The sequence below is a fragment of the Syngnathoides biaculeatus genome, chromosome 8, assembly GCF_019802595.1.
Source record: "Syngnathoides biaculeatus isolate LvHL_M chromosome 8, ASM1980259v1, whole genome shotgun sequence".
Lineage (NCBI taxonomy): Eukaryota > Metazoa > Chordata > Actinopteri > Syngnathiformes > Syngnathidae > Syngnathoides > Syngnathoides biaculeatus.
The window spans coordinates 28,580,221-28,652,309 of NC_084647.1; positions in this window are offsets into that span (position 1 = coordinate 28,580,221).

Here is a 72,089-nt window from a genome sequence, read left to right on the forward strand (position 1 = left end):
CCCCAACTGCGCTCATGTCTTCCCTCACCACATCCATAAACCTTCTCTTTGGTCTTCCTCTCGCCCTTTTGCCCGGCAGCTCCATCCTCAGCACCCTACCACCAATATACTCACTCTCTCGCCTCTGAACATGTCCAAACCATCGAAGTCTGCTCTGTCGAACCTTGTCAGCAAAACATCCAACTTTGGCTGTCCCTCTTATGAGCTCATTTCTAATCCTATCCAACCTGCTCACTCCGACCGAGAACCTCAACATCTTCATTTCTGCCACCTCCGGTTCTGCTTCCTGTTGTTTCTTCAGTGCCACCATCTCTAATCCGTACATCATGGCCGGCCTCACCACTGTTTTGTAAACTTTCCCCTTCATCCTAGGAGAGACTCTTCTGTCACATAACACACCAGACACCTTTCGCCAGCTGTTCCAACCTGCTTGGACCCGTTTCTTCACTTCCTTACCACACTCACCATTGCTCTGGATTGTTGACCCTAAATATTTGAAGTCGTCCACCCTCGCTATCTCTTCTACCTGTAGCCTCACTCTTCCCCCTCCACCTTTCTCATTCACACACATATATTCTGTTTTACTTTGGGTAATCTTCATTCCTCTCCTTTCCAGTGCATGCCTCCATTTTTCTAATCGTTCGTCTGCATGCTCCCTGCTTTCACTGCAATTCACAATATCATCTGCGAACATCATGGTCCAAGGGGATTCCAGTCTAACCTCATCTGTCAGCCCATCCATTACCACTGCAAACAGGAAGGGGCTCAGAGCTGAACCCTGATGCAGTCCCACCTCCACTTTAAATTCCTCTGTCACACCAAAGGCACACCTCACCATTGTTCTGCTGCCATCATACATGTCCTGTACTATGTTAACATACTTCTCTGCCACACCAGACTTACGCATGCAGTACCACAGTTCCTCTCTTGGTACTCTGTCATAGGCTTTCTCTAGATCCACAAAGACACAATGTAGCTCCTTCTGACCTTCTCTGTACTTTTCCACTAGCATCCTCAAGGCAAATAATGCATCTGTGGTAGTCTTTCTAGGCATGAAACCATACTGTTGCTCGCAGATACTGACTTCTGTCCTGAGTCTAGCCTCCACTACTCTTTCCCATAACTTTATTGTGTGGCTCATCAACTTTATTCCTCTGTAGTTCCCACAGCTCTGAATATTCCCTTTGTTCTTAAAAATGGGAACGAGAACACTTTTCCTCCATTCTTCAGGCATCTTTTCGCCCGCTAGTATTCTGTTGAATAAGTTGGTCAAAATCTCCACAGCCATCTCTCCAAATTGCTTCCATACCTCTACCGGTATGTCATCAGGACCCACTGCCTTTCCATTTTTCATCCTTTGTAGTGCCTTTCTGACTTCCCCCTTAGTAATCATTGTCACTTCCTGGTCCTTCACACTTGCCTCTTCAACTCTTCCTTCTCTCTCATTTTCTTCATTCATCAACTTCTCAAAGTATTCTTTCCATCTATTTAGCACACTACTGGCACCAGTCAACACATTTCCATCTCTATCCTTAATCACCCTTACCTGCTGCACATCCTTCCCATCTCTATCCCTCTGTCAGGCCAACCTATAGAGATCCTTTTCTCCTTCTATCGTGTCCAACCTGGTGTACATGTCTTCATATGCCTCTTGTTTAGCCTTTGCCACGTCTACCTTTGCCCTACGTCGCATCTCGATGGACTCCTTTCGCCTCTCTTCAGTCCTCATAGTATCCCATTTCTTCTTCGCTAATCTCTTTCCTTGTATGACTCCCTGTATTTTGGGGTTCCAACACCAAGTCTCCTTCTCCCCTTTCCTACCAAAAGACACACCAAGTACTTTCCTGCCTGCCTCTCTGATTACCTTGGCTGTCGTTGTCCAGTCTTCCGGGAGCTTCTGCTGTCCATCGAGAGCCCGTCTTACCTCTTTCCGAAAGGCCGCACAACATTCTTCCTTTCTCAGCTTCCACCACATGGTTCTCTGCTCTACCTTTGTCTTTTTAATATTCCTACCCACCACCAGAGTCCTTCTACACACTACCATCCTACGCTGTCGAGCTATACTCTCCCCTACCACGACTTTACAGACAGTAACCTCCTTCAGATTACATTGTCTGCACAACATATAATCCACCTGCGTGCTTCTACCTCCGCTCTTGTAGGTCACTATATGTTCCTCCCTCTTCTGGAAATAAGTGTTCACTACAGCCATCTCCATCCTTTTTGCAAAGTCCACCACCATCTGTCCCTCAAAGTTCCTTTCCTGGATGCCGTACTTACCCATCACTTCTTCATCGCCCCTGTTTCCTTTACCAATATGTCCATTACAATCTGCACCAATCACAACTCTCTCGCTGTCTGGGATGCTCAGAACTACTTCATCTAGTTCCTTCCAGAATTTCTCTTTCAACTCGAGGTCACATCCTACCTGTGGGGCATAGCCGCTTACCACATTATACATAACACCCTCAATTTCAAATTTTAGTCTCATCACCCGATCTGATACTCTTTTCACCTCCAAGACATTTTTAGCCAGCTCTTCCTTTAAAATAACCCCGACTCCATTTCTCTTCCCATCTACTCCGTGGTAGAATAATTTAAACCCTGCTCCTAACCTTCCAGCCTTACTACCTTTCCACCTGCTCTCTTGGATTCACAGAATATCAACCTTTCATCTAATCATCATGTCAACCAACTCCTGAGCTTTTCCTTTCATAGTCCCAACATTCAAAGTCCCTACACTCAGTTGTAGGCTCTGTACATTCCTCTTTTTCTTCTGACGATGGATCCGGTTTCCTCCTCTTCTTTGTCTTTGACCCACAGTAGCTGAATTTCCACCGACGCCCAGCAGGTTAGCAATGCCGGGGGCAGGCGTTGTTAACCCGGGCCACGACCCATCCGGTATGGGATTCTTTAGATGAACGCTCATATTTGTTTGGCACAGTTTTTACGCCGGATGCCCTTCCTGACGCAACCCTCTGCATTTATCCGGGCTTGGGACCGGCCTACAGATGGCACTGGTTTGTGCCCCCATAGGGCTGCATTAATTTAGAATCTCCAAATAATGCATGATTTTGGAATGTGGGAGGAAACCGGAGTGCGCTGAGAAAACCTACGCAGGCACGTGGAGAACATGCAAATTCCACACAAGGAGGGCCGGGATTGAACCCTGATCCTCAGAACTGTGCGGACAATGGTTTATAGCTGTACCACCGTGCCGCCACTTCTACATCATGTCTTGGAATTTAAACATGTCTCATCTCTGTTGAAGTATTTCCAGAACAGGCCCCTGGGCTACTTATGTCGTCCTTTGGGGGCTTCCTCTGCACCATGTTGGTAATCCCATGTATCGCACCTTCACATCGCTGAGACAGTAAGATTTGCTGGCTATCTTTGATTTTAAAATTGCAACAATGGCGCATCAAAAGTCAATTCTTAAATATTCTTAAATATTCTTAAAGAGATGTAAGAAACCTTACTGACTATTGTCACCAAATTGCCTGAATCAGCAAAGAACATGACGAAAAGCCACTGTTTAATATGCAAAACAAAGTCACAGTTATAGAAAATAAATTCACAAATCACAATTCTTTGGCCATCAAATTTCTAAAAATAAATCACAATATTGACAGGAATAAATGTAAGTAACGACTAATGTTTCACTCAATTTTCTCCAACTACAGTAGCGTTGTTTAAAACAGCACCATAATATTTTCTGGGTTCCCGAGGCAGTCAGTGTCAGGATTGAGTGCCAGGGTTTAAAGTCAGAAGTTGCCTGTTTACGCCATATCTTCATGGGATGTTGTTCAAACCACTTGAGTTTTTAATAGACTTAGTTGTTTAGAGCATGTACACTGTAGACATCCTCGAAACAAACATGCAAGTGGACAAGTAAAACACATGCAACTCTCGAAGCATGGGTTGCGAACCCATAGGTCTCGAGGCATATGCAGCTCTTGTGAAGGCACAAAAGTAGATCAAAGTTTTTTTTTTTTTTAAATGTGCGCGCACGCTTTGCTTGAGTTCACTATGGTAGCTCCGGGTGCTTATTACAGTATTTGGATCCACGCTTTTCTTGACTTTATTATGCTTGTTATGGGTATTGTGACAACAAGCTGTGTGTGTGGGTCTATGCGTCGATGGGTTTGTGAGACAGGATTACGTAGGTGTGTGAGTGGGAGGGTTAGAGGGAAAAAAAAAGTGTGACGGCAACCAAGGAAATGTATCTTTATTGTTCTTGTTTCCCAGCTTAGCAACGACAGAAGGGAGTTCACCCGGAGGAGAACAATCTTGGGCCCGGAGAAGAGATTTCCCCTGCGTGTCTGACCACTGTCAGATTCCGCTTATCCGCAGGACTAATCGGGAGAAATATCCTGACCGACTCTGCAGTTAAAGGGTTAAGCTACCCCTTTACCCCAGCCGACTCTAACGCCATGTGTGCAGGGGGACGGGAGCTTCTTAAGTCGGTGTCGAGATGAATTCGCCTAGGTGTACTAACTGCCTTTAATTTTGCAGAGCCAATCCGGTCTGCCCCCACTTATCAGCCTTGTCGAGTAACCTTTCAGAGAAACAAGGTGACAAAAGTGTTCGCTCCGCTTTTACAGCAACTTCATCTCTTATGAATCGATTGCACTTGTCATTAACCTAATAAATTTAACAATCCTTGTTAGGATCGCACGGCTTTGTTTTATCTTAAGACGGAGATTATCAATGAGTGACTGATTAAAATAGAATTTTACGACTAAATGATGTTAATGTCGTTGACGTTCGATCTTTAATGAGGTTGAATGGTTATAATGAGATAACTCAATATAAGAATGACAAAGATAGATGAAGATGGAAATTTTAAGAATTTAATAGAATGATAAAAAATGTTCAGATAACATTCATTACTCAACAGTCATTTTCGCCAGACACAGGGTATGGTTGCGATGTTAAGGCAAAATTCGATGTTAATTGAACATAAATCAATAAAAGTAAAAGTGGTTAAAATGATAAAACTGATGGTAAGCAGGATGAGATAAATGATAAAAATTGTAAAAAGCAATATAAATGAAGTGAGATTCAAAGCGTCTAAAAGCAACAGAAATTAGGGAAAATAGACATTTTTGAGTGAGCCTGTTAGGGTTGATCAAGTCCTATATAGCTCGAAGCCTAATTTAGTAATAAGGGTTTTCGGGATTAAGAATAAAATGTCAAGCCAACTTGTCCGTCATAGGTAACCACGTAATATTGCTGGTATTAACCTGCCATTACCTTATTATAGTAGTTTTACTTGCGCCCAATCTTAAAAGGAGTCGTCAAAAAATTAAGCATTCCAAGTTGCCAAATACTTTCTCCCCGCCAGCCTGCCACACGACTATTACAGTTATAGAAAGACCTTGTCTCTTTGTCAGCGAAAACCGGACAAAAAGCCCCGAACATCCGTATCCAAGGTTTTTATAGCTTTTTGGTGGAACATTCTGGAAAATGTTGGCTGAATCCACGCCTAGTGGGAAGGGCCCACTTGGTTCATCCTATCAGGCCCCTTTTGCCATTCCTGGCTTGACTTGTCACGCCCTCCTTAGCTTCACTCAATTTTGCCATTTTCCCTTTAATCAATGCATCTTTAAAAATGTAACCACAAACTCGCGTTCGATTTCACCCTAGTTTTGAGCAATAGCATAAATGTATCAACATTCTTGTGAATGCAATTCTCTCATGCATTCTCAGGCTTGTTTTAATTGGTTGCTCATCATGTGTTGCCTTATCTGAGAGAGACAGCCATACACAGGTTATATTCTTTTCACAAAGCCATTTCAAAGCATCTTATTTTCTGCTAAAAGTTTAATAGAAAAATAGTTGAAGTCTATTTCTGCTTGCAGACATCCTGTGTGGTGATTCGAGTGTGACGGGCTTGCTGTTCAGTAACTCGACGCTGTAAACGTCTTGAAAAAGCATTGGGTGTGACCCGGCAGCTGCATCCTGTTGCTGTCTGAGATGTGAATACAAAGACATGACAATAATTCGGTTCTTAAGGTTGCTAACCCCGATATATGTATGTAATATAAAGATATGAAAAATAATCAGGTTTATATAAGATTACTGACTTTGGTATACATATGCAATGCAATAAGAAGCTAAGTGGGTAGGCTACGTTTATCAGAGAGATCTTTGCCGTACTGGTGACCCAATCAAGTATAATTTTGTTTGGCGACATCTGGTGTTCAATTGAGAGTTGGTTCTAGGGCTCAGCTCAACACATGAACCCAACCCATACAAGCCAAATGTTATCAATTCGCTCCATTGCTATTTGTGGTATGACAACCTACTTGAACCACGGTCAGGTGACGGTAGAAGGAAAGGATAGCACGGTATTTTTGTAAAACTGGCATTCCCATTGAATGAAAATGGCTTGAAGTTTTCCAGTTGGATTGTAATCTTTGGAGAAAATAATGTAAATATTGCTCTCAAAATGGAGGGGCAAATTATAGTTAAATAAAAATATGTGGATGAAGACGGGATGTTGTTTTTTTTTTTAGTGCAACAGCAAGCGACTCTGCCTTTTGTGTCAGATGTTATTGTATTTCAAAGCTTCAAATCTTCCCTTCAGCTCACTCCATGCTACCATTAACCTGGAATTTCCAAAGAGAAATGAACTTCGCAGATGCAGTTTTTAAAAAAAATAATTAAACATCCAGAGATTAACGCTTGCATTGTGTCAACAGGCTTGGAACATTGTGAGGGCCAAAATGCCTTACAATGAAGGGGAATTTATTTTAAAATTGTCTCAGTGATGTCGCTGAAATTTTGTTTCTTGAAAACAAAAATCTCAAACAAATGGTATCAGACCTTTAACTTTTCCGCCACATTGTTGGGCAAAGAATATTGGACATTAGCATGGCTGCAGATTCACAATTGCATTCAGACCTCCAATCATGAGTATTTTAGTGTTGCGCTAGATGAGAGTTGTAACATAAAAGACAAGACTTGGTTGAACTGGTTGTTTGTCTGTGTGAGAAAGAGCACACAATTTAAATATTTAAATTGACAGACCTGTGGGCTTGCTACTTTGTAGGAGACATTTTTTCTTGTTATCATGTTGGTGTGTGACATTTACAATTAATCTGGTTGAGCAAAGGTATATGTGAGGAGGGAATTGTTCATATGTATGACGTGCCTCTTTGCCGTAACAGTAAAAAATGGGGCTCTTGATCTGAATTGCATAAAAGAAACTTCTAAATGTATATAATATGATAGCAAAGCAAATCTATTTATATACTGCATTTTAGATACAGTGATCTCTCAGTTAACGCGGGGCTGTGTTCCATAAAAAAGAAAGAATAAATAAATCTGTGATGAACTGAATCAGCGATAGGTGATGCGTGAAGTGAGAGGGATTACTGTAATGGAAAACCACAAGGGTGAACGAGTGAATGACTTGGCAAAGAGTTATGGCCATTTTACATCAACTATATTGTAATGCCCTCAGTAAAGGGCAATGAGGAAAAAGAAGACACCACTGAGTTTTAATCGTTTTTTTATTCAACCCTTTGGCAGAACACACCGAACGCTCTAAGAAGTAGCTGCTGCTCCTTTACACTCTTGCCAGTCTTAGTCTGCTTTACGCTGCCCCTCCCCACACTACACTAATATATACAGCTGGTGTATTTCAATATGTACTATTTTCAAGCAGAAGGAATCCATCAAGTCAATAATGCCAGCCAAGGGGGTGAAAATATTTTGAAGCTTCGGCGCTGAGGAGGAGCTGACAACGGAGGAATTAAAGAAGCCATAGATGCAGTGGTAGAAGAGGTGCGAAGTGAGAGTTCTGACGAGGAGACAGAGCAGGACATTATCTCTACCACGGAGATAAAAGAAGTGTTGGCAATTTGGGAGAAAGTTTCGGAGTTTGTGGTGAAGAAACATCCAGAAGTTGCAACTGATCATGCTTTGGTGCTATGTAATGACACATGCCTTACACATTTCAGAAACAGCCAAAAGAGGCACATCCTTAGACAGGATTTTTTTTTTTTAAATGGCCATCTGTTTACACAGATGAATACGCTGCAAAAAAGGCCAGAGTTGTGCGAGAGAAAAGTCCCGAACATCATTAGGCAAAACTGAAATAAAAAAAAAATACAGTAGCAATTAATATAATTCAAGGTCAATTTTTGTGTAGTAACACTAAACTATGCGCTAAGTAGCTAAGTGAAATGACACAAATTAAGTTCAGCAAAAGTGAAAGAAAAACAAACTTGTTGCAATAAAGTTCAGAGATAGTGTAAAGAATAGACAATGAATGTGAGTGAGAAACCACCTCCTCCACAAACATCCTTCCTTCTCCACCCCGTCTTGCTTTACCAAAAGTCGTCTAATCTCCAAGGTAAGTACACTATATAAAAGCAGTTCCTTTCTTTCAATTTTCTTTTCTGTTTTTATACAGTACAATACAATATTTGTTAATTAAAAATATTTTTTCTTATTTAAAGATGTGGAAAATAAATAATGGGGTGGCATTTTGGGAATGGAATGCATTTATGGCCTTTACATTCATTTCAATAGAGAAATCATCTTTGGCGTGAAACCAAGTTGAGGTTAGAGCACAGTCAGGGGACAAATTACACTCATATGTTCAGGAACCACTGTACTTGGCTATGGTTCCACAGGAACGCAGACTGTGACAAGGCAAATACACAACAAGGCTGCTGCTGGGGAAAATCTGCTGAGGCATGGTTGATAGGCGACTGCGGATGCTGCTGCTGCTGGTTGAACATCGCTGAGGCATGGGTGAGTGGCAACTCAGGGTCGAGTACAGTCAAGGAATGAGCAAGAGGCGGCTTGGTGTTGAGGACTGGCAAGGCATGGACGAGAAGCGGCTCGGGGTTATGCACCACTGAGGCCTGGGCAAGAGACTTCTTGGGGTCATGCTCCGCCGAGTCAGGGTGAACGAAAGCTCGGGGTCATGCACTCCCAAGGCATGAGCGAGAAGTGACAGGCTCCGCCGAGACATGAACTAGAGGAGGGTCCGAGTCAGGCTCACCTGAAATATGAGCAAGAGGCAGAGGCTGTTTGCTGGTCAACCACCCCCGAGGTGTAGCCAAGAGGCGGTGGCTCCTGCAGGTTGAGTATCGTGAGGCGTGGTCGAGAGACAGCGGCAGCTGCTGCTGCTCGAGCACAGCCAAGGCATGATCGAGAGGTGGCTGCTGCTTCTACTGGTTGAGGACAGTCCAGGCATGGTCGAGAGGTGGCTGCTGTTGCTGGTTGTGGACCACTGAGGCATGGTTTGTAGGCGGCAGCGGAAGTTGCGGCTGCTGATCAAGCACTGTCGAGGCATGGTCGAGAGGCGGGGGCTGCTGCTGATGGCCTAACTCCACTGAGGCATGGGCGAGAGGTGGTGACTGCTACTGCTGGTCGCACACTGATGATGCATGGGAGAGAGGTGGCTTGGGGTCAAGCAACGACAAGGCATGGATGAGAGGCACCTCGGGGTCGAGTACTGGCGGGCCGTGCTTGAAAGGCTGCTGCCTTTGGTCGAGCACAGCTGAGGTTTGGTTGAAAACTTGCGGCTAATGCTGTTGAAGGACAGCCGAGGCATGGTGGAGAGGCGGTGGCTTCTGCTGATGGTCTAACACCGCTGAGGCATGGGCGTGAGATGGTGACTGTTACTGCTGGTTGCACACTGATGAGGCATGGGCGAGAGGCGGCTCTGGGTCAAGCAACGACAAGGCATGGATGAATAGCGGCTCGGGCTCAAGCACTGGTGTGATGGTCTGAGCACTCTTCCGCGCTGAAAAGTCCCCTTGGGATTAATGCGCATGCACGTATAATTTTTGGAATTTTCTGAATTTTCTGAATTTTTTGACTTTTTCTACATCTGTGCCAGTCTGAAATTTCCCCATTCATGCTTCTTCCGCGTGTTCATTTTCGCTCCGCTTCCGCGTTCATTTTCGTTCTGCGTGCATTTTGCTATGGGTGTCTCACAAAGCTGAACACAGCGGATGGAAGAATACAGAAACAAATTTGAATGTGTATTTTTTGTTATTTATCAACTGGAAAGCACGTTCCAGCATTTAACAAGAATCAACAGATGATTGTTCAGGCTCAGTCATTAAGGCACATTTGGGAAAGTGAAAGTAAATGTCATATCACCCGAACCCATACCCGAACAATCCTCTCAATCCACAGCGATAAGCATGCAGAGCCAAAATGAACACACGGAAGAAGCATGAATCAGGAAGTTTCAGACTGGCACGGAGGAAATATGTGTTTGGGTTATATTAAATTCTTAAAGTGTTGTTTCAGCCTGAGCCAGTCTGCAGCCCATTCCCTCCCTCTAATCACTGACCGATTTCCTTTGTTTTCCAGTGTATCTTCAACTCACACTTGGTTACCACCTTCCTAGAATAGGAAGTTTCATTGGCCCACTCAAATGTGGCGCCTGAGACTGTAGTTTGTGAGTTAATTTATTTTGTGCCACTAAAACTAACTTGGAATGAACAGATACTTTCTTTCTCATATATTGAGCTCTTCTACTATTGGTAACCAATTTTATTATCTTAGAGATCGTCCATGTGGCGTCACCGTTTTTACAGCGCCATATTGCTGGTCAAACAAAGCTGCTCGGCAGTGCTGGATCCTTGAACCAGAGCAGATTTTTCAAATTGCCCAAGACCTGTTGTGCTCTTGGTTGTCACAATAGATAAGACAGTTCTTCAAAGATCTCATTCTGTAGAATACCAATTGAAAAGACGAAAAAAGATCCATGGATTTCGGCAGTTAAACGGGATGGATCGTCCCCAACGAAATACACACGCCCGTGTAGTGATCATTTCATTTCAGGTAAGAATTATTCTTCTCAATCTCAAATTATCAGGAAGTATGTATAACGCCAAATTGACTCATTTGAGAACAATGTGTATTTTAAAGAAATAATAAACTCTCTGTCACAGAGAGGTTTACGGAGGTTAACGTGTGGCAGCAATACGCTTCCGTGTTTGGAGGAGACGACTCCCTGTCCTAGTTTTTTTTTCTAGTCATAGTTAATAAATGTGATTTTGTGTAAAACCAAGGGTCATTTATTTAAATATTGATACTTTGAAAAAAACTGAGTGGGTCCATCACTATGAGTGATTTATTCCTGATTGAGAACAGATCCAACAATGAAGTATTTGTATGCGTTCGGACTTTTCTACGCTTTCAAACTCTTCTGTGTAAATATTAACGACTTATTCACCAAATAAATATGTATATTCAGTTGTGCAAGAAAGGGAAGCACATTAACAGTCAAATTTCTTATCGGCGAAAACATCAACTTCGGTTTTAAATATTGATCCTTATGCCAAGTGTATCTAATTTTCCCACGTACCTTCATTTATTATGACCTAAATGTTTAAGGGTATTGGACAAAACTCTGGGTGTCGTGCTATAAGACACATTTTCGTTTCATCTCAAAGGAATTAATTTCAACTACGTTTTGTTTGACCGGCAATATGGTGAAGTAAACAAAAATGACATGATTTTATGACGTAGATGCACGATCTATATTGAATGTTTCCACTCCGGCAAACTTACAGAAAATGACGTTAGGAGAAGCGGAGACTCTGGGTTGCTGAAGAAGCAGAAGTGCAGACTGCATCTGTCCAAGCTTTTCTTTGACTATCCCCTATCTAAAAATTTCTGATTTCTGTGTTTTGGCAGATGTTCAAAGCAAGAGGTGGAATCATATGTGGCAACGAAAAGGGCGTATGGGAAATGCCATTTTTGGACCTCATTTATCCGGCCTCCACCTCAACGCAAAGAGTTGTTCGCACTGTGTGCTCTGCTACAACATAGACTGGAGGCTGACACAAAATATGCAGCCTACCTTCACCAGAGAGCTGCTTGGGGACGTGTTCAGTGCAGCACATGAGTGACCTGTTGTTGGCATTTTGGAAAAATTGTGCATGCTTTGGATTTTATATTTTTGTGTACTGCAGCACTATCTCTACCCACCTCTTTGGCTCTTCAGTTTTGGACTCTTTTAATTTTTAGAAAAAAATTGTTCCTGTTTTTTGTGTTTTTTTGGGGGGGTATTCAACTTTAATATTACATTTGTATGCACTGGGGAGATGTATTTTTTTATTACCACAAAATAAACATTTATGCTCGATAGTATGACACTTATTTATGATATATAGGATTATATTGATTATAACTACATTGAATCATATAAGCTATAACAAGTTTAATATATGCAAATTAAATAATCCCCCTAAATGCAGCCCTATGGAGGCACAAACAAGTGCAATCTGTAGGCCGGATAAATGCAGAGGGTTGCATCAGGAAGGGCATCCGGCGTAAAAACTGTGCCAAACAAATATGAGCGTTCATCTAAAGAATCCCATACCGGATCGGTCGTGGCCCGGGTTAAGAACGCCCGCCACCCGGCACTGCTAACCTGCAGGGCGTCGGTGGAAATTCAGCTACTGTGGGTCGAAGACAAAGAAGAGGAGGAAACCGGATCCGTCGTCACAAGAAAAAGAGGAATGCACAGAGCCTACAACTGAGTGTAGGGACTTTGAATGTTGGTACTATGACAGGAAAAGCTCGAGTGTTGGTTGACATGATAATTAGGGGAAAGGTTGATATACTGTGCATCCAAGAGGGCAGGTGGAAAGGTAGTATGGCTAGAAGTTTAGGAGCAGGGTTTAAATTATTCTACCACGGAGTAGATGGGAAGAGAAATGGAGTCGAGGTTATTTTAAAGGAGGAGCTGGCAAAGAATGTCTTGGAGGTGAAAAGAGTATCAGATCGAGTGATGAGAGTAAAATTTGAAATTGATGGTGGTATGTATAATGTGGTTAGCGGCTCTGCCCCACAGGTAGGATGTGACCTAGAGTTGAAAGAGAAATTCTGGAAGGAACTAGATGAATTAGTTCTGAGCATTCCAGACAGCGAGAGAGTTGTGATTGGTGCAGATTGTAATGGACATATTGGTAAAGGAAACAGGGGCGGTGAAGAAGTGATGGGTAAGTACGGCATCCAGGAAATGAACTTTGAGGGACAGACGGTGGTGTACTTTGCAAAAAGGATGGAAATGGCTGTAGTGAACACTTAGTTCCAGAAGAGGGAGGAACGTATAGTGACCTACAAGAGTGGAGGTAGAAGCACGCAGGTGGATTATATGTTGTGCAGACGATGTAATCTGAAGGAGGTTACTGACTGTAAAGTCGTGGTAGGGGAGAGTGTAGCTCGACAGCGTAGGATGGTAGTGTGTAGAAGGACTCTGGTGGTGGGTAGGAATATTAAAAAGACAAAGGTAGAGCAGAGAACCATGTGGTGGAAGCTGAGAAAGGAAGAATGTTGTGCAGCCTTTCGGAAAGAGGTAAGACAGGCTCTCGATGGACAGCAGAAGCTCCCGGAAGACTGGACAACGACAGCCAAGGTAATCAGAGAGACAGGCAGAAGAGTACTTGGTGTGTCTTTTGGGAGGAAAGGGGAGAAGGAGACTTGGTGTTGGAACCCCAAAATACAGGGTGTCTTACAAGGAAAGAAATTAGCAAAGAAGAAGTGGGAAACTAAGAGGACTGAAGAGAGGCGAAAGGAGTCCATCGAGATGCGACGTAGGGCAAAGCTAGACGTGGCAAAGGCTAAACAAGAGGCATATGAAGACATGTACACCAGGTTGGACACGATAGAAGGAGAAAAGGATCTCTATAGGTTGGCCAGACAGAGGGATAGAGATGGGAAGGATTTGCAGCAGGTAAGGGTGATTATGGATAGAGATGGAAATGTGTTGACTGGTGCCAGTAGTGTGCTAAATAGATGGAAAGAATACTTTGAGAAGTTGATGAATGAAGAAAATGAGAGAGAAGGAAGAGTTGAAGAGGCAAGTGTGAAGGACCAGGAAGTGGCAATGATTACTAAGGGGGAAGTCAGAAAGGCACTACAAAGGATGAAAAATGGAAAGGCAGTTGGTCCTGATGACATACCGGTAGAGGTATGGAAGCAATTTGGAGAGATGGCTGTGGAGATTTTGACCAACTTATTCAACAGAATACTAGCGGGCGAAAAGATGCCTGAAGAATGGAGGAAAAGTGTTCTAGTTCCCATTTTTAAGAACAAAGGGGATGTTCAGAGCTGTGGGAACTATAGAGGAATAAAGTTGATAAGCCACTCAATGAAGTTATGGGAAAAAGTAGTGGAGGCTAGACTCAGGACAGAAGTAAGTATCTGCGAGCAACAGTATGGTTTCATGCCAAGAAAGAGTTCCACAGATGCATTATATGCCTTGAGGATGCTAGTGGAAAAGTACAGAGAAGGTCAGAAGGAGCTACATTGTGTCTTTGTGGATCTAGAGAAAGCCTCTGACAGAGTACCAAGAGAGGAACTGTGGTACTGCATGCGTAAGTCTGGTGTGGCAGAGAAGTATGTTAACATAGTACAGGACATGTATGATGGCAGCAGAACAATGGTGAGGTGTGCCTTTGGTGTGACAGAGGAATTTAAAGTGGAAGTGGGACTGCATCAGGGTTCAGCTCTGAGCCCCTTCCTGTTTGCAGTGGTAATGGATAGGCTTACAGATGAGGTTAGACTGGAATCCCCTTGGACCATGATGTTCGCAGATGATATTGTGATAAGCAGTGAAAGCAGGGAGCATGCAGAGAAAGAATTAGAAAGATGGAGACATGCACTGGAAAGGAGAGGGATGAAGATTAGCCAAAGTAAAACAGAATATATGTGTGTGAATGAGAAAGGTGGAGGGGGAAGAGTGAGGCTCCAGGCAGAAGAGATAGCGAGGTTGGACGACTTCAAATATTTAGGGTCAACAATCCAGAGCAATGGTGAGTGTGGTAAGGAAGTGAAGAAACGGGCCCAAGCAGGTTGGAAAAGCTGGCAGAAGGTGTCTGGTGTGTTATGTGACAGAAGAGTCTCTGCTAGGATGAAGGGCAAAGTTTACAAAACAGTGGTGAGGTCGGCCATAAGGTACGGATTAGAGACGGTGGCACTGAAGAAACAACAGGAAGCAGAACAGGAGGTAGCAGAAATGAAGATGTTGAGGTTCTCGCTCAGAGTGAGCAGGTTGGATAGGATTAGAAATGAGCTGATTAGAGGGACAGTCAAAGTTGGTTGTTTTGCTGACAAGGTTCGAGAGAGCAGACTTTGATGGTTTGGACATGTTCAGAGGTGAGAAAGTGAGTATATTGGTGAAGGGTGCTGAGGATAGAGCTGCCAGGCAAAAGAGCGAGAGGAAGACCAAAGACTAGTTTGATGGATGTTGTGAGGGAAGACATGAGGGCAGTTAGGGTTAGAGAGGAAGATGCATGGCTAAAATAGGCTAAAATGGAAAAAGATGACACGCTGTGCTGACCCCTAACGGGACAAGCCGAAAGGAAAAGAAGAAGATGTATTACTCAACTGTACTTACTGACACTGGTTTTCTGAAATGTTCAGGAGCCCATGTGTTGATATTCTTGACACATACAGTGAAGAAAATCAGTATTTGAGCTCTCTGCTATATTGCAAGTTCTCACACATAGAAATCATGGAGAGGTCTGAAATTTTTATTGTTGGTGCATTTCCACTGTGAGAGAGATGATCCCAGTCTTTTGGCCACCGTCCAGCTCACATTGTAATCGACCCCTATGGGCCCTCTCACAGGTGGATTCAAGCGGCTGAAATGGGTTTCCTCCACAGGTTGTCCAGGCTCTCTCTTAAAGATAGCGTAAGAAGCTCGGTCATCCAGGAGGGGCTCAGTGTCGAGCCGCTACTCCTTGAGAGTAGCCAGATGAGATGGCTGGGGCATCTGATTCGGATGCCTCCTTGATGCCTCCCTGGTGAGGTGTTCCGGGGATGTCCCACGGGAAAAAGACCACGATGACAACCCAGGAAATGCTAGAGAGACTATGTTTTTCGGCTGGCTTGGGAACAGCTCAGGATCCCTCCGGAAGAGCTGGAAGAATTGGCTGGTGAAAGGGACCCCACAACCCGACCCGGAAAAGTGCTAGAAAATATATTATACTATATTTATCTGATCTGATAGTTATTATTATTACGGGATGTAGTGATGTTTGTGATTTTGTAACAACACAGAATGAACTAGCTTAAAATTCAGAAATGGGCAATAAAAACAGAAAAATACTGTACTTAATACTTTCCTGGAGGATTGATTTAGGTTTTAGCCTTTGAAGTTGGTAATTGTCATGTTTACCAGTTTGTCATTCATTAAATGGGACAAAAACGGAAGCAAAGACACTAGTTCAAGTTTCACAGCTCGTGAGGAGAGAGGAGAGGAACTGTCTCGTAAAATTCACCACTGCACTATCTGATTATCCTTCCCTCAGCACCTCTCTTTATTTGGTTTCAAATGTCCCTTATTTATATGGATGTAACAAAAAGGAGACGGGGGAGCGAAACAGTTGGAAACAATGTGTACTTGTTTGTTCACGTGTGTGTGTGTGTGTGTGTGTGTGTGTGTTTGTGTGTGTGTAAGATTGCTGAGTACATGTGCGGTAATAATTTCTTTAACAGACAACAGGTGCTCCTGGTTCCAACAGTTCTGATTAGATATTCTTGTTCTTGTGCTAGCTCCTGCTTAGCAGCTGCCACACTATCTAGAGCGGAGCAAGGCATTTCTTTATTGGAAGCAGATGTATGCTAATTATATTCACAATTATTCCTACATTTCCCCCCTGTTTATCCTACATTTTCTGCCACATTATCTAGAGCAGAGAAAAAGCATTCTTCATTCCAGGCAGAAACAGTTTCTTAATTGGAGCAGAGCAACACATTCTTCATTGCATGCAGAAACAATTTCTTAATTGCAGCAGTATAAAGCATTCTTCATTGCAGGCAGAAAGTTTGTTAATTATATTAACAATTATTCACCCCCCTCCCCCCCGTTTATGCTGCATTTGCTCAAATCCTCAAATAATCAAATAGATGGTCCTTTCGGCTCAATTCTACAAAATCATACTTGAATATAAACATGGTTATACTCGGAGGAAAACATAGCACTAATCACTTGTAATCTTCTGGATCAGAGAACAGGTCTGGAAGAGAAGTTATAACGTCATCATTGTGGTCAACAATATCACCGTCATCACTGTGCTGTGCCGATAGTGGATATATTTCTGCCAATTTTGAATTTGTTGGGGCAATAACAATGGTTATAAGTCGGTTAAGTGATGCCCTTATAACAGGCAATACAACAACATCCACACAATGTAAGAATAGCTGCAAACACAGCTATAGAAACTAGGACGTAGAACACCAAGTTTTGATATTTGCCAAACATTTTTTCCCACCACTCAGATCAGGCTGATGTGTTCACACCAGAGTGCTCCTTCATCTTGTGGTTCAGGGTGGGGAGGCTCTTGAGTGTGACCCATCAGGTGCTGTGTTATTGGTATAAAAGTACAACACTGGTCACCGAACATTGAGCAGACCCCAACCTTCTCGGCCAGGACTATGTCAACTACTATACGGGTCCGGAACGCCAGGAGTAAGGTTGTAGAGCGTTGTTCTCTCATGACAATAAAGCCTGCTTCCATATAGTTACCTATCTTCTGTACATTGTAATGTATTTAGTTGATTCAATGTTTTTTTCGGGGTTATCCAAAACAAGATGGATTCTCATCCTGCATCAATCTGTATAGCCAACTAATACTCATCTGGTACGCCTTGTGGGATGCCAATTGCATCAATGTATGTCCGATCGCCATCTTTCCAAGAGGACCTTCGCCTTTGGGATAAAGCAAGGGGAGGTCCAAAGATGGATGCGGGCAATTGTATGTCCTCTGCTGTGGATGGAAACAGTCATAGGTAAGGATCCTCCCAGTCATAGGTAAGAGCAGTGATACCAGTGCACACATTCTTAGATGCATTTATTAGTGTGTCATTTAACTTTTGACTAACACACCACCACCACTACACATCGTTGCGTGGGAACATTGGGGCATTTTGCTGATGGATATCATGACGCCATGTTTTGTCGATACTTCTCACCTAAACACCTGTTCCTGTAAAGTTAACACAGGAGAAGTTAGCTAATGCAGCATTAGTTGAAAATATCGGGTTATCATTTACTGCCTTAGTTGTTGGATAAACACTATTCCATTTCTGACAAGTGGTGTTAGGAGTTGTTTTTGTCATTTACCTCCAGGTTACACTGTGGTGGGACTCTGCTGGAATGACACGTTGTCGTGGCCTCGGGCCCATGCAGGTGATGCAGCTATAGTTTACCATGTTAGCTGTTTTCTCCATTAATAACTGTCATAACCAGAACGTGGAGTTGGACCCCAATGCACGACTCGGGAAACGTGGAAGCAGTTCGGGAAATATCTTTATTCAGTCTAGAGTCGGTAACCAGGCAGGGAGTCCTTGAGAGCAGCAGTCATAATTACGTCAGGCTTACGGGGTAGGTCAGGAGACAGGCAGGGGTCGGTACACCAGAGGTCAAGATCAGAGTCGAGGAAGTGCGGGAATGAGGCATCAATGGCAACGATCTGGCAAAGCCAGACTGTCCGCTGGGTCCTATAAGTACTGCAGGTAATTACTGGGGATGAGGCGCAGGTGTGTGCCTCCTGATGACTGCAGGTATGTTGGGGGACCTGCACAGTCAGGGCTAGGACCGGCAGGATCATGACAGTACCACCCCTCCCCTTAACGGCCGGCCCCAGATGGTCCAGGCGCCCCAGGATTGGATGCGTGGAAGCCCCTAATGAACTTGGGATCTACCACGAACCGGACGGGATCCAGGAACGCTCTTCCAGGCCGTATCCCTCCCAGTCCACCAAGTACTGGAACCCCCTCCCTCTACAGTGGGACGACAGGAGCCGACGCACCAAGTACACTGGGCCTCCATTGACCATGCAGGGAGATGGAGGGGGCTTGGCCGAAGGGACTAATAGAGAAGAGCGAGCTGGCATGAGCAGGCTCACGTGGAACGTAGGATGGACTCTCGTAGACCTGGGAAGCTTCAATGAGACAGCGACCGGATTAATTACTTTAGTGATGGGGAACGTACCCACGAACCTGGGAGCTAGCTTGCATGACTCCGTCCAAAGTGGAAGGTTCCTTGTGGACAACCAGACACATTGTCCCACCCTGTATGTCGGTGCTATCCTTCTCTTGAGATCTGCCGCTGTCTTGCAGGTGCTACCCGTTCACAACACCATCTTTTTGGCTAGCTTCCAGGTCCACTTGCAGCATCTCTTGACTGCCAATGCAGCTCGCACTGGGGACTCTGTGCCTACGGATGGGAAGAGAGGAGGGGGGTATCCATGGACAACGTGGAAGGGAGCCATACCTATTGATATGGAGGGCAGCGAATTGTGGGCGTATTCCACCCATCCAAGGTGCTGGCTCCAGGTGCTCTGGTCGCGTGAAGCCAGGCAGCGTAGACTGTTCTCCATATCCTGGTTGATCCTCTCAGTCTGACCATCGGACTCTGGGTGTTGCCCCAAAGTTACACTTGCCTTCGCCCCGATAACGGAGCAGAACTCCTTCCAGAAGCACAATATAAATTGAGGCCCCCTATCTGAAACCACGTTGGTCGGTAATCCGTGATAGCGGACAACCCCATCAAGCAGGAGTTCGGCAGTTCGTTTGGCAGAGGGAATTTTCCGTTGTGGTATAAAATCTAAGACTATCTTTGAAAATCGATCAACCACCGAGAGGATGGCAGTGTTACCCTGAGAGCATGGCAGGCCCGTCACAAAGTCCAGGGGGATGTAGGACCATGGCCGTGAGGGAACAGGCCAGGGGTCGTAGCTCGGTCTTGTTCCCCATGCACATGCACACCGGACATGCCTTGATGTATTCCTGTACGTCCCTCCCGAGGTTTGGCCACCAAAACCGCTGTTCTACCACTGAGTGGGTCTGAGCCATGCCGGGATGGCAAACAGTCCTATTAGTGTGAGCCCAGTAAATGACACTCCCCCTCAGTGAGGGTACAACGAACAGTCGATCGGCGGGACATCCAGCCGGCCTGGTAGAGTCTTTCAGACTGTCCCTTACCCAGGTCTCGATCTCCCAAGTGAAGCCCGAGACAAAGCAAGACTCAGGGATGATTGGAGCGTCCTCGATCTCGGATCGTTCAGCCTCATGGATTCAGTATAATGCATCTGGCTTGCCGTTCTTTGAACCTGGATGAAATGATACTGTAAATCGAAACCGGGTGAAGAATACAGCCCACCTGGCCTGACGGGCATTCAGCCTCCTGGCAGTGCTGAGATATTTAAGGTTTTTGTGATCAGTTAGCACCAGGAACGACACCTGAGACCCCTCCAGCCAATGTCTCCACTCCCCCAAGGTGGTCTTGACTGTGTGCAGCTCACGGTCCCCAACATCATAGTTGTCAGCCTTTTGGACAAGAAGGTGTACGGGTGTAGTCTTCCATCTGGGAGAGCACCGCCCCATTCCCGAGTCCGACGCATCCACCTCTATGACAAATTGTCTCTCCAGATCCGGCAGGATGAGGACCGGAGCTGACATATAGCTGGATTTGACCCTGCCGAAGGCCGCCTGGCTGGCTGTGTCCCACTCAAATGGATGGTGAGGTAAGGTGAGTGCTTGCAACGGCGCGGATATGGAACAGAAGTTCCGGATGAACTTACGGTAAAAGTTGGCAAAACTGATGAACCTCTGACCCTCCCTGCAGTTGGTAGGAGTAGGTCACTGGAGGACGGAGTTGACCTTGCTGAGCTCCATGCTGATTGCTCCTTCTGCTAAAATAAAGCCCAGGAACGTGACGGAAGGCCGATGAAACTCCCACTTCTCCACCTTGACGTACAGGTTGTGCCACAGGAGTTTCTGTAATACGTCTCGAATGTGCTTGATATGGGAAGCCTCGTCTGGGTTAAAAAAATCAAAATATCGAAATGAGCACATGCCTGTTCAGCATTTTGCACAGGACATCATTAAAAAATTTTGGAACACCGCCGGTACGTTGGTCAGACCAAATGGCATCACCAGATATTTGTAGTAGCCCGTTGGTGTGTTGATGGCTGTCTTCTACTCATCCTCCTCTTTGGTGCGCACCAGGTGGAACGCATTTCATAGATCCAGCGTGCTGAAAATGCGGCCCCCTTGCAACAACTCAAACGCCGTGGCGATCAGGGGAAGAGGGTATCTATTTTTGATGGCGATGTTGTTCAATCCCCGGTAGTCGATACAGGGACGTAAGGTGGCATCTTTTTTATTGAGAAGAAGAAGCCGGCACCTGCGGGCGACGACGATGGTCGAATGACACCCACCGCCAACAACTCCATATGTGGATATGTCTTCATGGCTTGGTGCTCCGGCCCTGTTAACGAAAAAAGCCTCCCACGCGGGGGTGAGATGACTGGCAATAACTCGATGGCACAGTCATAAGGCCGGTGAGGCGGAAGGGACTTGGGCTTTATTTCAGAAAAACACTTCTTTTAAGTCCCAATAGCAAGATGGAACTAGTAACAGGTCCGATTCTGGTTGTGGCTCCCTGCGGAGTCACCTCTTCTGGAGCCTCAAAGCAAGCCGCGACGCACTCCGCGCTCCATGCTATGATTGGCCGGTGGATCAACCGATGTGTGGGTTGTGTCTCTTGAGCCAGGGGCTGCCCAAAATAACATCACTGTTTCATGAGTCAAAAATGTGAAAACTTCTGCGTTCGCTATATGCGTCCAGAAAAGTCATATTCAGGTGTACGGTGCGTCACTTGGCACAAGAAGTGTTACGGAGCCAATCCGTCCAGAATGTCTCCGCACCCAACAGGTCGACTCCACGTGGATTTAGCAATGGGCCACCCGGTGACCCAGCCTTCCGCAGTAGTGGTATCGACCTTCTCGTTGGCGTCGTTACCTCTCCTCAGCTGGGCCGTTGAACCCCTCGACTTGCATCGGCTCGGTCTCAGGTGCTGGCACCGTTTGGAGTGCGGGCTGTTGTGCGAAACTCCTTGCTCCCCTTCCTGTAGTGCGGCAACCCTTCCCTGGATCACGAGCCTCTGATTGATCCTGAGGGTCAGAGCGATGAGCGAGTCCTGTGTAGTGGTCAGTTCCACTGCGATGAGATGGTTATGAATCTGCGGTGAGAATCCCTGAAGGAAGGCGTCGAGAAGAGCCTCCTAATTCCACCGGCTCTCTGCTTCTCGAATGCGGAATTCAATGGCATAGTCATCTACACGGCGTTTCCCCTCCCGAAGCGTGATCAATGAGGCTGCCGCCTCACGTTCCGGGGAAGCGTACAGGAACACCTGCATCATCGCGCACACGAAGGAGGTCCAGGTGCAGCAGGTGTCAGAATTGCGAATCAATTCAGCAGTACCCCAAGCCTCCACCCTCCCCGTCAGGTGGGATATCATGAAGGCAATCTGTGCGCAGTCAGTAGGGAAGGCGTGTAATTCGAAATGGAGATCACACTAAGCGAGGAAGGGCTTACCATTACCAGTGTCTCAGGAGAACCGCTTGGGCGTGGCGTGCAGATTGACTGCTGGACTTCCGTGACTGGCTGGACGGCGGGTGTGGATGGGCCTGGAGTCGGAGCGGCGGTGGGCGTGGTTAGACTGACGTTGGCAGCACTGGTCCTGGACGTGGGCCATGGTTCCAAACGAGGGCATATTTTGAGTAGTCTCTGATTCGTTATCTGGAGAGCAGCCTCCTAATTGGCTTAATTGTCATAACCAGAATGCGGAGGTGGACCCAAATGCACGACTCGGGAAACGTGGAGGCAGTTCGGGAAATATCTTTATTCACTCCAGAGTCGGTAACCAGGCAGGCAGGTAGTGCATGAGAGCAGCAGTGATAAAGAAGTCAAGCTTACGGGGTAAGTCAGGTGACAGGCAGGGGTCGGTACACCGGAAGTCGAGATCAGTGTCGAGGAAGTGCGGGGAAGAGACATCAATGGCAATGATCTGGCAAAGCCAGACCATCCGTTGGGTCCTATAAGTACTGCAGGTAATTGCTGGGGATGAGGTGCAGGTGTGCGCCTCCTGATGACTGCAGGTATGTCGGGGAACCGGCAGGTTCATGACAATAACAACCAGTTGTTTCCTATATGTAAAATAGCTGTCACCGCCAAAAAAATGTTCATTATGCTTTTTCGATTGAAATACTTCAACTCCCTCCATAGTATAACTGACTCTTTTGTATCGCATTCGGGTTTATGGTAGCGTTAAATTGGCAAATGGTGAGTAGGAAACAGGGGTTTCCTCTGGCATAAGCCCATAGATGGGATCCCCAGCAAGATCTTGTAGAAGGCTGAAAAGCCGTGGGAATTATTGATCCTTTAGTTACATTTACCCGTATTGTAAGGCTTGTTTCTGTCTTAAGTAAGGTCATGAGGTGTCGTGATGCAAAGAGATGATGATGTTTCCCAGGAAGGGGTCCATTTGTTACCTTCATCTGCCACCAGGGTGTTTCACCTGGTATCTCGTACATTATTTGTCAGATAACATTTATTTAATCTATACCTTATACCTTGTAGTTCCTTTGTTTGTGTGCGTCAGAGATGTTCCTAGAAAAACAGCTAAGACAAGCCCGAGGACTGTAGAGGGTGAACTCAAAGTAACCAAGATTGTCTTTCTCGCGAGGGACAGATGGAGGACACACTGTGTGAGTGCGCTTCCTCAGACTGCCAAAGTGGTAGTTCCTGTCTGCTCTTTTTTATTGCATTCTCGGGTCAAAGGGTTACATGGTTACACAGTGAAAATGTTGACACAGATGGCTAGACCAACAGCACATAAACACTAAGATACATGTTTCTTCAAGGCTGCAAGAGTGTCCTGATAAACCCACAAGAAAAAAAGGTAGGGCATTGTTTAAAGACGTTTATGGCATTTGGGGGTATCCTCTTGCAGTAGAAGGGCGTTATCTCCTCACAGTGTTGTATCTGCTTAAGATCAGAAGGGAAACACGCTGAGATCAGGATGGAGACATCGCTTCCCAGTGTTCAGGAGTATCAGCTTGAGGTCGGCAGGGGGCATCGCCTCCCAGGAGTTACTGGGTCACACTTCAAGACACGCACACAGCTCACAAAGAGAACAATTCAGACTAAGACTAACAGAAACAAACGCATGATAAAACAACCCTAATGACAACTATAGTAGTAATGATATACTTTTATCATGATAACTAACATAGTAATAAATTCCTTATCAGTGTGTTCAATTAGACTCAGCCAAGGAATTAAAATTATGCTTAACTGATTAATTGGTAGGCACACATGGAGTCCTGCTCTCATGCATAGGTCACTGCCACATAGTTGTTTATCAATGGTATTTGAAACGAGGTTGCGCCTCCTTATCTTATATGTGGTAGCTATAGTTGACTGAGTTTAATTATTGGTTCTGTTGCTGTGTTTTTGTCAGCTGTACAGTTGCCCAAAGGTACCGTATGAACAAAAATATCATTATGGCTGTCAAAGCTGCAGCCCAACATGCTATCATATTACTTAGCCATTTTGGTGTCATGTCAACTGAGTTGCCCCGAAATGAGTCAGGTGTCTTTTAATCACTTCACCAGCTTTCAGGTATTTTCAGATGCTATAAATGGGCACCCACCTTATGCTGGGCTTCGCTCACCTTCCCCTTTGGGTGACTCAGCTGAGATGACCTTTTCACAGTGTGTAAACTGTATCCATGTGTTTCTTTCTGCTGTTTTGTCCATGTCATTGAGGTCCTCCTCAGTCTATGCCAGTGTTCTGGTAAAACTGCATGTACAGTAGATGTTAATTTATAAACAGACATAGGATGAATAGCAATGGCATTGGCAATAAAAAAGTTATTATAAAATAGTAACCTGTTTCATTTTTTTCTCCATTTGTCAAAAAGACTGTTACCACCGCACCACCATCAGATGTCTCTGTGTGACAATGGCTTTAATGAATTATCAATCACAAAAATGGTTTGACACATTGATGCTGATAAATTTACTAAATTGTTTCCAGTTCCTATCAATTTGACGCATGTGAAATTTGCTGGTGACACGTCGTGAATTTTTTTTTTTTTCAAAAGAAGTTAATGGATACACAATCCCCCTTTTTTTTGCATTCGTTATCACTGTCACAGTTAAGAAAATAAGTATTTGAACACCCTGCTATATTGCCAGTTCTCCCACTCAGAAATCATGGAGGGGTCTGAAATTGGATGGTGTATGTCCATTGTGAGAGAGATAATCTATGATATTTTAACGATTTATTTATGCGATAGCTGAAAATAAGTATTTGAACATCTGAGAAAACCAATCTTAATATCTGGTACAGTAGCCTTTGTTTGCACTTCCAGAGGTCAAACGTTTCCTGTAGTGGAACTCGTCATTCTTCTTCCTCCAAAAACAGTCAGGGGAATTATGACCAAAAAGTTGAATTTTGGTCTCATCTGACCAGAAAACGTTTTCCCATGACTACTCTGTATCATCCAAATGGTCATTGGCAAACTTAAGACGGGCCTTGACATGTGCTTCTATCTAAGTGCAGGGGAACATTCTGTGCAATGCATGGTTTCAAACCATGACGTCTTAGTGTATTCCCAACAGTCACCTTGGAAACGGTGGTCCCAGCTCTTTCCAGGTCATTGACCAAATTGTGTCGTGTAGTCCTGGGCTTATTCATCACCTTTCTCAGGATCACTGAGAACCCTCGAGATGATATCTTGCATGGGGGTCCACCCCAACTGAGATTGACCGTCATGTGGAGCTTCTTCCATTTTCTAATGATTGCTACAACAGTGGAGCTTTTTTCACCAAGCTGCTTGGCAATTTCTCCGTAGCCCTTTCCAGCTGTGTGGAGTTGTACAATTTTGTCTCTGGTGTCTTTGGACAGCTCTTTGGTCTTGGCCATGTTACAAGTTCGAGTCTTACTGATTGTATGGGGTGGACAGGTGTCTTTATGCAGCTAAAGACCTCACACAGCTGCATTTGATTCAGGATAATACATGGAATGGAGGTGGACTTTTAAAGGCGGACTAACAGGTCAGAATTCTAGATGATAGACATGTGTTCAATACTTATTTGCAGCTGTATTTCACAAATATCTATCTTGCATTTATCAAGATGGATTCTGTGTTCAAATACTTATAATCTGTAGAGCCATGCAAATAACACAATCTTTAGAACAAGTTTTTACTGTTTTTTTTTTTTTTTTTTTACTATAAGGAGCCATTCAATATTTGTCCGGAAAAGCCTGCTGTGATTTGAAATTATTTTTATCCATCTAATTTAGTGTTTAAAAAAGTAGTCATGCCCTCAAAACTGTTTCAAAGGTAGGTTATTGTAGTTTGTGACCTCCACAAATCTAGACAGCAAATTGAGGAGTTTGGCAGGACAGATAAGCCATCGTTGCATTCGCAGATACACTATTTTTCTTGGTAATTAAAATGCTATGAGCAAATTTTATTGTAGCTCTGCATGTGTCACTGCTTTCCCTGTAGTTGTTACCATTCCTCTATTTTTCAAGTATTGTCTTTGTAGATTGTGATACCACTGTGAATACAGCAACATCTGGTCTAAGATTGTTTCACACTGTCCAATAAACCACCTTATTGTGTACAGTTCAGTCATCCCAATCCAAATCTGGTTCCTTTTCTGTCCAATCAGAAACATTTCATGCTGGCTATACAAACAGTCCCATACTCTTCCACTTCTGTTCAGTTTGTTTGTACAATGATGTTGGTGGTGGTGTCCATTCCTTGTGTAATGGATTTACTTTGTCAGTCAGTCTCGTTTCTGCCACCACGACTGATATACAATCAGAGTACAGATAATCATGATTTTGGCTGGTGTGGGCTGTGATAAATTTATCTTACACATGGCACATGCAGTGAGTCACTTCCTTTTTCATGTTGTGGTTGTTCATTCATGTCTCAAGTTGTTTGCAGCAAGAGATCCCCTGTTCTTGTGGGAGGTTTTTGTGGAATGTCTAAGGTGTAATAAGAGAATGCTGGGTTTCTATTTTGTAAGACATTCAACTGTCCTCCCAGTAATTCTCTTTTTCTTTTAACTTCTATGTTTCCTGTCAGAGATGCCACTAAGGCCAGTCCTAGTTTTAGAAAACCATCTCTTCCCAACAAAGGTACAGGGCAATATGGGAGAATGGAATGTGACATTTTGATGGGAAGATTGCTGCTCTTGTTTTGCTTTTCCAATGGCAGTCTAATTCGCTCTTTGTCTGAATCTAGCAGAAGTGCAGTCTATAAAAACTTCCTCAGTAAATTCCCTTTTTTGTGCATTTTTTTGCGCGTGTTCCTTATTTTATCCTGCAGGTTAACTATTTTTTTTTGCGTGTGACCTGGTCAAAGCCATATTTCTTATTCACAAATTTATATGTTTTATTTTAGAAGTACATTGGCTCACTACAAACTTAGTTTGTTTCAGATCCTCTGTATCAACTATTTTGCTGTTTGGTTTTCCCATGTTTGAGTCAATGGTTCACCTAGGGTGACTATACTGACTTCCCCCTGAAGAGGGTGACAATGACTTTTTGTTTGAGGTCATTCTCAAGCTTCTAACACAAGTGGTGGAGAATTCTTGCCTCTGAATCCCCAAACAGTTGCCACTTTTAATTTCCCGTTCAAATGAGGTAGCCAACCTCCACTCACACTTTTACTCAGGCACGCGTTTCATGGAGTTTAAGTCTGTACAGGACACCCGTCGCCCTTTTCTCTGTTTTATAGACTACTTTGTCTACTCAAGAGGGAGTAGTATTCTCAAGGTTTTGCTTCTGCCGTAGTCACCCAGATGGACATTCACACATTTCTCATGAGTGTGTGAGTTTCCTACTCACCAGAGATGTCTTTACAGTATTTCCTTCATCTTCTCGTCAACCCTCGGTCTCCAGACGCAGAGCTGAGGCCCAGTCCTGGAAAGGGTATCAGTCCCGTGACCGTGGTCTTTGCTCGGACGTTGACTCAGCTCCTGGAAACCTCAGGTATTTTGGGATCCGGCTCGAAGTAGCAAGTAAATGTCTGGTTTACCAGTTAGAGATTCATTAAACAGGACAAAAAACGAAGCAAAGACACCAGTTGAAGTTTGACAGCTCGCGAAGAGAGAGGAGAGGAACAGTCTTGTACAATTCACCACTGCACTCTCTGGTTATCCTGTCCTCAGCACCTCTATGTATTTGGTTTCAAATGACCCTTATTTATATGGATGTTACAAAAAGGAGACGTGGGAGCAAAACAGTTAGTAACAAAGTGCACTTGTTTGTTCATGTGTGTGTGTGTGTGTGTGTGTGTGTGTGTGCGTGCGTGTGCGTGTGCGTGTACATGTGTGTGTGTGCGTGTGCGTGCGCCATCACTGCAGATGGCACCCCATCACCTCAGGGAAGGCAGTGATAAGTAGAGAGGATGGGGTGAGATAAGATGGCAATAGAGGCGAGGGACCCTGACTGACTTTAAGTGAGTCACTAAGGGGAGAATTACAGCTTTATAGCCTTGTTTGAGCTCACAAGTTTCAGAGAAAATAAAGATTGTAGACATTATTGCAAAAAAAAAAACATTCTGAAATAAAACAAATACAACCCATACTTAAGCCATATTTATACAACCCGTAGTAAGAGGAATGGTTTTCTAATATTTAAACCATTATATACATTATTTATTCAATATTATTATTATCATTTGTTTGGTCAAATAAGGCAAATTTTGCCACACACAGCTGTGTTCTGCTCAGTGTGAGATAAAAGATTTGTGTGAGTTACTGAGTGGTGCCATGGCTGTGGCAGTACACAACACTGAAGCCTCTTTATCCGCAAATATTGATAAGATCACATCCATTACTTAGCATGGCTCTTGTCCTCCTGTCTTTGAGAGGAAGGTCAAAACTATTCGTAGAGGGAGAAATCACATACAATAATCCCTCACTATATTGTACTTCATTTATTGTGAATTCAGTGCATTTTTCCCCCCCAACGTCAGTGTACAAGACTGTACATTTGCACATCATTGTTACAGTCAACTTACAGGTTAAATGGATGGATGGATAGATTTAATTGTATGAGCAATGACTAATTGAAGTTCAAATGTTCTTTGCAAAAAAAGAAATGAAAAATGAAGATATATTTGGTAAAACATAAAAATTGAGAGTGCAAAGGACGTGACAAGAAAGTAAAGCAGAAGCTTCAATGCCAGTATGTAGGGAAAAGTTTATAAGACATTGATGAGGTCAGCCGTGAAAGACAGATGAGAGATTGACACTGAAGAGACAACAGGAACCTGAGCTGGAGCTGTTGTGGAGAAAGCAAAAGAGAGAATGTAAATTGGAGGCCAACTTGCTAGAATGCGCCTTCACGTGCGTGCGATCGATGTATCTGCCACACCTGAATCAAACGACAAGATGGATGATAGGCTGACGTCTTTTTTTTGTCTTTTGGCACGGGGTCACGTGATCGACCAAAATTGCCTCGCGATCGACCATGCATTGAGCACCCCTGCTCTAAATTTACCCCTCCGTACAGGGCACTTAACCACGCCTCCTGAAGTGACGTCACGCCACGTGCGCTGACGTAAGACAAACAGTAAAAATGGCAAATACAATACAATACATTCTGAACTGAGACAGACTCCATGCTTCTGATTTCATTCAAATCAACGATATATTATAGATTCAAAATACAATACATTCTTAACTGAGAGAGACGCCATTCTTCTGATTTCATTCAATCATTCACACGTAGCAATGTTATGCTAGCGGGGAACGTCTCATTCATTTCTACAAGAGCATATCTTCGTGCAAACGCAGTCTGGTTAACTTTCGGCCACGAGCCAGCAAGAAATCGATACGTTTGTGCAGTCCAATCATCGCTAAATATCTCTCAAAAAAGAATAAGTGTGTCAATCGTTCACACGTAGCAATGTTATGCTAGCGGAGAACGTCTCATTCATTTATACGAGACGTGTATTAAAAATCAAATTTAGGGCATATCTTCGTGCAAACACAGTCTGGTTAACTTTCGGCCGTGAGCCAGCAAGAAATCAATATGTTTGTGCAGTCCGATCATCGCTAAATATCGCTCAACAAAGAATAAGTGTGTCAATCGTTCACACGTAGCAATGTTATGCTAGCGGAGAACGTCTCATTCATTTATACAAGACGTATTAAAAATCAAATTTAGGGCATATCTTCGTGCAAACACAGTCTGGTTAAGCTTCTGGCCGCGAGCCAGCAAGGAATCAATACGTTTGTGCAGTCCGAACCATCGCTAAATATCGCTCAACAAAGAATAAGTGTGTCAGTCGTTCACACGCAGCAGTGTTATGCTAGCGAAGAACTTTGAATTCATTTATATGAGACATGTATTGAAAATCAAATATAGGGCATACCTTCGTGCAAACATATCTGTTCCGGTTGATATTAGATGGATTTAGTTGATGATGCGGTCTTCCACAAAGTTTGATCCATCGAAGCCATTTTCCGTACTGGGTCTTCGGTTTTGGAAAGGGTACGAATCGAACTCCACCAACTAGCCTTTCAGGATACCTGTCGTCACTATTACAAAGTCCGTGACTACACCTCTTAACCATATTTTTTGTTAAATAACCCAAATACGCGATAAAACGCTAACTAAACCTATACTGGACCATGCAATGTTGTCTGAGAAAATGGCGGGAGCAAAAACGGGCTTTGGTTTATGCAGATATCTGGCCTCTGATTGGTCAGTGACGCGGATTGCGCAATATCCACGGAGGGGTCAACTGCCCCTAACTGTGATTTTGAATGCGACTGTTATCTGTCATCATGTGCCTTGCGATTGGCCGGCAACCAGTTTAGGGTGTACCCTGCCCCTTGCCCGATGACAGCTGAGATTAGCTCCAGCGCTCCCGCAACCCTCATGAGGATAAATGTCTCAGAAACGGGATGGATGGATGCATATACTGTAAATTTGCTTCATTTTCTTTGCATTTTCATTTTAGCCTCTAACTTGAGCCAGACCCATCTCCAACTGCACCTGATGTCTGCTTCAAGATGTGCACATTAAAAGCATCCTCCTCTTAAAGCACTCTTTCCGAAAAACAATTTACTACAATAATTGGTTGTTTCACTTCATTTTTCATGATTACTGTAGGAATAATTATGAATATAATTATCATACATCTGCTTCCAATGAAGAAATGTTTTGCTCTGCTCTAGATAATGTGCCAGCCGCTTAGCAGGAGATAACCAAGCAAGAACAAGAACATCTCATCAGAACTGTTCGCTGTTGTCTGTTAAAGAAATTATTACCACACATATACTCAGCAATCTTACACACACACACACACACACACACACACAGTCCTCAGAGTGTGGCGTGTATTCAGGTGCAATGTCCTCATAAACCACATAAACACACATGCACACACACGCACACACGCACACACGCACGTACACGCACACACGCACACACACCACACGCACGCACGCACGCAGACACACACGATTCTGTATACTGCACTACATTCACTGTTGAACTCTGTACTCAAAGTTTAGACATTTACCCCAATTCCAACAAACAAAATTTAAGTTTGTCTTTCAATGGCCAATTTATCATTCAGCTTAGAAAAAAATTGTGTTGGTGGGAAATTCAATGTTGGAAATGTTGGGCGGAAAGCATTTTTTTACCCTATGAAGGGTTTGAGTAAATTGACAAAATTCTTTTGATAATAGAAAAAAAAACCTGATGAAATACAAGGAAAAAATTCTCGATTACTTGCTGTTTTTTTTCTGGGAGGGTGTAAAGAGGTTGATTCTTGCAAGAATACACAGAAACTTTTTGTGGCTCTGGAATATCTTCTTTCTCGTTCGGCTTGTCCCGTTAAGGGTCACCACAGTGTGTCATCTTTTTCCATCCAAGCCATTTTCCTCTCTAACACCCACTGCCCTCATGTCTTCCCTCACATCCTACTTTTCAAGCATCCAGCCTCTCCCAAGTTATCGGCGACTGGGGTGTTGGGGGGTGAAGCTGATGATGCTCCCAAACTGTTTTAAGGTTAATGTTATGGTGCCTCCTATATTTAAAATACAGAATTAGCTTTTCGTGGACTGTATTGTCTGTGCTTTCATCCTGGATTAGGCTATGCCAAAGTGGAATTTTAAAATTATACACCATCTCATCCTGCACTTTCTACTTTGGCTTCAGACCAGACCTTTCCCACTCAAAAAAGAGAAAATCTTGTCCAGTTTAACCAGTTTTTCTTCGATTATTCACATACTCCGACAGTCATTGCATCTTAAAACAACAGCATTTCTTTTTAAATTTCTCCATTAATATTGAAAGTAAACATAAGCAACATGTCTAGTTCGTCTTTGCTCTACGTTCCCCAGACTGTGTTGCTAACTAGAGCAGCGTTGGTGGATGCTGTCATTATAAAACACATTGATGGGCTGCGTAAGTACTGTAACATTTTAATTATGAGTGTACGTCTTTAAGAGCGTGGGCCTGGTTGTGTAAGGTAAACTAGGAAAAAGAGAGTGTAGCGGATCAGCAGTCGTTGTTAGAGAAAGTTCTGTGTGCTGCCTAAAAGAAACCATATTTTCATATTTTCATTTTTGCCAGTACGTATTTGAACCCTAACCCAACGACCAGTCATCCCTCAATCATTGAATCACATTGGAAAATGCCACAAATTGAGTAGCTGTGTGTTAAACTTTCAATTTGCATTGGATTTTTTTTTTTGTGCGCAACGCAGAATATCTGCGAAGAGACTGCAATAGCGGTGCACAATTGTGCAAGCACGCAGTTTGGAGTGAGCATTGGCTGACTTTTTTTTTTTTTTTTGGGCACACCGTCCTGTGATCGACCAAGACTGCCTCCAGTCGAGCGCGATCAATCATCATCATCATGCATTGAGTACCCCTGCTTGAGATGAATGTTCATATTTGTGGCTCAGGAATATAATCGGGGGGGGGGGGAGAAGACAGAGCAGTAAGTGATAACTTCACAAGGCTGTGTGACCATCTAACCACTGTTTTGGGTCCCAATAAATAATGTCATTTTGTGGTAGCATTTTGTAGAGGTGTATAATCGTTTCAAAGAAAATCACTTTGCACCTCAACAGGAAATAACACCTTGACATTGGCCATATTGTTTGCACAAACTAGTGCTTCACAGCAATATTTTGGTCTGTGTTGCCTTCCTTGAGTCTCATGATGCATGTCAACCCTGCTAAAAAATGTCTATAGAATATTTCAAAAGAATTTCGAAAGAACTATAGAACTTTATGACCCAAGTTTTATGGTTCCTTCTCTAGAAATTCTATTGTTCTGTAGAAATTCTATAGAAAATCACAGCCAAAGTTCTATAGAATAAGTCGTTCTGTACAACTTCTATAAAATTCTATAGATTTCTATATTTTAGCAGGGAAGGGCATCGCCAGGCCACTGCCCTGTGTGCAGCTCCCCACCTGCACCTCATTTTCTCTGATTATGCCACGTATTTTAGCCTTGTGTGCAGTATTGCAATTTGCCAGGTTTTTTTTTTTTTAGACTGCATTAGTCTGCATGAGCCCCACCTTGAGCCATCACCTTATCGTGGTGGAGGGGTTTGTGTGTCCCGATGATCCTCGGAGCGAAGTTGACTGGGGCTTCATGCCCATGGCAAACAGGTGAGGGACCAGACAAAGTACGACTCCAAAACCCCGATGATGACTAGAAAAATTGGATCTTGGTTTCCGTTGCCTGTACACAGGTCACCAGGGCCCCCCTCTGGAACCAGGCCTGGAGGTGGGGCTCAAAGGCAAATTCCTGGTGGCCGGGCCTGCACCCATGGGGCTCGGGCACAGCCAGAAAGGGTAACATGGGTGTACTGTTCTCTTCATGTGTTTTACTTCCAAAGTGCTAACATGAATAAACAGCCAGCCAAACTCCTTTTCAAGAGCCAGGAAGTGAGCGTGCTTGCTCCTTTAATGACTTCTTAACAGGTCAAGTCGGGTGACACAATGAAAATGGAGTGAAACTAGAAAAAGAAATACAAAACATACTAAACAGATTGCAATGTCAAATCAATATGGAGTATAAAGATCTTCCATTAGTATATGAATTAAACATTCACATTCAGTAAGTCTAAGGACAAACAGCAACAGCATTCTAGTGAAGTGAGTAGCAGATACACATACTGCTGCTAGCTATCTAATGAGAATGAACACAACATGTAAAGTTACTAAATCAGTGCAGCTCACAAATATACACAAAGATACTGTTAAAGTTACTAACAATTCTTCTGAAACATGTAAAGAACATAAATTACTCACAGCCATTGCTTTCTGACGGATTCATGCACAGGAATAAGCTGATTTCAATGTGCTACATCTTTCAACTGTTGACATGCTTTTTTTTTTTTTTAGCATTTTGCTCAGCAGTTTCAAAATAAAAGCTCAACAATGCACTATCAAAATTAACAACACAAACAGATCTTTTCTAATAAAATCGATCTTCTTAACATATTAAACACTTGGGGCAGAACAATGGGTGCCCCTTCCAATGGGATCACCACCTGTGAGAGGGGCCATAGGGGCCGGGTGCAATGTGAGGTGGGCAGTGGCCATAGGCGGGGAACTTGTTGATCCAACCCCCGGCAACAGAAGCACGCTCTAGGAACATGGAATGTCACATTTTCGGCAGGGAAGGAGCCTTAGTTGGTCCGTGAGGTCGAGAAGTTCCGACTAGATATAGTCGGACCCGCCTCTATGCACCGCTTCAGCTCTGGTAGCACTCCTTTTGAGAGGTGCTGTACTCTGTTCCACTGTGGAGCTTCCAACGGGCAGAGACGCTGAGCAGGTGTGGGTGTACTTTTTGTCCCCCAGCTCGGGGCCTGCACATTGGGGTTTACCCTGGTGGATGAGAGGGTAGCCTCCCTCCACCTGCAGGTATGGCTGACTGTTGTCTGTGCGTATGCGCCAAACAGCAGTGCAGAGTACCCAACCTCTGGTGACTCCATCATTTTGCTGGGGGACTTCACTGCCCATGTAGTCAATGACTGGACCTGGAAAGGGCTAATTGGGAAGAACGGCCCCCCGATCAGAAATTGAGTGGTGTGCTGTTACTGGACTTCTGTGCTCATCACGGATGTCCATAACAAACACAATGTTCAGGCATAAGGGTGTTCACATGTCCACCTGGCACCAGGACACCCTAGGTCGCGGTTTGATGGTCGACTTTGTGGTTGTGTCATCGGACTTGCAACCACATGTCTTGGACACTTGGTTGAAGAGAGGGGCGGAGCTGTCAACTGATCATCACCTGGTGGTGAGTTGGCTCCGATGGTGGGGGAAGATCCCGGGCTGACATGGAAGGCCCAAACGTATTGTGAGGGTCTGCTGGGAACGGCTGGCAGATTCCCCTGTCAGAAGGAATTTCAACTCCCACCTAAGAAAAAACTTTGCTCACATCCCAGAGGGACATTGAGTCCGAGTGGACAATGTTCCGCGCCTCCATTGGTGGGTGGCCGACTGGAGCTGTTGCCGTAAGGTGGACTGCCTGGCGGCAACCCACGAACATGTTGGTGGACACCAACAGTGAGCGATGCTGTCAAGCTGAAGAAGGAGTCCTATCAGCCTTTTCTGGCCTGTGGGACACCAGAGGCAGCTGATAGGTACTGGCTGGCCGAGCGGAATGCAGCTCTGGTGGTCGTTGAGCCAAAATCCCAGGCGTGGGAGGAGTTCGATGAGGCCATGGAGAAAAACTTCAGGATGGCTTCGAGGAAATTCTGGTTCCAACCCTTTGTCCCATGCTCATGATTCTGCACGCATGAATCAATTTTAGAGAAAGAAAATCAGGGATCTCTTTTTTTATAAACATATTTTTGCAGTTATAAAAATAAATGTTTAAGCAATTGTGAATGTGAAAGTGGGTATGTCTTGGTTTCGGTAAGGAGTGGCCAACCCTTGTGTCTCGAGCCGCATGTGGGTCTTTGCCTCATTTCGTACGGCTCCCGTGAAAGCACCGAAGTTCGGTAATGTGCCTGCGCGCACGCACTTTGTTTGATCATTCTTACAGTAGTTGTGAGCGACCGTTGCTTGCGTTTATGATGGTATTTACGTGCGCTCTTTGCTCAAGTTTATTGCAGTTATGCCAGTCAGTTATGTGTATCACGACAACAAACTCAGAGGGTGTGTGCGTTGTGCTTTGGCATGTGAGTGAGTGACTGCACAGTGGGAGAGTAAGAAGGGAAAAAAATGCGATAGACACCAAAAAAGAGTGGCTTTACTGTTCCTGCCACCCAGCTCAGCTGTGCAACAAGAGAAGGAAGAGTTAACCCTGAGCAGGACGACCTCGGGACGGAAAAGACATCTCCGCTGCGTCTCCCGACCATGGTCATATGTGACCGCAGCAAGAAATGTTAGCACGGTACTTTGCAAAACTGGCTTCCGCATAGAATGAAAATAGGTTGAAGTTTCCCAATAAGATATTGATCTTTGTAGAACATAATTTGTCAATCTTGCTCTCAAAATGCCAGGGAAAAATACACAGTTAAACGAAAATGTGGATGAACACAGAGCGTTTTTAAGTAAATCTTAAACAAATGGTATCAAACCTTCAACTGTCCATTCACACTGCCAAACAGAGAATATTGGACATTAGCATGGCTACTGATTCACAGTTGCACTCAGACCTCCAATCATGTGAGTATTCTACTGTTGCATTAGATTACAACTATGGCGTGCAAGACAAGACTTGGTTGAGGAGGTACTTTGTATTTTCCAACTATTGAAATAATTAATCTTGGGTCATAGACCAGCGCCCTGGCCATACTTATATTGAGAGGGTCGAGTAAGCATTGTCTACTTCCCCACCAACCACACCTCGGCACCACAGATTTCGTGTGATTTGCCCAAGCTGTGCTGCTACAATATACTTATTTAGAAATGTTTATTGTTTTATTAATTTATATTTGAGTGAATGTGATGCATTCAAATATTTTGGTGTTTTGTTTTATTTTTAAGATGTGTACTGTGTTGAAAAGAGCAGGGCATGTAAGAGATTGCCAGTCAAAGTGGAGTATTTGAGCATAAAGAGAGCAAAATGTGGCAGGAATACTCACGGTCAGAGACCCCAAAGGCTCTTCCAACCCTGAATTAATCTATTGCTCCCATAAGTTAATAAACCGAGATAAAAAACAAATTGACTTTACACAGCACAAGACAAGTTCTGAACATCACAGTGGAGCGTCCAACATAAATTTATATTCATTATTATTAACAAGATAAATTAAGAAGAACTAAACAAAAGAAAAACAAATATACGACACTCAGCAGCCAATTAAAGAATTTGATAATTTCTCAACTTGATAGAGTGCTTTCACCAGTGCTGCAGTTGTAAGAAAGCACTCAAAACAAACATACAGGATAATACACTCATTAATGTCACAGGGTTTGAGAATGCGATGGAGGTAAGGCAAAGATGTGGAAGACCCAAGTGCAGGGAAGCAGCAAGTAAAGTCCAGGAGTTTGAACAACATGTTCAATTCCAAAAAAAAGGCAAACTACACCAAGTTCTATAGTAATAAACAAAGTAACAAATAAAACCTGGATTAAACATTATACAGTGTACTTGAAGCAAAACATAAGTGACAATGTTGAAGGGACTGAGAGAGTTACAAGAACAATATCAACGATTGACCGACAATAAATCGGGAAAGAAATCAGGGATCTAAATACACACAGATTGAAAATGAGGAACACCTGGACAAGACACGAGTCGCTGGAGGGAGCTGATTGGCCTACACAAAGTAGGGGGGTAATGCAAACAAACCATCCATCCATCCATCCATCTTCTACTGATTTTTTGATTCGGGTTGGGGGGGCAGTAGTTTTAGCAGAGATGCCCAGACTTCATTTTCCCACTTCGTCCAGCTCTTCTGGAGGGATCCCGAGGTCTTCTCTGGCCAGCCGAGTGACACAGTTTCTCCAGCGTGTCCTAGGTTGTCCCTGGGGTTCCTTTCTGGTGGGATATGCCCAGAACACCTCATCATGGAGGCGTCTGGGAGAAATCTGGATGAGATACCCCAGCCACCTCATCTGGTTGATCTCACTGTGGAGGAGCAGCAGCTCAATACTGAGCCCCTCCGGGATGACCACGCGTCTCACCTTATCTCTAAGGGAAAGCCCACAAGGCTTGTGGAGGAAACTCATTTCGGCTGCTTGTATCTGAGATCTTGTTCTTTCAATCACAACCCACAGCTCGTGACCAAAGCTGAGAGTAGGAACAAAGATTGATTGGTAAATTGCATGTTTTGCCTTTCAACTTTGCTCCTTCTTTACCACTACAGACTGATACAAAGTCAGCATCACTGTAGATGCTGCACCGATCCGCCTGTCAATCTCCCGCTTCTTCCCTCATTTGTGAGCAAGACCCCAAGATACTTGAACTCCTCCACTTGCAGCAGAATCTCATCCAGACCCGGAGAGGGGACGCCACGCTTTTCTTACTGAGAACCATGGTCAGAGATTTGGAGGTGCTGATTCCCACCCAGCTGCTTCACACTCGGCTGTGAACTGCTCCAGTGAGCGTTGGAGATCACACCTTGATGAAGCCAACTGAACTGCATCATCTGCAAAGAGCATGCTGCGATGCTGAGGCCACAAAACCGAATATCCTCTACGCCTCGGCTGTGCCTCGAGATTCTATCCATAAAAGTTATGAAGAAAATCAGTGACAAGGGGCCCTTCAAGCGCAGCGGGTCGGAGAATTTGCTGCCTTCCACCTCTGTTTCAAGGATCAATGGGAGCAAAGGAATTCAACGATGATGAATGAGTTTGGGGTTCTCGTGGACCGGATTCAAGAAAGGTGATTAATCGACCGGCCACCTCCCCTTGTTTTTGTTCTGGCAATGCCCATTTCATGACGTACACCTCTCTCTCCTGTTTTGTCAACTCCCAACCTGCAATGTTCACTATGTACTCTTGTTCTGGAAGCGCCCAGCGTGTGCCATCCACTACGTTCTCATGTCTCATCGGTGCTCGAACCACAGCGTCCAGCACTCATTCTTGTTCCGGTGGCACTCAGGCCATGCTGTCCGACACGTGTGCAGGTCTCATATGCACCCTACCCACAACATTCATGGAGAGATCAGCTTTATGTATCCCACTACACTCCTCCCAAGCCACACCAAGCAAAATCCATAAGTGAATCAACTCATTCTATATCACCCATGTTTCCAGCTCTCGACACACCTTGGCGGGGCTTCATCCGCAGCTGTCATCTGCTTCCGTTTGGTTCCTGCTTTGCAATTGGGCTCCTACTCGTGGACGTCCGCCCGAGTCGCCCCGTAGGTACCCTGGTGCTTGGCTTAGTAGCCGACCTCCTGAACTGGTCCACCAAGCTCCTCACGTTAGGTGGCCTGAATGTCCAATAGACAGACCCTTTTACCTCACAAAAACACAAATCCAACACTTTTATTTTCCTCCCATTTTTTTAGGTGAGCTGGTCTTGATGATCTAAAACATTTTCTACAAACAAAAATGGCAATTTCCCTCAAATATAATAATATTGTTTACAAAACTGTCTAAACCTCTTCAGGGACCTTCATCTATCTATCCATCCATTTTTGACATGCTTATCCGCACAATGGTCTCATGCATCTTCACACCCACTGTCCTCATGTCTTCCCTCACAAGATCCATCAAACTTTTCTTTGGTCGGCCTCTCGCTTGTTTGCCTGGCAGCTCCATCCTCATCATCCTTCTACCAATATAGTCATTCTCCCGCCTTTGGACATGTCCAAACCATCAAAGTCTGCACTCTCTAACCTTGTCTCCAAAATATCCAACTTTAGCTGTCCCTCTAATGAGCTCATTTCTAACCCTATCCAAGATGAGCACTCCAAGCGAGAACCTCAACATCTTCATTTCTGGCACCTCCAGTTCTGCTTCATGTTGTCTCTTCAGCGCCACCGTCTCTAATCCGTACATCATGGCTGGCCTCATCACTGTTTTATAAACTTTGCCCTTCATCCAAGCAGAGACTCTTCTGTTACTTAACACATCAGTCACCATCCGCCAGCTGTTCCAACCTGCTTGGACCCATTTCTTCACTTCCTTACCACACTCACCATTGCTCTGGAGTGTTGACCCCAAGTATTTGAAGTCGTCCACCCTCACTATCTCTTCTCCCTGTCGCCTCACCACCCCCCCCCACCCCTCTCATTCACGCACATACAGAGAAGAAAATGAGTATTTGAACACCCTGCTCTATTGTAAGTTTTCCCACTTAAAAATCATGGAGGGGTCTGAAATTTTCATCATGAGAGAGATAGTCTGGAAAGAAAAATCCAGAAATCACAATGGATGATTCGCGAACAATTTATCTCTGTGATACAGCTGCAAATAAGTATTTGAACACCTGTCTATAAGCTAGAATTCTGACCCTCAAAGACCTGTTAGTCCGCCTTTAAAAGTCCACCTCCCCTCCATGTATTATCCTGAATCAGATGCACCTGTGTGAGGTCTTTAGCTGCATAAAGACACCTGTCCACCACGTACAATCACTAAGACTCAAACTTGTAACATGGCCAATACCAAAAAGCTGTCCAAAGACATCAGAAACAAAATTGTACAATTCCACACGGTTGGAAAGAGCTACGGAGAAACTGCCAAACAGCTTGGTGAAAAAAGTTCCACTGTTGGAGCAATCATTAGAAAATGGAAGAAACTAAAACATGACGGTCAATCTAAATCAGAGTGGAGCCCCATGCAAGATATCAGCTCGTGGGGGCTCCGCTCTTGTCGGTCACTATATGTCCCTGCCTCTTCTGGAAAAAAGTGTTCACTACAGCCATTTCCATCATTTTTGCAAAGTCCACCACCATCTGTACTTCAAAGTTCCTTTCCTGGATGCCGTACTTACCCATCACTTTTTCATCACCCCTGTTTCCTTCACCAACATATCCATTACAATCTGCACCAATCACAACTCTCTCTCTGCCTGGGATGCTCAGAACTACTTCATCTAGCTCCTTCCATAATTTCTCTTTCAACTCTCGGTCACATCCTACCTGTGGGGCATAGCTACTAATCACATTACAAATTTCATCCTCATCCCTCTTTCTGATACTCTTTTCACTTCAAAGATGTTCTTAGCCAGCTCTTCCTTTAAAATAACCCCGACTCCATTTCTCTTCCCATCTACTCCGTGGTAAAATAATTTGAACCATGCTCCTAAACTTCTAGCCTTGCGATCTTTCCACCTGGTCTCTTGGATGCACAATATATCAACCTTTCTCCTAATCATCATGGCAACCAACTCCTGACCTTTTCCTGTCATAGTCCCAACATTCAAGGTCCCTACATTCATTTGTAGGCTCTGTGGCTTCCTCTTCTTATTCTGCCGACTAAGTCGCTTTCCTCCTCTTCTTTGTCTTCGACCCACAGTAGCTGAATTTCCACCGACGCCCTGTAATGGCTCTTTTGAAATAACATTTTAAAATATTTGGCATTTATGGCTCTCTCAGTCAAAAAGGTACCCGATCCCTGCTCTCCATGCTGTTGAGCGTTTGCCTCACAGTTCTTTGCCCTCGCCTGTGTAGAGTTTACATGTTCTCCTTATGCCTGTTTGGGTTTTCTCCCACATTCCAAAATCATGCATTAACTGGAGACTCTAAATTGCCCCTGGGTGTGATTGTGAATGTGACTGTTGTCTGTCTTCATGTGCCCTGCAATTGACTGGAAACCAGTTTAGGGTGTACCCTGGCTCCTGCCCAATGACAGCTGGGATAGGCTGAGGCACTCTCATGACCCTGGTGAAGATAAGCGGCTCAGAAAGTTGATGGATGGGTGGAATACTTTATTGGTGTTAATTCTGTATGGATTCAGTCTGTTCAGGGGGTGGACAATGATCTTGACACAGGGAGAGCGGAATGTTCAGTAATTGGACTGTTGTGGGAACAAACCTGGACGTCCTCCTTTGTGTCCTGGTTATGGAAACCACTCCAACCCTGATTATAATGCATATGAGGGGTCATGAAAGATCCTAACCCATGTGGATAGTTTGCTAGTCATAAAAAGCAGACAGAGCTCAAAAAGGGAGTCCACTGATTTTAAAGCAGACCTTGGTGATAGAGAGTAGTCGTTACCAATCTTTTAGGCGATGTACTGAAACCAGGAGATGAATTAAAATGTTTATACATTCTCAATGAAAGAGTGGTAGAAAGTCAAGAGAATGCTCCAAATGATCTCAGCTTCCTCAGCACATACTGTCTCTGCTGGCACTTCTTGATCTCCACAGTGTTGGAGGAAAACCTCAGAAGGCTGTTGAATATTGTACTCAAGTACTTATATTCCTCCACCAGCTCCACAGGCTCCCAACAATGGATGTCATGTGAGCCTCTGCTAATTGGTTCTGCGTGATGGAGAATGTCCCAAACGACTCTTTGGTCTTTTTGAGTTCAACTGAAGACAGGCTCCCTCACATCACGAGATGAAGTCCTGACGTACACAGCCATGTTGTGGGTTGGAAGTAGAAAGCAGAGAAAGCAAGACTGCATCATATTTTCACCAGATGACACTCTAGTTGAGAGGACCTGCAGTTATTGATGTAATTGATATAAAGTGGGGCAATAGGACAAAGCCCTGCGTGATGTGGGAGATGTCAGAGTAGAATCCATCAAGAAAACCCTTTGTGGCAAATTGGTTAAGAAGTCAATAACCTACCTAATAACCTGGTGCTCCAATTAAAGTGGATCATTAACTTTTCAGAAAGGATGACTGGATCGTGTTAAAGGGAGCATAGAAGGCCCCAAACAGGTGTCTCCAGACTTGAGGCTCCAGATCTCCAGGATGGATATCTTGGCATTAAGGGAGTGGTCCCTGCTGGCCCTGCATGTAAACTGCAATAGCTCCATCAGAGGCGCAGGGGAGGTTTCCTCTTTTTTTATAATCTGGATTATCTTTTTTAATGGCATGCTTCATCTCAGAAATAACTTCCTCCTTTTTCTTCTCTGAGTAGGAAATCCTCATTTTCTTATTCAGTACTTGTTTTATATCTTTAGTCACCCAGGTTTTGATATTGGGAAATATAGTTCTAGTTCTTGTTGGTATTTTACTGTCCACAAAATAACATAGAATGGTGAAGGGAGGTAGCCAGCAGTTCAAGATCACAGTTGCCTTATGGGGGGACCAAAGTCATCTAATGCATCATTGCTGTCCTTTCCGTTTAGCCATGTCTCCATAAATGCCAGGATTGATGGCCTCTGATAATGATACATGTGGTTGATGTTTGCTTGAAGCTTGTCAGCTTTATAATGTAATGAAGGGACATTAATGAGAATAACTGATGGGAGAGTCTGATGTTTCACTTTTCCCTCCTTCAGTCTGGCTGTGGTTCCTGTCTTTTTTTTTTATCCCCCTCTGTGTTACCTTTCCATTTCTATGTGGCAAGAAATGTCCGGGAAAGTGTTTACGTCGTATCATCTCTGGTAGCTTCTCGGAGAAAATAACTTTATCTTCTTCTTCTTCTTCTTTTCCTTTCGGCTTGTCCCGTTAGGGGTCGCCACAGCCTGTCATCTTTTGCCATCTTAGCCTATCTCCTGCATCTTCCTCTCTAACCCCAACTGCCCTCATGTCTTCCCTCACCACATCCATAAAATAATAAAATAACTTTATCTAGCTTATTTATTTAGCTTCTGTGCTCCAAACTCCCCGTACAGTCTCTACAGTCACTTTAAGCAGCCTCAGGTATTAAAAAAAAAAAGGAACGAGATGCAAATGTTCACCCAAGTATTCCAAAGAACATAAAATGCAATAATAAATAAAAACTGCCAATCTTAGAGCCAGCAAATGTTCACCCGAGTATTCCAAAGAACATAAAATGCAATAATAAATAAAAACTGCCACTCTTAGAGCCACCATTCATTGCACGAGCAGTTCACGGGGAGAGCCTAGTCAAAAGGCTTTTCAAAAGTAAATTCCATGGCCTCTGACTTTGGTTTTGTCATTGATCAAATTATATGAAAACGAAACTTAAATATGTAGTCTAAACTCAAAATGTGCTTTGGGTTGACGACTTCTCAATGTGTGTTGGTGCTAAGAACCCCTATCTCACTGCCCTGGAGACAAGTTAGCAACCTGATGGCAACTCAAGGCTCCATTGGTTTCTGAGACATCTCCTTCAGTCTCTTGACTCGTGTAAATGCTATCTCAATGTGACTCGACTGTGAGCACTCATTTAAATTTAAAAGGACATCTCTACCAATGCCCTCTCAAACCTCTGAAAATATTTTCCATTTCATGGATGCCCTCCATATGCTCACTATATAGAAAAAGCTGATAATGTAGCTGCAAGGAACGCTTTGTCCAAACTAATAGGAATGGGAGCACACATTAAAAGTTAGTTGATGGGGGTTCTGTGTTTATTTTAATGCCAGAGTTATCCACAGATTTTACCAAGAAACACCTCTAAATTGGAAAAGTATTCTCGAAAATCCTCTCTCGCTCAGACATTCCAATGAGGCCGGCTGGAAAACTGACAGCCAATCAGCGTATGCCACGCCTGCAGGGCTTGCTGTTCTGACCCCACATTGCTCGTGGATACAAGTCACCGAAAAGAGAACGTCCACGTTCTGGCATTTTGTGGCCGATTTTTGTGAAAAATAATTGCAGACAAACAAAACAAAAATAGCATCATGTACAATGTTCAACCCTGTGCGCTTGAGCCAAAATACACACAGCCGGCACTTGACGTGTCCAAAATATATGTAATAATAATATTACTTCACGTTGGAGGCTTTATTATAAATATGAATTTTGAAAAAAGTCCTCCTTTAGTGTCACAAAATTGCAAGCAGCTGTTAACAAAATATGGACACACACACAGCAGGCACACACAAACACACATTATATACATTCTAGAGTGATTTAAAGAATATATTTACTCCATGTAGGCGTAGATCAGCGATTTCTCGGTCAATTGGCTATCACATTGTTTGGCGACGTTTCCCAGATATTTGTTTGGGGAGAGCACAAGCAATAGTTTGTTCCCCCCTTCCTGGAGTTGCCAGGACTGATCAGTCTCGGCAGTCTCACTGATGTCTCCACTGGTGAGATAGGGCTTTTGTGGAGATTGATTGATAGGGGTGAATCACCAGGTGATGAGACTCCTGTCCTAGTTCTCTCTTTTACGCACTCTCTTGCAGTCTATGAGGGACACAATACATATGAGTGCATTAGTATTAGAAACAGCAAGTACATGATCCATTTGCTGTGCAGCCTTATACGTGCGTGCATGTGTGCATGATGCCTGAGGCAGTAAAGCTTGAGCAGCTGCTCTGTGTAGTGACTGAGCAGACACCAACATGTCAGGCTACTGCCACATGTTCACCTTTCTGCCAACCCAGTTGTGTTAAGAGTTTATTATTTTTACAGCTTTGTTTGTCTGTATAGAGCAGTGATCTATTGGGTGTAGACTTCACATATTCCCAGAACAATGTTTAAAAGCTTGAACGCCTGATAGCACCACAATTTGAAAAATACACAGATTTTTTTTAACTTGTGCACAACAATTCACAAGATCCATCCTTCAAGCCAGCTGGCTTCTACCACATATCGAGGTTAGGATGCGGAGGCAATAGCTTTCGGAGACTTCCCTTTCCCCAGCCACTTTATCAAGCTCTTTCAGGGATCACAATGTGTTCTCAGGCCAGCCGAGAGACGTACTCTCTCATTTCACAACTAGTTACCATAAAATGGGAGACACGGTGTCTCAGCTGGAAAGCGTTGGCCTCACAGTTCTGAGGTCCCGGGTTCAATCACGGACCCGCCTGTGTGGAGTTTGCATGTTCTCCCCGTGCCTGTGAGGGTTTTCTCCAGGCAATCTGGTTTCCTCCCACATCCCAAAAACATGCATCATTAATTGGACACTCTAAATTGCCCCTAGGTGTGATTGTGAGTGTGGCTGTTTGTCTTGATGTGCCATGTGTAGGTGCATTTCCACCGTGAGAGAGATAATCTAAAAAGAAAACCCCAAAAATCACAATGCATGATTTTTTTAACGGTTTATTTATGTGATACAGCTGTAAATAAGTATTTGAATTCATATCAGTTGGAATTCTGACCCTCACAGACCTGTTAGTCTGCCTTTAAAAGTCCACTTCCACTCCATGTATTATCCTGAATCAGATGCACCTGTGTGAGGTCGTTAGCTGCATAAAGAAACCTCTCCACCCCATACAATCAGTAAGACTCAAACTTGTAACATGGCCAAGACCAAAGAGCTGCCCAAAGACACCAGAAACAAAATTGTACAACTCCACACAGCTGGAAAAGGCGACGGAGAAATTGCCAAACAGCTTGGTGAAAAAAGGTCCACTGTTGGAGCAATCATTAGAAAATGGAAGAAGCTAAACATGACGGTCAATCTCAATCGGAGTGAAGACCCATGCAAGATATCATCTCGCGGGGTCTCAAAAATCCTTACAAAAGTGAGGAATCAGCCAAGGACTTCACGAGAGGACTTGGTTAATGACCTGAAAAGAGCTGGGACCACCATTTCCAAAGTGACTGTTGGTAAGACACTAAGACGTCATGGTTTGTAATCATGGATGTCAAGGTCCTTCTTAATTTTGCCAATGACGATTTGGATGATACAGAGGAGTAATGGGAGAAAATTTTGTGGTCAGATGAGACCAAAACTTTTTGGTCATAATTCCACTAACCGTGTTTGGAGGAAGACAAATGATGAGTTCCATCCCAAGAACACCATCCTTACTGTGAAACATGAGGCGGTAACATCATACTTTGAGGGTGTTTTTCTTCACATGGGACAGGACGACTGCACTATATTAAGTAGAGGATGACTGCAGCCATGTATTGTGAGATTTTGGGGAACAACTTCTTTCCCTCAGTCTGACCATTGAAGATGGGTCGTGACTGGATCTTTCAACATGACAATGACCTAAAGCACACAACCAGGAAAACCAAGGAGTGGCCCCGTAAGACGCATCTCAAGGTTCTAGCGTGGCCTAGCCAGTCTCCAGACCTAAACCCAATAGAAAATCTTTGGAGGGAGCTGAAGCTCTGAGTTTCTCAGCAACAGCCCAGAAACATGTCTGATCTACAGAAGATCTGTGTGGAGGAGTGGGCCAAAATCCCTCCTGCAGTGTGTGCAGACCTGGTGAACAACTACAGGAAATGTTTGACCTTTGTAATTGCAAACAAAGGCTTCTGTACCAAATATTAACATTGGTTTTCTCAGGTGTTCAAATACTCATTTGCAGCTGTATCACACAAATAAATAGTTAAAAAAATCACACATTTTCTCTCTGATTACTTTGGCTGTCGTTGTCCAGTCTTCCGGGAGTTTCTGCTGTCCATTCAGAGCCTTTCAACATGACAATGACCTAAACCACACAGCCAGGAAAACCAAGGAGTGGCTCCGTAGTTCTAGTTCTAGTTCCTTCCAGAATTTCTCTTTCAACTCTAGGTCATATCCTACCCGTGGGGCACATTATACATAACACCCTCAATTTCGAATTTTAGTCTTTTAGCCATGGTAAAATAATTTAAACCCTGCTCTTAAACTTCTAGCCTTACTACCTTTCCACCTGCTCTCTTGGATCCACAGCATATCAACCTTTCTCCGAATCATCATGTCAACCAACTCCTGAGCTTTTCCTCTCATAGTCCCAACATTCAAAGTCCTTACACTCAGTTGTAGGCTCTGTGCATTCCTCTTTTTCTTCTGACGATGAATTCGGTTTCCTCCTCTTCTTTGTCTTCGACCCACAGTAGCTGAATTTCCACCGACGCCCTGTAGGTTAACAGTGCCAGGGGCGGGCGTTGTTCACCCACAACCGATCCAGTACGGGATTATACGCTCATATTTGTTTGGCACAGTTTTACGCCGAATGCCTTTCCTGACCCTCTGCATTTATCTGGGCTTGGGACTGGCCTAACGATTGCACTGGTTTGTGCCCCATAGGGCTGCATCCGTGTTCTCACTGATAAACTTTGTTTTTATCAAGTAACATTTATGTAAACATAAGACTGACAAATTTGATGAATGTTCATCAAAGACCTGTTTGGAGCACTGCAAGGGTGAACAGGCTAATTGGGAACAGGTTCCATGATTGTATATAAATGGAGCTTCTCTAAATTGCTCAGGTATTCACAACCAAAGATGGGGCTAGATTCATCTTTTTATGAACATGGGGCGAGATTCATCTTTTTATGAACAAGTGTGTGAGAAAATAGTTAGGTCAAGTTTATCAGTTTGAACATTAAATACATTGTCTTCAAAATGTATTGAATTCAATATAGGTTGAACATGATTTGAAAATCATTGTATTCAGTTTAAATTAATCTCCCGACTGCATCTTTGGAGCTCAGGCACAGTGATTTTTTGGGTTGTTCTTCACCTCTCTCATCATGGCTCTCCTCTTCCAGTTGCTCAGTTTAAAGCTTGGCCAGCTCTGGGAAGGATTCTAGTCATCCCAAACATCCCCTATTTAAGGATTATAGAGGTTGATTTTGTGCTCTTAGGAACCTCAAGTACAGCAGATTTTTTTTTTTTGTGAACTTGGGAAGATCTCTGCCTTTACACTATTCTCTCTAAGGTCTTCAGGCAGTTCTCTTGTTCCTTTGACTTATTGATCCTCATGATTCTCATTTGCTATGACATACACTAAGTTGCACAATCTTATTTAGACAGTGAGTGACTTTCCTAATCAAGTCCAATCACTGTAATCAAACACAGCCGGACGCCAATGAAAGCAAAAATGCATCTCAAGGATGATTAGAAGAAATGGACAACACCCGAGTTAAGTATGACTGTCACAGCAAAGAGTCTGAATATTTATGCCTGTGATATTTCAGTTTCCATCCATCATTTTCTGATCTGCTAATCCTCACAAGGGTCACTGGATCTTATGCCACCTACTGTATCTTCAGGCAGAAGGCGAGGTACACCCTGAACTGGTTGCTATCCAATCGCAGAGCACAGAGACAAACAAGTGACACAATCAGACCTAAGGACAGTTTAGAATCTCCAATTAATGCATTTTTTTTTGCGAATGTGGGAGGAAACTGTCATCCTTGGAGAAAGCCCACATAGGCACGGGGAGAACCTGCCAACTCCACAGAGGCGGAGACGGGATTTGAAGCACCTCAGAAAAAGGATGGATGGTTTTCCCAAATTTTGAGCTTGTGCATTATACACAAAAAAATATGGTACTCCCTTGGTAGTCCACTACATTGGATGATTGAAGCCGTTGGGGTGTTGTCCATTTGGTGTTCTTTTTTTTGACAGTTGATGTGCTGCAAGTCTGGAGATTCTAGCAGCTAGAGGAGCTAGCCAGGTTCCATTGCGATGCAGACTAGTGATCCAAGAAGGAATAAATTCCAAGTGGAACCCTGTTGAGGTCTCATTTTGGTGTTTGTGTGAGAGTGAGTGTGTGTGTGTGTGTGTGTGTGTGTGTGTGTGTGTGTGTGTGTGTGTGTGCGTGTGCAAGTATGCGCATGTGCATGTGCGTGTGTGCCTGTGTGTGTGCGGACCTGTGTATAAACGTGAGCATGCATTTTTGTAGATGTTATCTTTTCACTTGTTTCCACAACTGACAGAAGCAACCTTTGTGTGTTGACACAAAGCAACTGTACATCTACCCTCTTCGAGTAACAACAGGTATTCTCTGTCTGTTGAAATGGGAGCGTAAGAGGATATTGTTTGTGCAGGCCTTTCGGGGACACAGAAGGAAAGAGAACAGGAACAGCCTTTATTTCCTCACCTGGAAATTATGTCCACCATTTCCAATAACTGCATGAATGTGAGAAATGTCGACTTGGGAATTCTTCCACTACTTTCTGTCCGTCTTTCACTCTGCATTTTTGTTATGTGCAGGTGTGTGCAAAGGTTGTATCTGTCCTTTCAAGAATCCCTGTATAGAAATGCATTATACATATCAACAGTGTGATTGTTCTCTATAGAAAGTGTCTTTGCCAGTCTTGCAATTTCAACAACTGTTGAGTTATATAGTATATGCTTCAAATGAAGTTCAAAGTAAAAAATTGAATAGCAGTAATATGGGTCATTTTTAAATTATTCATTCAATATCAGTAAAGGCACTTTTTATTTAAAATTATTTTTAATGCTGCCTTGGTTTTATATGGGTAAATTCCACCGATGCTGAAACAACCACACTTAAAGTCCTGTTTACAATAAGTTATTTATAATTGCATTTTTTAGGTATTCATAATAAACTCTTATTGAGAGATCAAATCGTAGTGTCATATTAAAATACACGTTTTTATATAAGGGTAAAGACAAATTGTAAAGATATGAACAGCTTCATAAAATTCCCAAATTGCACAATTTACATGTTCCCCTTCAAACTCTGCTGCGTATAAATAATCCCAACTACTCATTAAACATATGGCACTCGTCTTTATACAAACCTAATAATGATAAAGACATACAATAGTTCCAACATTTTCACAAATTCATCCATATCCATTCATATCAGAGAAAAGATGCATGTTAATTGCTAATTGAAATCTCACAATAGTGAAATGAACGAATGAATTTTTAGTTCTTTAATGAAATATTCATAAATGTATTTTAATAACTGAGAATATTTTATTGCCCTTGTCATCATCACTTTAGTATGCTTAATCCTTTTTTTGTGGTTGACTCACTGAGATAAAATAGTAGTGGCATTCTGAGCACACGTTTGCATGTTCTTGCTGCAGAGCTTTGCATCTTTTACCTAAAGTCATAGAAGAAGCAAAGTGGCAGCATTCTGAGACACGGCTGCTCTTTCCTTACTGTTTCGATAAATTGTCATGTATTTTGTCCAGTGCAAGTATGAACCTGACAGTTTTGCTAATCTGCCAGACTCTGCAGGTTGTGTGCTACATTTTATTTTTTGACTTTCTGTTATTTTGTGTATTCATTTTTGTGACATGGTTGTCCTTAATTTCCCCCCATGTTGTCACTTTTATTTTTTAAAGTAAACTCATTCACTGTATCAGAGCCTCCAATAGCAGGTCATGCACATACATTGAATAGATATGTCACATAAGTACTACAATGTGATTGCTCTTGGGCAGTTAATGATAAACGCCAGGTCATAGTTAAATTAAATCTTAACTCAATCCTCAAAATGAAGATGTGGTTCACAATTATCATGTGTGAGTGCACACTTTATGTGGAGTGCAATGCAGGCAATTACTGGCATGAGAATGAAACAGAATAATTCCAAATCCACATGGAAAAGTTGAAACAGGAGCACTATTACAGGCCAACTGGGGGGCAGAGGATTACAATCTTCCTCCACTGTATTGCAGTCCATCATTTGTTTTCTGAAGATGTTAATGATATTTTTGAATGTACAGCGATTTTCTCCTGTTGCTTAATTTGTATTTTCTTTGAAGACTAACACAAATGCATCTTAGCCTCTTCAGAGTTCCTATTTTTTTTTTGTTCTTTTACAAACTGTCCTTCATTGTCTCTTAAAGCCCCACTGTCATGAAATGCATGTTTTATAGTATGTTATTAATGAAAAAAGGCAGCCAGAATGGACCGATCTGTTTATTTGATTTATGTCGATGGCTTTTTGTAACTCCCACCATGAAAATCCTCTCGAGGGATTTGTTTTGGTGAAGAAGCTGGAAGTGACGTTAACAGCAGCAGCACACTCATGTGGTCTTGTGTGTTTATACTAGTTTTACCTGCTCGAAGGTAGCTCTTTTTTCCTTCGTGATGGCCAAAATGCTGGCTCGTTGTAATTGCTGGATATTGTTCGAACACTCGGGAGGAGGGATTTACTCTTGAAACTTTTCAAAAAGACGTGGTTTGTCGTGAAAAATGCACCGTACAGGTGCAAAGGATGAGAACTTCGTGGGTTCCAAAAATCCGAAAATCTCTGCTGTTCCTGTACCATAGCAAGTGCCACTCCGTGTTTTCAATGGTGAATGTCCCGGTGTAACATCTGCTGATGTTGCAGGCAATATGGCTACCACTTGGATGTCGAATGAGACATCCGCAACTTTGCGAATGGATGACACGCGCTCCGCTCATATTTATTTTTTCATATAGACATTGAAGTGAATAATACTTAATGTATTTTTCATTACAATATCTATTTTAGAATGATTACAAGCATGACAGTGGGTTTTAAGATGTCTTTATAGTTAGTGCCACTTGAAAGACTCCCTCATGATCCATCCATCCATTTTCTTAGCCGCTTATCCTCACGAGGGTCACGGGAGTGCTGGAGCCAATCCCAGCTTTCAATGGGCAGGAGGGGGGGTACACCCTGATCTAGTTGGCAGCCAATCGCAGGGCACAGAGAGACAAACACCGGAACTCACAATCACACCTTGGGGCTATTTAGAATTTCCAATTAATGTTGCATGTTTTTAGGGTGTGGGAGGAAACCGGAGTGCCCGGAGAAAACCCACGCAGCCACAGGGAGAACACGCAAACTCCACACAGGCGGGGCTGGGATTGAACCCAGGACCTCAGAACTGTGAGGCCAACACTTTCCAGCTGAGTCACCATGCCTCCTCCGGACCCTCATTATGTTTTTCAAATACACCAGAGAGATGTGAGAGCTCAGTGCAGGGATGAGGCAGCATTCGTGCATTCACAAAATAGCAGAGAATGAAATCAATTATTTTCATTTCTGAGATGGGAATTTATATATATGAATTTGTGAAGGTGTCAGAACTATGACATTTTTACCGTTATTGCTATTGTACAAAGAGTCTAACAGGTTTAATAAGCAGTTTGAAGTTCGAGTATGTTATGATACAACTCACACAAGCTTGTCTTGACTCTTATAAAAATTAAGTGTAATTCAATAAGGACTTCATTTACTATGAATGCCTAAAACTTTGAATCATCAAAAACGTTTTGAAAATAGGACTTGAAATGTGGCTTTTTCAGCACGAGAGACATTTACCAATATAAATCCAAAGCAGCGTAAAAGGGCATTTTTTTTTACATATATCTTTACTGCTATTGATCAGATTATAATAAAATGACCGATATTTATCATACACACACACACACAACGCAAACTTTTACTTTACATAATGTTGACATGCTTTACGTAATGTCTTTACTTTGCAGCAGTAACACAACAAGGATTATTAGATAACATTATAACAGGAGTAAATTGACGCCATTGAAGGGATAATGCAGTTATTGTTACAGTTACAGTTGCTTTAATTATATTACAGATTGGTGGTATTTAGGTTATTGCTCAAATATGTCACCGCCTCAATGATGTCACATCATGATGCAATTTGGCGCATTCACTTGGTGTTTGAGAAATGCAGAGGAGCAGGGACAGTGTGTGATGGATGTATTGTCACTTGCAGCTAGTCTTGACATTTCCCTGCCTTGTTTCCATTAAAGCATTTCCATTCTTTCCTCGGGTTGCCCCCCAATCTGTCTTCCTCTTATAATTGGGGCATTCACTGACAATTACTCTGTCCCAACCACCCCATCCTTTGCCTTGTGGAACCCTGATAGCATGGCACCTTTGCTCTAATACCAAGAATGCCCCTAACACTCTGGGCCATTCCATTTTCAGTTCCTCTGATTTTCAGAGAATGGTTAAAGCGGCATAATTGTCAACTAGGCTAAGGACCCTCAGAGAAGGGCCTGTCCTATCCCCATTGGACAATCATGCACTAATCCAATAAATGAACTGAAAATCAGGACAAATTCAGACTTATTCACAAACACCCACAGACACTGTTTCGATTGATTCATTACAATATCCAGACCCATCAGTTATTTAAAGGAGATATATAGTGAAGGAAATGATACTTTGAACCCCTGCTGAATATGTTGGTTTGCTTACTTACATAACAATAACAACAACGACAACAACAACAACAACAACAATAACAACAATAATAATAATAATAATAATAATAATAATAATAATAATAATAATAATGGCGGCACAGTGTCTCAGCTGGAAAGTGTTGGCCTCACAAATCTAAGGTTCCAGCCCCACCTGTGTGGAGTTGCATGTTCTCCCTGTGCCTGCGTGGGTTCTCTCTCTCTCTCTCTCTCTCTCTCTCTCTCTCTCTATATATATATATATATATATATATATATATATATATATATATATATATATTATATATATATATATATGTATATATATATATATATATATATAAACATACATAACCCTAACACACACACACGGTATATATATATATAATATATATTATCACAGGGACCCCTCTGGAGCAGGTCTGCTGGTTGGTCTTGAAGGCGAGCGCAAGGGCCTGCACTCATGGGGCCTGCCTGGCCACACCCTGAAATAGTAAAGTGGTCCCCCTTCATATGGTCTCGCCACCTGTGGGAGGGGCCATGGGATCAGGCGCAATGCGAGCTCGGCAGTGGCCGAAGGCAGGGACCTTAGCGATCCAATCCACAACTACGGAAGCTGGCTCTGGGTACGTGGAATGCCAACTCTCTGGCAGGGATGGAGCCCAATCTGGTGTGTGAGCTCGAGGCATTTCGACTAGATATAGTCAGACTCGGCTCCACACACTGATTGGGCATTAGTTCCAATTCCCTTGATATGGGTTTGACTCTCCTCAATTCTGCAATTACCCATGGTGAGAGGGGCTGATTACGTGTGGGTATACTGATTGCGCCATGACACGGAGCCTGAAGGATGCCGTTCACTTCTATGGAAATGAGTGACCTCTCTCTGCCTTTGGGTTGGGGATGAAACCAAACAGCAGTTCAGAGTAACCACCTTTTTTAGAGTCCTTAGAGGGGGTGCTGGAGAGCGTTCCCAATTGTGACTTCTTTATTCTGCTGGGGGACTTCAATGCTCACATTGGCAATGACACTGAGACCTGGAACAGCATGATTGGGAGGAACAACCCCCGATCACAACCTAAGCGGTATCCTGTTGTTGGACTTCTGTCTTGGATTGTCCATAACAAACACCATGTTCAAGCACAAGGTTGTCCACACGTGTACTTAGAACCAGGACATCTTCAGTCGCAGTTCATCGATCAAATTTGTTGCCCTGCCATCAGACTTGCAGCTGTATTTCTTGGACACCCAGGTGAAAAGGGGGGCAGCACTCACGACTGATCACCACTCAATGGCGAGTTGTTAGTAGTAGTTAAAATTTGGGAGGAGCAAAGCGGTTTTCATCGTGGCTTTGGAACACCCTCAGCAGTGTCCTGTGAGTGCGAGTGAAGTCGCTACTGTAGGACGGATCTCAGTTGTAGGTCGAGGACTCCTTGTATGTATTAATATGAGCCAAAATTGAGCCTAAGCCATCACCTTATCGTGGTGGAGGGGTTTGAGATCCTCTGAGCTGTTTTGTTCTTGGGCAGGGGTGCCCAACCCACGAGCCTTTGTCTCATGAAGGCACAACAGCATATAGAAGTTCTGTATATGTACATGCGCACACGTGCGAGCTTTGCTTTTGTTCATTACGGTCGTTGCGTTCACGCTTTGCTTGAGTTTATTATTGTTGTTGCTGGCATTGTGACAACAAGCTCAGTGTGTGAGTGCGTTGTGGGTCGCTGTTTGAATGAGACAGGGCTGTGGAGCGGGAAGGTGAGAAGGAAAAAAAACGTGATGGCAACCGAGGAAGAGAGCCTTGACTGTTCCCCCCACCCGGCTCAGCTGTGCAAAGAGAGAAAGAAGGGTAAACTCGGAGCAGGACGACCTCGGCATGGAGAATACATCTCCCCTGCATCTCATGATCATGGCCAGTGACCGCAGCTGGAAAGGTTAGCACGGTATTTTCACAAAACTGACATATGTATTGAATGAAAATAGCTCAAGCTTCCCAGTCAGAAGGTAATCTTTGGAGAAAACAGTTTTCCAATTTCACTTTCAAAATGCCAAGGAAAAATGCACAGTTAAACAAAAATATGTGGATAAAAACAGGATGTTTTTACCAGAGGGGGAGTGCTCTTTTTTTTTTTCAACGGGACAGCAAACCACTCTCTGCCTTTGCTGTCAGATGTCTATCACATTTCACAGGTTCAAATCTTTACTTCATCTCACTCCACGCAAACATCGTCCTGGAATTTACAAAAGGGACTAAGATTCCCAGTTACAAGTTAGTGACTTTGAAAAATCACAGAAAAGCAGATAGTTTAAAAAAGAAATAATGAAGCATTCAGAGATAAATGCTTGCATCATATCAAGTGGCTTGAAACATTGGAAGGGCCAAAAAGTCATACATTGAAGGGTAATTTATTAAAAAATGTCTCAGTGATGTCGTTGAAATCTTGTGTCCTGAAAACAAAAATCTTAAACAAATGGTATCAGGCCTTCAATTGTCCTGCTCACTGTTGAAAAGAGAATATGGGACATTAGCATGGCTAATGATTCACAGTTGAACTCAGACCTCCAATCATGTCAGTATTTCAGTGATATACATACAAGACAAAATTTGGTATGAAATAAATGAATTGGAAGTTTGTCTGTGAGAAAAAGGGAAGTGGTCCGCAACCATCGGGCCGCGGAACGGTACCGGTCCATGGATCAATTGGTACCGGGCCGCCGTAGAAATAATTTATAAGTTCTGTTGTATTCATGATCTGAATAATCTTTTATTTTGAAAAATGACCGGATTCTCTTGGTTACATCTCGATCACTTCAACGCCAAATTTACCCCCACAAACTATCAAAATGAATAAAAAAATACATCTTTGGAAAGTTTCTTTTTGAAGGGGAAAAGGAAAAATACATCTTTGGAAAGTTTCTTTTTGAAGGGGAAAAGGTCAGTGAAGAGACAGAAAAGCCTATAACTCCCAAGAAAATCAAGTTATTAACAACATCAAAGCACAAGGCCTTAACTCGTGCCTTTTTGAGGAGCTTTGTGAGCGGATGGATGTAAATAAGGACTTATGCAGAGGGAAATCACTTGCAAGAGTGATTGAGTTACGAGAGCCGCTGCAAAGATTTCTTTCAGAAAAGAAGTCGCCACTGGCAACACATTTCAATGACGAAGGCTGAGACGCAAAACTGGCTTACTTGTGTGACAGATTCAGCGCGCTGAATGAATCCAATCTGTCACTTCAGTGGATCAAGGGCACAATACTGTACCTTTGTGACGCAGTCCTGAGTCCCAGTCCTGAGTGTATGCCAGTGAGTGTAGCAGTCGGTCGTGTTGTGGTGTTTACATAATTCACCCGCGGGACCTCGAGTTGGGGTGCGGGGTTTCGCACGGACTGTTTTTGTTGTTGCGCTTCCGGAGTAAAGGTTAACAGAGTTCCCGCCGTTATGCGAGTAGTGTTTTGATGTCGAACAATAAAGCAAGTTCTGTTCCTGTGTCCGACACTCCGCCTCCGACTCCTTTTCTCCGGCGCTACACTGATGACCCCGACGTCAGTCCCGGCGTTTTCGAGACTGAAACGAACATGGCAACCGCCATCCTCAAATTGCCGAAGTTTTGGGAGACGTCCGCGGCAGCGTGGTTCGCACAGACGGAGGCTCAGTTCGCCCTCCGCGGGATCTCAGATGATTCCACGCGTTACTACCACGTTGTCTCAGCACTCGGGAGCTCAACGGCGGCCAGAGCAGTGAACTTCATCACCTCTCCCCCGGCCCGAGATAAGTATGCTGGGATCAAGGCTCACCTTCTCAAGGTTTTTGAGCTTTCACGGCCGGAGCATGCCCGACGTCTGTTGGCTATTAATGGACTGGGGGACAGCAAACCTTCCGAACTCATGGAAATGATGCTAAACCTGCTGGGCACGGAAGAGCCCAATTTCATTTTCATGGAACTGTTTCTCAGGCATATGCCACCGCATGTTCAGACAGCGCTCGCGAACAGTACTGTCACTGAGCCCCAGGCCCTGGCCGAGGAGGCAGACCATTTCTTCTGGCAACCCAGCGCTTCTCCCCTGAGACGCTGGCCGCGACACGCAGTTACTCGCCTCCGGGCGCGGGGGCGGCATCCAGCAGGGGCCCCATCGCCACCGACGGCCGTGCTGGCACAGGCTTGTGCTACTTCCATGCCCGTTTCAATGCGAAAGCGAAGCGGTGCCGCGCCCCTTGCAACGACGACGCGTCGGGAAACGGTAAAGCCCACGCTTCGCAGCGGTCGTGAGCGTGGGCGCGAAGAGCCGGCTGCTGTTCGTCAAGGACACCTTTTCCGGGCGCAAATTCCTTTGCGACACTGGCGCCCAGAGGAGCGTCCTGACGGCCACTGCAGAGGACGCCGCTGGCGGGACTCATGGGCCACCCCTACTGTCCGCTAATGGCTCCCCTATCCGCTCTTATGGCATGAGGACTGTGGACTTGTGTTTCGGGAGTCAGCGCTTCACATGGGACTTTGTCACTGCGGATGTCTCATTCCCTCTCCTCGGCGCCGATTTTGTTTTGTGCCCATGGGCTGCTGGTGGATGTTAAGAGGGGCCGTCTGGTGGATGCACTGACTTTTTCCACGGTCGCCTGCGTCCGCAATGAGGCGACTTATGGTGGTCTCTCCAGTTCGCTATCGGACGGCACCAAGTACCAACTCCTCCTTGGTGAGTTCCCTGGCTTGACACGGCCCACTTTCTCCTCTGCCAAAACTAAACATGGGGTAGAGCACCACATTGAGACCAAGGGCCCCCCGATTCACGCGAGGGCCCGACGGCTTGACCCCGAGAAGCTAGCAGTCGCTAAGTCCGAGTTTGCCAACATGGAGGGTCTGGGCATCGTCCGCCGCTCGGATAGCCCGTGGGCCTCGCCACTACACATCGTCCCTAAACCGAGTGGCGGGTGGCGACCGTGTGGTGGCTACCGCCGCCTTAACGACGCCACGACGCCCGACCTCTACCCTCTTCCACACATTCAGGACTTCTCAGCCCACCTGACAGCCAAAATCTTGTTCTCCAAGGTCGACCTGGTGCGCGGGTATCACCAGGTTCCCGTGCACCCCTCAGACGTTCCCAAGACAGCTGTAATCACTCCATTTGGACTGTTTGAGTTTCTGAGGATGCCTTTTGGTCTTAAAAACGCGGCACAATCTTTCCAGCGTTTAATGGATTCTGTGCTCAGGGACTGCACCTCCGCGACCTCTTCGCAAGACTTGAGCAGCATGGCCTGATCATCAATCCGGTGAAGTGTTTTCGGGGTGCCCTCTATCCAGTTCCTTGGGCACCTCATAGACAAGAGCGGCGCCGCCCCCCTTCCGGCAAAGGTGAAGGCCGTCTCCGCTTTTCCCCGACCTCGCTCGGCTCGGGGCCTCCGGGAATTCCTGGGGATGGTGACTTTCTACCACCGGTTCATCCGCCGGGCGGCCCACATCATGCGCCCGCTCTATGAGGCTCTTAAAGACAAGGCCCCCAACCGGGACGTTGAATGGATGGCCGAGAGGATGGAAGCCTTCGAGGCTACGAAGGCCGCGCTGAGTCGTGCCGCTATGCTAGCCCACCCGACCCACGGGGGCCCTGTCGCTCTCACTACCGATGCATCCGACTACGCTGTTGGAGCCGTATTCGAACAGTGGGTCAGCGGCGCCTGGCAACCGCTTGCTTTTTTCAGCCGTCAGCTGGTCCCCAGGGAGCGCAAATACAGCACGTTCGATAGAGAGCTCCTCGGCCTCTGGCTGGCAATCCGCCACTTCCGCTCCCTATTGGAAGGCCGTGAGTTCACGGCATATGTGGACCATAAACCCCTCACTTTCGCCATGTACAAGGTGGCCGAGCCGTGGTCCGCCCACCAGCAACGCCAACTTTCGTTCATCTCTGAGTACACTACGGACATCCAACACATCGCCGGCAAATCCAATGTGGTCGCGGACTGCCTCTCCAGGGCGATCGTCGGCACTGTGCATCTGGGTCTCGACTAATCCTGCATGAGTGCAGACCAGGCCTCGGACCACGGGGTGCAGGCCCTCAAGACTTCTGACACGGGTTTGCGCCTGGAGGAAGTCGCGGTTGGTGACTCGGGCGTCAGGTTGCTGTGCGACCTCTCGGCTGACCAGCCTCGGCCGCTGGTCCTGCAAACAGGCGAAGAGCTGTTTTCGAGGCAGTCCACAACCTCTCCCACCCCGGAAGGAAACCTTCCGTGAGGCTGGTGGCCCAGAAGTTCGTGTGGCGCGGTCTCAAGAAAGATGTGCAGGCCTGGGTCGACTCGTGCGTGGCCTGTCAGTGGGCTAAGGGTTGCACGCTTCGGGACACCGTGCGACCTTTCCTCAGATCGTGGGCCTCAGTTTACCTCTGAACTCTGGAACGCAGTCACTGAGAGTTTGGGGGTCAAGCTGCACCGCACTACCGCCTATCACCCCCAGGCGAACGGTCTTTGCGAGCGGTTCCACCGCTCCATGAAAGCAGCCCTGCGTGCCGGCTTGGGGTGCCCTTGACCCCGCCTGAGCCCTTGTCCCGTGACTCAATGGACAGTGCGGCCCCACCCCCCTCGGCCCCTACAGTGCACACCCACCGGGGTCGGGTCATCATCCCTCCACGGCACAAGGATTTTGACTATGGGTGAATTCTGGAGGGGCTTGTGTGGTGTTTACATAATTCACCCGCGGGACCTCGAGTTGGGGTGCGGGGTTCCTGATAAACAAGTGTCACAAGGACCGCAAATGAAGTGATTTAACATTGAAGACCACCATTGAAACACCCAGACATTGTGAATTGGTTAAGTCACAGAATAAAGAGAGAGAGCACAGCGCAGAGCATGTGGACAATGTAAAGTCGGTGAAGAAAACTTAACATAAGAGATATAGTAACATGATAAATATGAACAAAAAGACTGAAGAGGGTGCGTGCACGGGATGCAGGCGTAATCATACAGAGGCCGAACAGTGCCGTGCAAAAGGAAAAAAATGCATGAAGTGTAACAAAATTAGTCACTTTGCAGGAGTATGCTATTCCAAAGCTGTACAAGAACTAACCGAAGCTGATGAGAGCAACAGTGTTTCTGGGCTAGGTAGAACTTGAACAAAAAGATGGACCAATTGCAGAAGACGAGCCACCATGGCGTACCCCTCTGACAGTAGCAGATACGCCGGTGGTGCAGACACGTCAATCATCCCTGAAGCCTCATACGACTCACTACGGAGAAAGCCTTAACTCAGAGAAGTGAAGAATGCCCTTCTGAGTTCAGGAGACACAGTGGTCACAAGGGGGCAGTTTTTAGCTAATCTAAAAGCCATTATCAGTGGGCAACTGTGAAATTGCTCCTTCCGTGTGGTTGTAGCTAAAACTAATGGTGAAAATCTCCTGAGCAGAACAGTGGCAACCCGACTAGGCCTAATTAATCGCATTGACGAGAGTAACACCTCTAGTGGCCTAGGCACTCTAAAAGGAGCACCAGTGAAAATCACATTCAAAGAAGGCACTGAGCCATACAGCATTGCAGATGCCCTGTCTAGGCAACCCATGGCGGACAACGAGCCAGGTGACCTAGAAGCGGAGGTGAAAGCGTAGATGGACTCAGTTAGGACAACCTGAGAGTGAGGAAGTCAGTCATTGAGCAAATGAAAGACCAAACACGAACAGATGCTGAACTCCAGCGTGTCCTCAAGTACATCCGAAACGGATGGCCGAAACACTCGAAGTGTGTAGCTGTTACAGCAAGCACCTACTTCAAAGAACGAGACTCACTCAGTAAGGCCAATGGATTGTTGCAATGTGGCAAGCAGATTGTGAATCCCAGGACTATGAGAGACTACATGTTGCAAGAAGATTCACAATGGCCACCAAGGCCTAACCAAGTGCCGAGAATGGTACAGTGGCGCTGTGTGGTGGCCAGGCATCGGCAGCAATGTGAAAAAACTCTTGACGTCATGTAAACATTGCAACATCTACAGACCGAGCCAGAACAGAGAACCGTTGATCTCCACACTATTGCCATATTTACCATGGCAAAAGCTCACTGCTGACCTGTGTGAGTTCAAAGGTTATCACTACTTAACCGTGATAGTCTACTTTTCCAGATGGCTCGAGATTCTAGACTTACCAAAGACAAACTCAGAAAGAGTCATATAGAAGCAGAAAAGCATCTTCACACGCTACGGGATTCCAAAGGATCTTAGGACAGATAACGCCCCTCAGGTACTCTGCCAAGGCTCTACCATCACTCTCCATCGGTGACAAAATCAGATTGAAGATCGACGCGGAAAAGGCTTGGACAAAACCAGCGACTGTGGAGCGCCAGGACGCCGTGCCACATTCTTTTACACTGGAGACATAAGCAAGGCGACAGACACCCCACAACGGAACAGGCGCCACATCCAGCTGGTCAACCAGGAGCTCTCATCACCATGAAAGATGGATGTTCCTCAGCCGACGGATCAAGATGGACATCCTGAGCAAGCATAGCAGGACTTAACCACCACCAGTGCTCCTGCTGATGCCCCTGGTTCCCCTAAATACCCAATTCCTGTTGTCACTTGGTTTGGTCGGACTGTTAAGCCAAACCCCATGTATAGTTAGTTGAGATGATGGACAAATGGACAGAATAAATCCCTTCTCATCTCAAGAGACCGTGGTAGTCTACCCACAGCCTCAGATAATGTGACCCTAAACCAGAAGAAACGCTGGAAGAATGTTTTGTTGGATGTATGGAAGAGTTTTTTAAATAAGTAATCAGTGAGCTAAAGAGTAAACATATTGTTTGAAGTTGTGCTAAAAGTTAATGTTTGTATAGTCTTTTGCCTACTATACTCGAAAAGGGGTGGGAGATGTCACATAGAATAAAAGATCAAGGGCACAATACTGCGCCTTTATGACACAGTCCTGAGTCCCATGTGCTGTCGGTCGCGTCTTCTATAAATGCAGTTAGAAACATAATGTCGTCCACCTTGCGTTACTTAGCGATGTAAACACATCAGCTTCACATGAACAACTCTGGGTATGTTATTCAGCTGGCAGAAACCAGTTTTAGTTGTTGATTTAATATGTCCATTGAGGGTCAGGTTAGATTCCACCATTGCACCAATATTTCGGACTTGATCTTTAGTTTTTAAAGAGTCTGACTCCATATATTTTTATACATATATATTTTTACTGCCTGAAACAATAATCTCTGTTTTGTTGGGGTTAATCCATCCATCCATTTTCTTAGCCGCTTATCCTCACAAGGGTCACGGGAGCGCTGGCGCCGAGCCCAACTATCATCGGACAGAATGCGGGGTTCACGCTGAACTGGTCGCCAGCCAATTGCAGGGCACATAGAAACAGAAATCAGTTACACTCACAGTCAAATCTAGGAGCAATTTAGAGTCTCCATTTACCGTAATTTCAGGACTACAGAGCACACCTCATTATAAACCTCACCCAGTACATTTTTAAAGGAAAAAACATTTTGTACATCCACAAGCCACACCCGATTAAAAGTCGCATGTGTCCTCATTGAAATTAGATATTTACAAAGAAAGCTCTAAAGCTGCAAAAAGTGAAGCGCAAAGTAGTGAGGGAACCCTATATATCTAGCCGGAACCGCTTGACCTCACACACCAGCTCCGGCTCCTTCCCTGCTAGACAGGTGACATTCTATCTCCCGAGAGTGAACTTCTGTAGCCAAGGATCAGATTGCCAAACTCCCTGCCTTTGGCCAATCCCCAGTTCGAAATGCACCCGACCCCTATGGCCTCTCTTACAGGAAGTTAGCCAATGGGAAGGGGGACCCACTTTACCCATTCTGTCGTGACCAGAACACAAGGCTGAACCCAAAATGCACGAATCACGAGACCAGGTACAGATCGGGAAGCATCTTTATTCAATCCACAGTTGGTACACAGGTAGAGAGTCCAATGAGGCAGCAGTAACAGATTCATCAGGCGTAAGGGGACGGTCGAGAACGAGGCAAGGTTCGGTACACGGAATCACAAGGGTGTAGATGAAGGGTTGCGGGAACGTGACATGAAGTCCAGCGATCTGGCAAAGACCAGACCATATACATGAGCCGTAATCACTAAGATGAGACGCAGGTGAGTGTATCTGTTCATTGGAGCAGATGGGCGGCAGATCGGAAGCAACACACCCATGACAGTACCCTCTCCTGATGGCCAGCCCTGGACGGCGCCAGGAGCCTCAGGATACGACGCATGGAAATCCCTGATGAGCGAGGGTTCGACCACGAACTGGGAAGGAACACACGACCACTCCTATGGACCGTAGCCTTCCCAGTCCACTAGGTACTGCACTTCCCTCCCCCGACGGCGCGATGACAGGAGCTAGTGTACAGTGTAGACAGGAACCCCGTCTACCATGCGGGGGTGGGGGGGTGGGGTGGTGGGGGGTGGCAGAGGGGGCCCAGCAGGTGGACCAATGAGGACACTTGCGCCGACTTGAGTGATCTGACGTGAAAAGCCAGATGAATCCGCATTGATTTCGGGAGTTTTAATTTCATAGTGACCGGGTTGATCACTTTCTCAATCGGGAACGGGCCGACAAACCTGGGAGAAAGCTTCTATGATACCACCCGGATTGGGAGGCCCTTTGCTGACAGCCAGATACGCTGGCCCACTCTGTAATCCGGTGCAATTCATTACTATGTTAGTTATCATGATAAAAGTATATAATTACTACTATAGTTACTGTTAGAATTGTTTTATCATTTGTTTGTTTCTGTTAGTCTTAGTCTGAATTGTTCTCTTTGTGAGCTTCGTGCGTGTCTTGGAGTGTGACCAAATGACACCTGGGAGGGGATGCCCCCCTGCCGACCTCAAGCAGATACTCCTGAACTCCTGGGAAGCGATGCCTCCATCCTCACCTCAGCGTGTTTCCCTTCTGATCTTAAGCAGATACTCCTCAACATTGGGAGGAGATAGCGCATTCCTACCACAACATGATAATGTCCTGCTTTTTCTCTTGTGGGTTTATCAGGACACTCTTGCACCCTTGAAGATGTACCTTGGTGTTTATATGCTGTTGGTATAGCCATCTGTGTCAGCATTTTCACTGTATGAGCTTGTAACCATGTAACCCTTTGACCTGAGAAAGCAATAAAAAGAGCAGACAGGGACTACCACTTTGGCAGTCTGAGGGAGCGCACTCTTGCAATGGGTCTGTCTCCCTGTCTGTCCCTCGTGAGAAAGACAATCTTAATTGGTTTGAGTTCACTCTCTACAGCCCTCAGGCTTGTCTTAGCTGTTTTTCTAGGAACATCTCTGGCATAACTGTTCTTGACGGTAGTACTGTTCAGTCCTTGGTAGTCAATGCAGGGCCGTAGGGTTTTGTCCTTTTTTTATTCACAAAGAAGAAGCCCACCCTGACCGGCAAGGACAAGGGTCAGATGAGTCCCACTGCCAGCGACTCCTCCACATACTCTCTTATAGCATGGTGTTCCGGACCTGAAAGAGAGTAGTCTCCCACGATGGGGTGAGGCGCCGAGCAGCAAGTCTATTGTGCCATACAGCCTGTGTTGAGGTAGAGACTTGGCCTTAATTTTGGAAAACACTTCCTTAAGATCATGGTAACAGGAGGAACTAGGGATAGGTCTGATTCCTCTTGTAGGGTCCGTGGATTGCCCGAAGCGGCATCCATGACTTCCTTCCTCTGGGATGAGAGGCAGGTGAAGGTTTTTTTCACCCCCCAACACTTAACTTGTCCGGTGGACCAGTCGATATGGAGGTTATGCAGCCTCAGCGATGTACCCACAAGATAATGTCACTGGTATTGGTATCGAAAACATGAAAGCTTATTCGTTCTGAATGCGAATCCAGAAATGTCAGGGTGAGCCTTTCAGTGTGGTGGGTTATTTTGTAGAGGAATGTGCCATTTACCGCACATGCGTTACTGGGGCATTGTACATTGAAGGTTCCTAGACCCATTCTGCTAATGAAACGAGAATTAAGGAGGTTGGCGTCTGAGCCTCAATCGATGAAAGCTGTCGCAGTGCGAGGCTGTCCACCTGAACTTAATGTTACACAACGTAGCACTCGGGTGGGACAGTCTGAGACGTGGCTGAGACTCACCGTCGTCTGAGGCACAGCTGGGAATTCCCCCACCGGGCATTGTCCTGTTCCTGATTCCCAAGCCTCACGCTGATTTTTAGAGCAAGCGCCATGAGAGTGTCAAAGTCTGTAGCAAGTCTATCGTAATTAACCAATCCTTGATGGTGGGTGACGGCCCCTGGACAAAAGCATCCAGGAGCGCCCTGTTGTCCCACTGGCTCTCGGCTGCCAGAATGTGGAACTTGATGGCTTAGTCGACTACTCTGCATCAGCCCAGTTGTAGCGTGATTAACGAATTTGCCAGCTCTCATTCAGGGATTGCATTTTGGAAAACCTGCACTATGGCCGTTCCATTCAGCGGTCGCCCATGCTTCCGCCCTTCCCTTCAGGTGGGAGATAACGAACACCATCTTGGCCCGGTCGGTGGAGAAGGAGGGGGACAAACATCAACTCCATCCTAAAAAAAGCCCACCAAAGGATGTACTTCTCACGGCTTCTGAGGAAGCATGACCTGTCACAAGAGCTGCTGAGATTCTTCTACAGAGCGGTCATCTAATCAGTACTGTGTACCTCCATCACAGTCTGATTTTGGGCCACCACAAAAAAGGACATATTCAGACTGCAATGGAAGATCAAAACCGCTGAACATATTTTCAGCACCATGCTACCCACTATCGAGGACTTGCACGCAACGCGAACTAGGTCCAGAGCAGGCAGGATCCTTTCGGATCAACCACATCCTGGCCACCAGCTCTTCCAATTCCTTCTGTCGAAAAAAAAAAAACCGCTATAGATCAATGAAAGTCAAAAATAGCAGGGATTCGAACAGTTTATTCCCTTTGGCAATTAAGTCGTTAAATTCTTGATCAGGGAATCTACTATTTTTCTGTGTGTGGTGCTATCTATCTATCTATCTATCTATCTATCTATCTATCTATCTATCTATCTATCTATCTATCTATCTATCTATCTATCTATCTATCTATCTATCTATCTATCTATCTATCTATCTATCTATCTATCTATCTATCTATCTATCTATGCGCACACACACACATACACCGCACGATTCTTCACTTAAAACTGCTCCCTATGTACACTTATCAATACAGCTTTTACATCTTGCATGTCTAATAAGGAATAGTTCCTTTAAACAGAAATGTATCTTGTTCTTTGTTCTTGTTGCAATGTTGTTCCTGTGTTCTGATTGTCGTACCAGGGCAGCACTGACTGCCGAAAAAAAATTCCTTGTGTGTTTAAACACACTTAGCCAATTAAGCTGATTCTAATTAAAGACTATGAAAATTTATTCTGATTTTGATTCAGATTTAGTGATGAAGGGCTTGATATTGCCTAAGTCCCTTGAAAACTGCTCCGACAGGAGAGCGGTGAGCAGACGACCCTATGTGCGTCAGGAACTGGCGAGGAGGATGTAGGCAAAGATTCAAGCTGGGCCATTACCTCTTGCAGTTGCCGAGCAATCATCTGGAGGACTCGTTTGTGTTCAACGAGATGCCAACCTTGAGCCTGGAGGGCGTTGCGCACCAGCTCAGAGTCGGCTGGGTCCCTGTCTTGGCCAGATCGTTTGGTCATGACCAGAACATGAGGCTGAACCCAAAGTAGACGACTCACGAGACCAGGTACAGTTCGGAAGCGTCTTTATTCAGTCCACAGCCGGTATACGGGCAGACAGTCCAACGAGGCAGCAGTAACAGAATCAGCGGGTGTAAGGGGAAGGTCGAGAACGTGGCAGTGTTCGGTCCACGAAATAGCAAGGACATAGACGAAGGGTTGCGGGAACGTGACATGAAGTCCAACGATCTGGCATAGACCATACCGCATGCGTGGCAATATATATACGGTAGCCGTGATCACTAAGAAAAGATGCAGGTGAATGCATCTGCTCATTGGAGCAGTTGCACGCTGGATCGGAAGTGACACACCCATGACACATTCAGGCTCTGCCTGGCCAAGCCCCATGGGTGCAGGCCCAGCCACCAGGCCTTTAATGACCAAATATGTAAAAACCCAAAAGGAATTTGTCTCAACAAACAAACAAGCTAACAACGAAGAACAATAGACCTTAAAGTAAGTTATAGGGAACTATTCCTTATAAGAGTGACAGCAAAGATGCAGTCTTCTAGCATTTAGAGCAGTTACAGTGTGTCAACCCCCCACATTATGTTACTCTTATACAGAATGCCCTTACCCGTTCATGGTTCATCGGTATAGACCAGTGGAATGACAAATGTGGAAAGGGTGCAATAGTGTAGTGTATATAATACTAATACTAATACTGTGTCCCAACAATGGCGCAAGGCAGAAAATAGTAGGTTAGCTGATCAAGAATTTAATGACTTAATTGTAAGAGGGGAAAAAACTAGTTGAATGCCTGCTATTTTTGATCTGCATTGATCGGTAGCACCTCCCGGAATGTGGCCCTGTGGGGGCACAGGACAGTCCAATCAGTAGGCTAGTCCCAAGCCTGGGTAAATGCAGAGGGTTGTGTCAGGAAGGGCATCTGTCTTAACATTTTAACAAACAAATGTGAGCTTTCATCGAAATCAGGGGTGCCCAATGCCAATGTTCCCTCTAAATGTGTCTGCAATTGTGCACCTCTGATACAGTCCCTTTGCAGATATTCTGTGCTGCGTGTAAAAAAAAAAATAATCCAAGGCAAATTGAAAGTATAACATAGAGCTATTCAGTTTGTGGCATTTTGCAATGTGATTCAATGAGTGAGGGATGATATTTCATCCAATGGCACAATTCACATACGTACTGTAAAAAATGAAAAGAAGAATCGACTGGTTTCTTTTAGGCAGCACACGGAACTTTCTCTAATAACGACCGCTGCTCCGCCATACTCTCTTTTTCTTCATTTACCTTACACCCTCTTCCCGCTCTTAAAGACGTACACTCATAATTACAAATGTTACAGTACTTACGCAGCCCACCAATGTGTTTTAGAAAGACAGCGTCCACCACACGCTCCTTTAGTTAGCGACACAGTCTGGGCAACGTAGAGCAAAGACAAGCTAGACATCCTTCTTATGTTTACTTAATGGATATTAATGGAGAAAGTTAAACATTAAATGCTGTTGTTTTAAGATGCAACGACTGTCGGAGTATGTGAATAATCAAAGAAGAAGTGGTTAAACTGGATGAGATTTTCACTTTTCCGAGTGGGAAAGGTCTGGTCTGAAGCCAAATTAGAAAGTGTAGGATGAGATGGTGTGTAATTTTAAAATTCCACCTTGGCACGGATCCAAGATGAAAGCGCAGACAATACAGTGGACAAAAAGCTAATTCTGTATCTTAAATATAGGAGGCACCATAACATTAACCTTAAAACGGGTTGGGAGCATAAAATGGTGGTGTTTAGGATGATTCTGGTTGTGTGGAGGAAGAGTAATAAGACAAAGTTCGAGCAAAGAACCATGTGGTGGAAGCTGAGAAAGGAAGAATGTTGTGCGGCCTTTCAGAAAGATGTGAGACAGGGTCGTGATGGACAGGAGGAGCTCCCGGAAGACTACCACAGCCAAGGTGATCAGAGGGACAGGCAGGAGAGTACTTTGTGTGTCTTCTGGGAGGAAAGGGGAGAATGAGACTTGATGGTGGTCATAGAAGGAAAGAGGTTAGCAAAGAAGAGGTGGGACACTGAGAGGAGTGAGGAGAGGCAAAAGAAAAAAACATTGAGATGCAATGTAGGGCAAAGGCTAAACAAGAGGCATATGATGACAAGTACACCAGGTTGGACAAGAAAGAAGGAGAAAATGATCTTGATAGGTTGGCCAGACAGAGGGATAGAGATGGAAATATGTCGACTGGTGCCAGTAGTGGGCTAAATAGATGAAAAGAATATTTTCAATATTTTGAGAAATTGATGAATGATGAAAATGAGAGAATGAAAAGTAGTAGGAAAAGAGGCAAGTGTGATGTACCAGGAAGTGCCAATGATTAGTAGGGGGGGGGGGCTAGAAAGGCACGAAAGAAGATGAAAAATGGAAAAGCAGTTGGTCGAGATGACATACATGCGGAAATGTGGAAGCAATTTGGAGAGGTGGCTGTGGTGTTTTTGACCATCTTATTCAACAGAATACTAGCGGGTGAGAAGATGCCTGAAAAATGGAGGAAAAGTGTGCTAGTTCCCATTTTTAAGAACAAAGGTAATTTGCAGTGCTGTAGGAACTATAGAGGATTAAAGTTGATTATCCACACAATGAAGTTATGGGAAAGAGTAGTGGAGGCTAGACTCAGGACAGAAGTAAGTATCTTTGAGCAACAGTATGGTTTCATGACTAGAATGTGGACCACAGATGCATTATTTGCCTTGAGGATGCTTGCAGAAAAGTACAGAGAAGGTCAGAAGGGCATACATTGTGTTTTTGTGGCTCTTGAGAAAGCCCATGACAGAATACAGAGATGAACTGTGGTACTGCCTGCGAGAGTCAGGTGTGGTGGATAAATATTTTACAATCATACAGGACATGTATGATGACAGCAGAACAGTGGTGAGGTGTGGTGTAGTTGTGAAAGAAGTATTAAAGGTGAAGGTGCGACTGCATCAGGAATCAGATCTAGGTCCCTTCCTGTTTGTAGTGGTAAAGGACAGGCTGACAGATGAGGTTAGAATGGAATCCTCTTGTACAATGGTGTTTGCAGATGACATGATCTGCAGTGAAAGTAGGGAGCTGGTTGAACAACAGTTACGTGGGTGGAGGTATGCACTGGAAAGGAGATGAATGAAGATTAGTCAAAATTTAACAGAATATAAGAGGTCGATGGGGAATTTTGAGGCTACAGGGAGAAGAGGATGGATGACTTCAAATACTTGGGGTCAACAATCCAATGGTGAGTGTGGTAAGGAAGTGAAGAAACGAGTTCAAACGAATCATGTCAGATGTATTATGTGACACTACAGACTCTCTGAGGATGAAGGGCAAAGTTTATAAAACAGTGGTGAAGCGAGCCGGATTAGAGACAGTGGCATTGAAGAGACAACAGGAGGAAGAGCTGGAGATGACGGAAATTAATATGTTGAGGTTCACTCTTCGAGTGACAAGATTGGATAGGATTAGAAATGAGGTAATTAGAGGGACAGCCAATGTTTGATGTTTTGAAGACATAGTTAGCGAGAGTAGACTTTGATGGTTTGGACACATCGAGACGAGACAGGGGAAGTATTTTGGTGCAAGGGTGATGAGGATTGAGTTGCTTGGCAAAAGAGCGAGAGGAAGACCAAAGATAAGGTTTATGGACGTTGTGGGGGAATTCATAAAGGCTGTTGAGCAGGAAAATGCAGGGGATAGGCTTACATAGAAAATGATAACACCGTGGTGAAAGGAAAAGAATACTGTCGTTGACTTAAATCAAACTTAACGTTGCTTTTTACTTGCATTTGTTCCTATCACAATGGTAAGCTTTGTCAGGTTAGGGTTAGGAATTTGTGATTTATTTCATGAAACAGTATTTGAACACCCTGCTATATTGCAAGTTCTCCCACTTAGAAATCATGGAGGGGTCTGAAATTTTCATCGTAGGTGCATGTCCACTGTGAAAGAGATAGTCTAAAAAGAAAAATCCAGAAGTTACAATGTATTATTTTTAATGATTTATTGGTGTGAAACAGCTGGAAATAAGTATTTGAACACCAGTATATCAGCTAGAATTCTGACCCTCAAAGACCTGTTAGTCCGCCTTTAAAAGTCCACCTCCACTCCATATATTACCCTGAATCAGATGCAAATGTGTGAGGTTGTTAGCTGCATAAAGACACCTGTCCACCCCATACAATCAGTAAGACTCAAACTTGTACCATGGCCAAGACCAAAGCAAAGAGCTGTCCAAAGACACCAGAGACAAAATTGTACAACTCTAAATGCCTGGAAAGGGCTACGGAAAAATTGCCAAGCACCTTGGTGAAAAAAGCTCCACTCTTGGAGCAATCACTATAAATTGGAAGAAGCTAAATCTGACCTATCACCTCATGGGGTCTCAATGATACTGAGAAAGGCGAGGAATCAGCCCAGGACTACACGACAGGACTTGGTCAATGACCTGAAAAGAGCTGGGACCACTGTGGGTCATGTCTGGGTCTTTCAACATGACAATGACCCGAAGCACACAGCCAGGAAATCCAAAGAGTGGCTCCGTAAGAAGCATATCAAAGTTCTGGCGTGGCCGAGCCAGTCTCCAGACCTAAACCCAATAGAAAATCTTTGGAGGGAGCTGAAACTCCATGTTTCTCAACTTCAGCCCAGAAACCTGTCTGATCCCGAGAAGATCTGTGTGGAGGAGTGGTCAAAAATCCCTTCTGTAGTGTGTACAAAACAAGTGAACAACTCCAGGAAACG